Genomic DNA, 72,089 nt, shown 5'->3' with positions numbered 1-72,089 from the left:
ATTTTGTACTAGGCTTGCTTGTTCCTTGTAACACATGGTGACTCAGAGGCTTACAGCGTTACTACCCTGGCTTGTTCCTCATGGTGCTGATGATATACCTGTCTAGGGTCAATTAGGGTATGGTGTAAGGCTGTACTTCTACACTAGCTGCAGTCCAATATGTATATGCTTCAGGGGTCCTTACAGGGGATTGTGCCTTAGTACAATATGCATCGATCCCCTCCCTATCCCTTTGTTTCATCTGATTACTCTGAGAAATTTCTATCTTTGAGGGCATCCCGGAGGAGATCCCCAGACATAAGTCCATCGTTACAATAGGCCGGCGCAGAGTATACCCGTACCATAGTCCTTACTTTGCAAAAGAGTCTGTCTGTTCTGCCATTGCCTCTTATGCCTCCGCTTGCAGTGGTGATACCCCTGTAGCAGGACACGGTAGACAGGTTTTAGCTTTGGGGCCTTGTGCTGATTTATTGTCACTGGATGCAAGTTCCCACTGAAGGTGTAAGAGCTGCTGGCACACTTGCTTTAAAGTGCAACTGTCATCAAATTTTGGTGCAATAACCTGCATACAGCCTTTGTACTGTGTGCAGGTGGTGGGTATAGCAATATTTTTACCTAAAATTTGCAGGCTTTCATGACTGCAAAAAAAAAACTTTTATTCAAAGCCACTGACAGTCGGATAGGCGTGGCACAAGGTACGCGATGCCCCGCCACCGCCACGCCCACCCCATGCCTACCCCGTATGTCTGCGCTGGGACCTTTGTGTGATTGACACACAGCTCCCAGCACATGCGCCCTTCAGCTAATCTAACCTGCGCGCTGCTGTGTGTCATCCAGCAAGCGCTCGCTCCCGCCGCTGTCTTCCTCCTCAGTGCGCCTGCACAGTGCTAGGTGCTGAGAGCACGCTTCCTCTCTGCACCAAGTATCAGAAACTAACCTGATTGCACGCTGCTCTGCGCAGGTGCACTGAGGAGGAAGACGGCGGTGGGAGCGATCGCTTGCTGGATGACATACAGTGGCGCAGGTTAGATTAGCTGAAGGGTGCATGCGCTGGGACCTGTGTGTCAATCACACAATGGTCCCAGCGCGAACATACGGGGTAGGCGTGGGGGTGGGTGTGGCGGTGGCGGGGCATCGCTTACCTCCCACCACGCCTATCCGACTGTCAGTGGCTTTGAATAAAAGCCGTTTTTGCAGTCATGAAAGCCGTCAAATTTCAGGTAAAAATATTGCTATAACCACCACCTACACACAGTACAAAGGCTGTGTGCAGGTTATTGCACCAAAATTTCATGACAGTTGCGCTTTAACTTTCCTTTTCAAAACCAGACTAACTCTAACATGTGCATTTAGGTCCCTCCCCTGTACCTGGGGACTGGGGTGCAGCTAGAATGTCTGTCCCTTTACCCCTAATTGGCTGAAGGGTTTGATATTTGACATATTAGTGCATTCAGACAACATATAAAGACACAGAAAAATACATATGCATTGTAATGAATTTTAAGAGAGAGGCTTAAGACAGAACTGGAGACCTTTGAGGCTACAGCCACCTGAACAATGTTCAGAGTAGCAAAAGGTGACATCGCTCAAGGACACCACTCTAGTGTCTAGCCCATAGCATTGGAAACATTTGCATCTTATATATCAATCATTTAGTGCTTCATTAGTGGCATAGTTGTTGTTGCAGAAAGGATCCTGGCTACAGGATGAACATTTTTTTTATTCTATCACTGTAACACTGACCACTATAATTAATTAGAAAACACGGCTACCTTGGGCTTGTAGATTACACAAGGAGAGGAATCAGCTTCCCAACAGATAATGCCTCTGAGAATGTAAGCTACAGCTAGTACATACAAAAACATAAAAACATCAACATCACATGTACATAAAACTATTTAAACTATTTCAGTTTTTTTTTTTTTGGGGGGGGGGAGGGTTAATTGACAAACAACACCTTTAAATGGGTTATGCAGTGTTAAATGCATTACCCTGGGTTTAAATATTTTTTTTTATTAACCCTGATAATCACTTTATTTCCTTGTCCAGTCTTGACACACACAGGATATGCTGCGTAGCCACACATCACTGACCTTCGTGGTCTCAGCTATTGATGGGACCAGGAAACAATGATCAGCTGCAGTGGGAGACAATGCTCCCTTGTTGCAGCATAGCTCTCATAGAGAGACAGCTTTCTTTTTTTATTTTAAAGAAACAAAACTGTACCTCTAGTTACATATGCAGGTAGTTCCTCTGAATGTTTGATTCATGATAGAGCCTAGAGACATTACTAGGGGTATCAGCAAAGCAGAGATACCCATCTGTAGCCAGCACTATAAAGTGGCACTAGAGAGACAGTTTTCTTCCTTCTCGTAGATAGCTATTTTGCACAGGCATTAAAGGAGATCTCCAGCAAAAATTAACTTATCCCCTATCCACGGGATAAGCAGCTGATTGCGGGGGGTCCAACCAATGGGACCGCTGCCATCTCCGGGATGGGACCGACGCTTAATGAGGAGCACGTGCTGCAGCCAGCATGCACTCAATTAATTTCTATGGAAGCACCAAAAGTATCCGAGTACAGTACTTGGGTATCATCGGCACTCCCATGGAAATGAATGGAGTGTGTGCTGTCGACCGGTAGATAGCATGTGCTCTTCACTGGGAGAGCCGGGCCCAGCGGTCAGGCCCCCCGCGATCAGCTACTTATCCCCTATCCTGTGGATAGGGGATAAGTTTATTTTCGAGTTCTCCTTTAATGTTGAAATAGAAAAAAAAACTCCATATAGTGATCTACACATGTTTAGTTAAGAGCAGTATCTGCACAACGTGCACTGACACAGGAAAACACATCAGACGCTCTGCTGCAATGGTTGGGATCAAAGATTATTCCAATTATATTGAAACCTCCATGATGTCACAGTCAAAAGCGATTGTTTCTTTTAAGTGGTTAAACTTCAGGCAATAATACACTGTAACATGAAAAAACTACAGTGTATTATTTAAGTAATCAAATGTTCACATGGTCAATTCCCCTTGTAGGATTAACTTTTTTTTTTATATTTTGAAGTAATTTTTTTTTTTGCTTTGATTCTGCTTGTGTGTGACATATTTATCATACTATCACAAAGGGTTGATAAATTCGGTGCACATTTTGAGAGACCAATGGCAGTTTTGTAAGTCAGGTCTGACCTGGCTTTGACTTGCGATTTTTTGGAGGGGTTTGTGACTTTTTTATGACTACGTGAGACATTCGCACTTTATAAATTCAGAACCACTGCAAAGTGAAAACTGAAATTTGCCTAGGTAAGGCTGTTTGCTACTTTATGCCTACCTACAAAAAAAATAGCTTAGGCACATGTGCAACATTTTGTACACACAGAGTAAGCAGCAAAAAAAAACAAACAAACAAACAACAAAACTCTAAATGCAATGATAAATCTCCCCCTATGTTTCTGTTATAAGAGAATAGTAGAAATAGGTAATCATTCTGTAATATTCCATTGACCTGGAGCTTTGTTGCTTTGTCCCACACATGTTGCATGGTGATGTAATACATTACTTTAGACAGGCCCAGGTCATGATCAATATCCAGAGAAATGATCAAACATAACACCACAACACTCTAATGCAGTCAAAAATGCAGCTAATAAAACATTTTTATTTTATTTTATTATGTTTCAAAAATAGTGACACTGTGGCATGGAACCTTTCTCAAGCAAGGTGCATGTGTATATATGCAGTATTCCCTCCAAGTGATTAGACATTGACAGGTGTATACAAATGATCATTCCACGTTAAAACAAACATACATGTATGTCACTGTGCCCAGGTACTTAGCACACAGCGGCATACATGCAATGTGATTGCAGGGGGTCGATAACTAAAGATGGCTGCCACAGCTCTTTCTAGCCGACCAGAGAAGTAGATTCCAGATAACACTGGTCAGTGCTTTACCTACAGTGGGGAAAACAAGTATTTAGTCAGCCACCAATTGTTTAAGTTCTCCCACTTAAATAGATGGCCTGTAATTTTCATCATAGGTATACCTAATTGAAGTCCTTCTTTTTCTTCTGTAAAAACTGAACAGAAGTATTCGTTAAGGCAGTTGGCTAGCCCTTTATTCTCTTCTATATACCTTCTTTTCTTTGTTTTTAATTTAGTTATTCCTTGTTTTTATTTCCTTTTTTCATTTATATATCTGAAGAATGTCTTATCCCCTTTTTCACAGACTGAGCTAGTTTTTCTTCTGCCTGCACTTTAGAAGTTCTTATAACTTGCTTGGCCTCTTTCTGCCTAGTCTTGTAGATTTCCCTATCTTCATTGCTCTGGGTTGTTTTATAATTACTAAATGCTAACTTTTTGTTTTTAATGATTTTGGCCACTTCTGCTGAGTACCACAGTGGTCTCTTCCTTTTTCTGCTTTTACTGACAAGTCTTGTGCAATTTTCTGTTGCCTTCAATAATGCGTCTTTTAAGTAGCCCCATTTCTCCTGGACTCCATGCAATCTGTTCCAGTCTGATAGGGACTCATGTATGTCTAATCTCATTTTTGAAAAGTCTGTTTATCTAAAATCTCTTGTTTTTTGTGTGGTGTGACTCCTTCACTGTTCTCATATTAAACCACACTGACTGGTGATCACTAGATCCCAAGCTTTTGCTTACAATAGCATCATATACCAAAACCCCATTTGTGAATACCAAATCCAAAATGGCTCCGGGTTGGCTCCTTAACCACTTGTTGTAGAGATAATCCCAGTAGGAAATTTAGAATATCTGTACTCCTGGCAGAACTAGCTATTTTGGTTTTCCAGTTTATATCCGGAAGATTGAAGTCTCCCATAATGATAACTTCTCCTTTCATTGTCATTTTAGCTATTTCTTCAACTAGTAGATCATCTAATTCTTTAACTTGTCCAGGTAGTCTATTTATCACATCTACAGGAGTTACTGCATGATTACCAAACTGCAACGTAACCCAAACTGACTCTATGTTGGCCTCACTAACTTGTATTAGGTTAGATTTTATGCTATCTTTCACGTACAGGGCCACTCCTCCTCCTTCATTGCTTTCTCTGTCTCTTCTGTATAAAGAGTACCCTGGTATGGTTATGTCCCAGTCATTACATTCATTAAACCATGTCTCAGTAACAGCCACTAAATCTACATTCTCAGATGCCATTATTGACCCAAGTTCATCGATTTCATTACCTAAACTGCGAGCATTTGTAGACAGGACTCTGAACTTGTAATTTCTTAACCTCTGTGCCACTGACATGTTCTGGCATTGTTTAAGGGGGGGCAATTGGACTCATGGATTTTCACTCTTTTGCCCCCCCCCCCCCCCCGCCTAGTTTAAATACTCCTTAGCAATTTCTTGGAATTGTTCACTGAGTGCATTTGTTCCTTTGAGAGAAAGATGCAAACCATCTTTTTTTGTACAGCTCCTTTCTATTCCAATTAGAGCTATCATGAGACACAAAGACAAATCCTTGCTCTTGACATAATTTACTAAGCCATAAGTTGAACTCCTTAATGCACCTCTGCCTATCATTCTGAACATTATGCACAGGCAGAACTTCAGAAAATGAAACAGTGGATGCAAAATCCTGTACATCATTACCAAGTGTGATAAAATATTCCTTCACCTCTAAAACTTAATTACAAGCCAGGTCATGTGTCCCTAGATGGACAAGAACATCCATGTCCCCTCCTATATATAAAAATATATAGTTAATTAAACTGCACAATCAATGGCGTGGGTACAAAAAATTCCAAAGTCCAAAATAGCGTATTTTTGGTCACTTTTTATATCATGAAAAAAAATGAATAAAAAGCGATCAAAAAGTCTGATCAATACAAAAATTGTACCACTAAAATAGTCAGATCATGGTGCAAAATGAGCCCTCATACCGCCCTGTACATGGAAAAATAAAAAAGTTATAGGGGTCAGAAGATGACAATTTTAAACATATAAATTTTCCTGCATGTAGTTATGATTTTTTCCAGAAGTGTGACAAAATCAAACCTATATAAGTAGGGTATCATTTTAATCGTATGGACCTACAGTATAAAGAAAAGGTATCATTTTTACTGAAAAATGTACTGCGGAGAAACGGGTTTACCCAGGAGCAGAAAAGGTATTACCTCTTTTTCACACCAGGCGCTCCCATTCTGCTCTGCACACGTTTTGGAAGTATACCTTCCAAGGCACAAGACGGGTGATAACGAAATTATGAATCCTCCCTGTCTAAAGGCTGCATAGTTTGGCCTAAATGGTTGGTACTCTAATGGGAATGTGTCATCAGAAAATGGAAAAATGTGTTATGAGAAGAAAAGTTACAATAAGAAAATAGAAACAGATTAGAAAAAAAAAGTGTTTCAGTATCTGGCTGTAGTTCACAAGTCAAGGTTGCTGTTCATGTTCTACTTGCGATAAAGTGGAGGGCATAAGACATTAGAATTATGACCTTTTTTATGCTGTGTGCACAGAGAACATTATTTGTGCTCTACAACAACAACAATTTACAAACATTTTAGCAAAATTTAACATGTTGTGCAAAAATTTGCCACTTTTTTACACCAGTTTTTTCTTGAAATCATTGATAAATTACTCCCATTCTATCTGATACTGATGGTTTCACGAACCAGGTGACAAATCATGTAAAACTAAATCTTTTTTCTTTTTTTTTTACATTTTAACTTTTATTACCGTTCTACATTATAAGTTGTGACAGTGTAAGACAATGAGTATAAAACAGATTAAACATTGCTGACAATATTTCAGACAATGAAGAGTCAACTAAAGGAAATAATATAAATCAGTTCACTGAACTTTGAAGTATTGCTTCACAGGTAGCAGGAAACCAAACCTGTGGATTTCACATCTTATAAATATATGTGCATCTTAACATCGCTTCATAAATTTGTGCAAATGACAAGAAGCCTCTAAATAGTGCAATAAAAAGTTGACACACATTTCTTATGCCAACTGATCACTGGAGTACAAAAATTAGCACTAACATAATTTTTGCAGAAGTGGTAAATTCAGCACACCAACCACAGCCCCTAGAAGTGCTCAACAAGACAAAATGAAGCCAGTGCAGACAAAATAAAAATTAGATGATCATTTTGGCGCAAGTCAATATAAAAATAAAAAACAAACTGCCCACACAATCTTGCAGGTGCACGCCAGTTGCTAAATTTCCCCCACATTTGTTCAGTCTTTGGTGGATTTTCTCAGAATTCTCAGTGCTCAATACTAGAAATACCATACTGGACATTAAAGGAGGTTACCGTCACAGAAAGTGGGCATTTGAAAGATTATAGCCCTAGTGTACAGCTCCTAGCACTGGAGACTTTTGCAGCTTATCTATCAAGGGTTCATTGGTGTCACAGTTGTAAGAAATTATTTTTAAACAAAACATAAATAAAGGCAGAATGTTACATTACAGGGAAAGAATGTTTATTGAGAACTTTTCCTATTAAATATACACTGTTCACGTATTTCCAAATGAGACATGAGTAATTTAGGATTATCCAGGAATAGAAGTTCTTCCAAAAACAGTGCCACACCTGTCCTCAGGTTGTGTGTTGTATTACAGCTTGGCTTCATTCACTTCAATAAAACTGAGCTCCAATACCACAGACAACCTGAGAACAGATGTGGTGCTGTTTTGGGAAGAACTTGGCTCTGTTTTTCTATTTTTGGATAATCGCATTTAATAATGAAATTACAATATCCAGTATGATATAAATTTTCTAACTAATTTAAAAAATAGCATTCTTTATTATGGAAGAGAACCAGACAATGACGATAAACCACATTTAATCAACAGGAAATCACTTGTGTGGTTAGTTACCACATTGAAAAATGATTTCAGGTGAAATTAGCACAATATATAAAACACAGTCATTTCTTCTTTGTATGCGCACTGTGTAACGTATATTAAAGGGGTACTCCAGTGGAAAACAATTTTTTTTTTTTATCAACTGGTGCCACAATGTTAAACAGTTAAACAGTTGTATTTCTTTCTGAAGTTCTTTTTAGTCTGATTACAGTGCTCTCTGCTGACACCTCTGTCCATATTAGGAACTGTCCAGAGCAGGAGAGGTTTGCTATGGGGATTTGCTTGTACTCTGGACAGTTCCTGACATAGACAGAGGGGACAGCAGAGAGCACAGCAGCTGATAAGTACTGGAAGGATTTAGATTTTTAAATAGAACTAATTTACAAATCTGTAAATAATCTAACTAATCTAACTTTTTGGCACCAGTTGACTTAAAAAAAATTTGTTTTCCACGGTAGTACCCCTTTAAGTTATGAATATGTGTGGAATGCTCCCATCTCACTCCTGTTTGGAGACCTAAATTGATGGTACAGCGTGTCTACTATTTTGTCATGACAGCACTAAAGGGAGTCTGTCCGCTAATTTTTGAGATATATGCTGCAGACATGGGCATATATACACGATAGGGCAATGAATTCAATAATACATGGGTCTTTGGCGATGGGTTTGTCATAACTTGTAAAACCAAAGATATTCTCCCTGGCTCCAGTATCCAGGAAGCTGTGCAGAGCTGCAGGGTTGGAACAAGGGGTAGGCAACAGTTTAGGGCACCCCCACTTACCTGGCTTAGTAGATGCACAATTTTTGGTGACCGCTACACCGGGAATCCAGAGCATTGTGAGTGAAAGAAAAATGCTGGTTGCTCACTATGTTGATTGCCTTTTAGTCTGCAGGCTGTATTGAACATGTGGTCTACAGAAGGCCAGGAGCAGCACAGGACCTTTGTTTTGCACCCCACCGCTGGCTCAGATACACACATGATGATGCCACTTTTGTGTATATGCTTTGAGCAGCAGGGGGGGGGGAGCAGATCCTGCCAACAAGGGAGCAAAGAGGAGGTAACAATGTACTTACTGTTTATTTTGAAGAAGGGGTGCTGTCTGGACAGTTCCTGACATGGTGTAATGTCCGTTTATTTGTTTTTGTATTTTTCTGTTTAGGTGTGTATTCACACACTAGTTTGTTCTTAGCAGTTGGCTATTCTCCCTGGATTGGCAATGGTTAATGCTCAGAACCAATGAGATCTCGAGTGTGTCTATTTTAACCAGAGTTCTCTAGCATTTTCTGCTGGTTATTTTGTGCATTAATGCTACTATGATGTATATTTGTGCAATACACTACTAAGCATGCACCTTGTATTTATTCTGTGATATTATCTTAGTTTTAGCCATGGTTAAATAGTCTTGTTTATTGTAGATTTTAGTCTGTTTTACATTTTTCGGTTTTAGGATTAGTATGTCCGTTCTGCTTGGTCTGTGTTCACACTGTGTTATTCTAGTGTTACCTGTGCTCTGTATGTAATAATTCCTGTTTGGTATCCTGGAGTCTAGTAATACTCATCTGGTTCTGGTCTAGAGTTTCATGCATTATATTTCTGTTTCCTACTGCGTCAGCATCCTATTCACACCGTGGTGTGTGCCCGCTGGCCAGTAGTCTATTTGGCTTTATTATAAAGGCTACTCCTTTTGTGGAGTGGGGTGTCCAGTTCGTTTGTTCTGTGTCCCAGTGTGAAAAGTGTCCTATGTTCCTGATCAGTTTATTGTCTAGCTTTCAGTTCTTCCTCTCATCCTCTGCAATTCCTTGTTTCTGCTGTATACTCGTGCAATGCCTAGTCTTGTTCATTTATCCATGTCTGCCGTTTATCTGGATGCTGGTTTGTGAACTGTTTGTTAATACACTATATTCTGCCCTGTTAGTATTTGTATCATGTCTGGTTTATCTGTTCTGTTTTTTGTATTCCCGTTCTGTTTCTGGCCTGTGACGACTATGTATATCATTTGTTTTTACGCCACTGCACTTTAGCGCAGGCAGGGACCTGCTCAAAGTTGTCGATTCACTGCTTAGGGTGTACGGGCAAGTAGGCAGGGAGAGAGTCACTAGGGACCGCTTAGGGCTCACTCTCCCTGTACACCCAGTCGGTCATGACACATGGATAGAGGTGTCAGCAGTCAGCACTGTGGTCAGACAGAAAAAAAAGAAGAACTTCCTCTGTAGTTTACAGCATCTGATAAGCACTGGAAGGATTAATATTTTTTTAAATCTGTTTAACTTTCAGGCACCAGTTGATTTAAAAAATAAATAAAATAGTTTTCCACCAGAGTTCCCTTTTAAAAGCTTTTCTAGGTCACAGGTGTCCTAGCGCATTCTTTTGCAATCTTGCCCATGGGAGCCAACTGTGCTGTTGCACGTCGGTTGAGAATTACCTCTGTACTGTATTATTAAGAGCGTTACTGTCTTTTTTTTTTTTTTTTTTACTTTTGACATGTTACACAGACATGTCAAAAGTTTTGATCCATGGGGTTTCAGTGCTGAGACCCCCTCCAATCCCTAGATATAGCTCAGTAAACATATAATGAAGCCATTGCAAACAGATGGACAGAGCTCCAAGCTGAGACACAAAACCTACAACTAAGTGCTTGTCTTGCCTAGAGATTGTGAGCTCTAGAGACTTAATTGATCAAAACTATTGGCATGCCTGTGTGACATGTCAAAAGTTTCTAGAAATAACAGTGAAGCTCTAATAAAAGCCTATGCTCCACTATTTAAGCAAAAAGATTTTCTACACAGCTTCTTTAATAGTTAAATGAAAAAAAAGCTCTCTACAAAAAGGCAGTGTGTAGCCCTAGCCTAAATAACGCTGTATATGCTGTTATGTATTGTCTGTTACAGTGGGGCAAAAAAGTATTTAGTCAGCCACTAATAGTGGAAGTTCTCACTTAAAAAGATGAAAGAGGCCTGTAATTTTCATCATAGGTATACCTCAACTATGAGAGACATAATGAGAGAAAAAATCCATCAAATCACATTGTCTGATTTTTAAAGAATTTATTTGCAAATTATGGTGGAAAATAAGTATTTGGTCACCTACAAACAAGCAAGATTTCTGGCTCTCACAGACCTGTAACTTCTTCTTTAAGAGTCTTCTCTGTCCTCCACTTGTTACCTGTATTAATGGCATCTGTTTGAACTTGTTATCAGTATAAAAGACACCTGTCCACAACCTCAAACAGTCACACTCCAAACTCCACTATGGCCAAGACCAAAGAGCTGTTGAAGGACACCAGAAACAAAATTGTAAAACTGCACTAGGCTGGGAAGACTGAATCTGCAATAGGCAAGCAGCTTGGTGTAAAGAAATAAACTGTGGGAGCAATTATTAGAAAATGGAAGACATACAAGACCACTGATAATCTCCCTCTATCTGGGGCTCCATGCAAGATCTCAACCTGTGGTGTCAAAATGATCACAAGAACGGGACTCTAATCATGCAGTGCCAAGACATGTCCCCCTGTTTAAGCCAGTACATGCCCGGGCCCCTCTGAAGTTTGCTAGAGAGAATTTGGATGATCCAGAAGAGTATTGGGACAATGTCATAGTGTCAGATCAAACCAAAGTAGAACTTTTTGAAAAAAAATTAAAAAAAATCATCTCGTCGTGTTTGGAGGAGAAAGAATGCTGAGTTGCATCCAAAGAACACCATACCTACTGTGAAGCATGTGGTGGAAACATCATGCTTTGGGGCTATTTTCCTGCAAAGGGACCAGGATGACTGATCCGTGTAAAGGAAAGAATGAATAGGGCCATGTATTGTGAGATTTTGAGTGAAAACCTCCTTCCATCAGCAAGGGCATTGAAGATGAAATGTGGCTGGGTCTTTCAGCATGACAATGATCCCAAACACACAGCCCAGGCAACGAAGGAGTGGCTTCATAAGAAGCATTTCAAAGTCCTGGAGTGGCCTAGCCAGTCTCCAGATCTCAACCCCATGTAAAACCTTTGGAGGGAGTTGAAAGTCTGTGTTGTCCAGCATCAGCCCCAAAACATCACTCCTCTAGAGGAGATCTGCATGGAGGAATGGGCCAAAATACCAGCAACAGTGTGCGAAAACCTTGTGAAGACTTACAGAAAATGTTTGGCTTACTAAGGGTATATAACAAAGTATTGAGATGAATTTTTGTTATTTACCAAATACTTATTTTCCACCATAATTTGCAAATATGTAATAAATTCTTTAAAAATCGGACAATGGGATTTTATGGATTTTTTCCCCTCATTATGTCTCTATTAGTTGAAATGTACCTATGATGAAAATTACACGACTCTCTCATCTTTTTAAGGCTGGGTTCACACCACGTTTTGTTAAATACGGCTCCCGTATACGGCTGGGAGGAGGGGGCGGGGCTTAATTGCGGAGCCCGCACTCAGCCATTTTCGGGAACCGTATTTAATGTATGTCTATGAGCCGACCGGAGTGAACCGCAGCCTCCGGTCGGCTTCGTTTTCGGCCGTATGCGGTTTCCCGACCACAGGCAAAAACGTGGTCGACCACGTTTTTGCTTGCGGTCGGGAAACCGCATACGGACGAAAAAGCAGCCGACCGGAGGCTGCGGTTCACTCTGGACGGCTCATAGACATACATTAAATACGGTTCCCGAATACGGCTGAGTGCGGGCGCCGCGATTAAGCCCCGTCCCCCCTCCTTCCAGCCGTATACGGGAGCCGTATTTAACAAAACGTGGTGTGAACCCAGCCTAAGTGGTAGAACTTGCACAATTGGTGGCTGACCAAATACTTTTTTGCCCCACTGTATGTATGTTCAGTGGTGCTTGATGGCTCTGTAGCTTAGAGTTTCTGTAATTGTAAAGCAATGTCAGTTATTTATCTTATTTGTCTATTATGTACAAATCTCTTTGGTTTTCTTGTTCAGTCTCCATTTTATTTGACCATTAAAAGACATACACCAGTGCTGTCACATTGTATTAACTATCAAGAATAATTAAGTACAAGACTTAACAATTGGCGACAAGGATGGGATAACTGTGAGTAAAATGATTATACAGAGTGTATTTGGATCAGAAAAATACTTAATTTTAGTTACTATCCTTCTTACTTTATACAATACTACAACTATAACATGGCTGCGATCAGTCAATTGGAGAAATGTTATGTTTCCAACCCATCTTTATGAAATTTATATGTTGAAAGATTTATGTTTTATCTAGAAGCAAATAAGGTGTCTGATGCTATTCTAAAGCGAGCCGTGCTGCTGAGCGTCATAGACCCCAAGACTTATGATATTGTTGGATTGGTTGAGGGGTTAAAGGTGTACTCCAGTGGAAAACTTTTTTTTTTTTTTGTAAATCAACTGGTGCCAGAGAGTTAAACAGCTTTGTAAATTACTTCTATTTAAAAATCTTAACCTTCCCAGTACTCTGTATGCTCCAGAGGAAGTTCTTTTCTTTTTGAACTTCCTTTCTGTCTGACCACAAATGCTCTCTGCTGGCACCACTGTCCATGTTAGGAACTGTCCAGAGCAGGATACATTTGCTATGGGGATTTGCTCACACTATGGACAGAGAGCACTGTGGTCATACAGAAAAGAAATTCAAAAAGAAAAGAACTTCCTCTGTAGTATACAGCAGCTGATAAGTACTGGAAGGATTAAGATTTTTTTTAATAGAAGTAATTCACAAATCTGTTTAACTTTCTGGTACCAATTAATTAAAAAAAAATAATGCTTTCCACTGGAGTACCCCATTATAGGGTTAATGTGCACTTGTAAGGCACTGGGGGGGAGGGGGGATGTGGTATAAGGGTGAGCAATTGGATGGTGCGAGTGGGAGCCACGGCAGTGGGGGTGGGGTTATGTTGTTGGTTAGGTTGATGTGGTATGATGGTGTGTGCAAGGGCAGCTACGGGTTGGGGGGATGGTTGGTTAGGGTTAGTAGGTGCGGTGGTGGCACTTGTGATTCGAATCCCCTGCCAGTGGCTTGGGTTTTTCGGCTCCCCAACACCAGCACTCTGAGGCTACTACATTAGTTTCCTTTGGCTAGTGTCGGCCCTGCGTTCGCTACAGCACAAAAGGAGGCATTGGCTTATAAGGCTGCATTTCTTCATTCAAGAGATATACAGATGTCTTCTGGTAATTTACATAATCCAAATGTAAATCTTCTGCATAATAGAGAGTGCAGTGCTACATCAGCTCCACAAAAGGGTCGCTGCTTCAGCTGTGATGGAAATCACAGGCGAGATCAATGCCATTTTAAAAATGCCATCTACCACCAATAGAATTGTCAGGGCCACAAACAGAGAGTGTGTCGCCAGGGATCAACCTATACCAGAACACAAACACATAAAAGAGAACTCTTCACACAATTCAGCCAATAAGGTTCATATATCTAGTGATGTTTCTGTTTCTGTGAATATACTTCAGAATGTGTCAATGTTATAGAAACTCCAAAAAACGGGACATAAGAAGCATACTGAAGTAACACTGATTAGAGCAATATTCCATAAAGGAGATGTCCGGCGCAGACTTTTTCTATCCCATCCTGCCCGGGCTGCAAAAAAAGACAAAACAAACTTTCACTTACCTACGTTCCCCCGGAACTCCGCAACAGCTGATCGGTTGGCCGGGCTGTCTGCTTCCTACTTCCTTTAGCCCGGTACGTCACACGGAGCTTCAGCCTATCACCGCCCGCAGCGAGGTCCCGCCTAGGCCGGTGATAGGCTGAAGTGCCGTGTGATGTTCTGGGCTAAAGGAAGTAGGAAGTAAACAGCCCGGCCAACCGATCAGCTGTTGCGGAGCTCCAGGGGAACATATGGAGGTAAGTGAAAGTTTGTTATGTCTTTTTTTGCAGCCCGGGCAGGATGGAATAGAAAAAGTCTGCGCCGGACACCTTTAATATCTGTGGAAACTTTTCACACATTATTGCCCACAAATATTCCTCCTATAGTACTGTGTGATCTTATGCTTACAGATTATAATAAACAGGAAATAATAGGTGCCTGTTATGTCAATGTGTGCTATTGGTAGTATAAATGAGTATCTGATGAGTGTTAGACCTGTGTTGTTTTGCACAGTATAATAGGGTGTACACAGACGTCTTAAAACATAGCTTTTATTAGTCTTACAATAAAATGAACATGTACAAACATTATATAAATATAATGATAAAGATAATGCAATCAGTTACAGCTGGCCATATATGTTTAGTCGCACCACTGTTTGCCCTATACTCTGACCCTGCTGGTCAATAGACCCCCTACCTGTTAATGCAGGGAGGCCTTCCTACAGAGAGCCAACCCGCATCTGGAACTTCCTACCTCACCCTATATAAACTAGGATGGAGGAGAGGTTGGGTATGGTAAAATACAGAGAAAGACAGTGGCCTATTAGTTGACTGAAATAAACCTCCAATGTAAGCACCATGTGAGACTGGTTCATGCAAAACACATGTGTACATATAATACAGTGATCACATAGCACATAGCAGGTAATTTTTTTTACAAATATCCAATGTGTTTCGGTACACAGCGGCACAACTCATCAGGGAGAAGTGCAGAGGAGCTAGGGGCGTAAAAAAGATAAGAGCCTCTGTCTCTCTTCTCACATTAGTATATATCTAGATGCAGTGGCTAGGAGGTATAGAATGTAATTTGTAAGCCCAGTGCCATCTAGAGAGACTACATGTATATGTCCATCAGATCCTTGTTACATAGTTACATAGTTACATAGTTAGTACGGTCGAAAAAAGACATATGTCCATCAAGTTCAACCAGGGAATTAAGGGGTAGGGGTGTGGCGCGATATTGGGGAAGGGATGAGATTTTATATTTCTTCATAAGCATTAATCTTATTTTGTTCCAGGAATGTATCTAATCCTGTTTTAAAGCTGTTAATTGTTCCTGCTGTGACCAGTTCCTGAGGTAGACCGTTCCATAAATTCACAGTCCTCACGGTAAAGAAGGCGTGTCGCCCCTTGAGACTAAACTTTTTCTTCTCCAGACGGAGGGAGTGCCCCCTCGTCCTTTGGGGGGGTTTAACCTGGAACAGTTTTTCTCCATTTTTTTTTGTATGGGCCATTAATATACTTATATACGTTTATCATATCCCCCCTTAAACGTCTCTTCTCAAGACTAAACAATTGTAACTCCTTTAATCGCTCCTCATTAATCGCTCCTCATAGCTAAGATGTTCCATGCCCCATATTAGTTTAGTCGCGCGTCTCTGCACCCTTTCCAACTCCGCAGTGTCCCTTTTATGGACAGGTGCCCAAAACTGAACAGCATATTCCAGGTAAGGCCGTACCAATGATTTATAAAGGGGGAGTATTATGTCCCTGTCCCTTGCGTCCATGCCTCTTTTGATACATGACAATATCCTGCCGGCTTTGGAAGCAGCAGCCTGACATTGCATGCTATTCTGTAGTCTGTGATCTACAAGTACACCCAGATCCTTCTCTACCAGTGACTCTGCCAGTTTAATCCCCCCTAAGACATACGATGCATGCAGGTTATTAGTACCCAGATGCATAACTTTACATTTATCCACATTGAACCTCATTTGCCAAGTGGATGCCCAGACACTTAGTCTATCCAAGTCATCTTGTAATTTATGCACATCCTCTATAGACTGTACTGTGCTACAAAGCTTGGTGTCATCTGCAAAGATAGAAACAGAGCTGTTAATACCATCCTCTATATCATTGATAAATAAATTAAACAACAGCGGTCCCAGTACTGAACCTTGGGGTACACCACTAGATAGTCTTAGATAGCCCGTAAGAGATAGATAAAGGGCAAAAGATAGTGGTAGATTTGTCTCTTGATGTAAGCTCAGTTGTAATTAAATGAGATGCGATCGGTGATGAATGGGATTAGGATACATATAATCCGATCCTATAGCCGAGGGATGTTGCAATCCACTTTATATTGCCACTACCAACATGTCTCTTTCAATATGCCAGGTCCTGATATCTACATAGGTATGAATACTTTTAGCCTTCAGGGATAAGGCAGCCTAATAGGGAGTATACTTGAATGCATGATCATCATGCCTTCAAGTTGTACCATAGTTTTTTTTAGTGTGGTTGCCTGCTAGTTGTTTATAATGTTGGAGTCACCTAAAAGGCACTCCTTTTCTGTGTTGTACATTTCTGTGTACATCAACACTGTGCTGCCTCCTTTGTCAGCTTTTATCACTTCTAAATCCGGTCTAGAGACTAGCCACTTTAGAGCCCTCTGTTCACCGAGTGAGAGATTGCTTTTTGTTCTGGGATAAATTAAAGCCTTTAAGTCGCTCTCAACCGCCCGTAGAAGAAAAGTAGAAGAATCACCACATCTGAAAGCAAGAATCTCTCTTTCGGGATCAGAAGAACAGTTAAACTCCTCATCAGCCAGATGGCGTAAAGTGTCTAAGGTTGAGAGGTCATCTGCTGTTGCCCCTAAAATAGGGGAGAACCCCAAAGGACCTATAACAGCAGGTACCTCACCCCCTTTTGGTAATTTGAAAATTGGGTTAAGGTTGGATTTTTGGTTTATTTTTCTTGTGGCTTTTAGTAAATCAATCTTGAACTGAACAGAATTGAATGGCTCACACAAACCATAATTGAGGCCTTTAGATAATAGACTTAGAGAGTCCTTAGAAAGGGGAGTATCGGTTAAATTAACGACAAGGTTATTATCATTAGATGTCTCTAATGCTTCCAAGATACCTCCTCCCACTTTATCTGTGTGCCGCCTTCTCTTTCTACTTCTGCCCCTTCGGATTCTCTTCCTAAAGGGAGTGAACCTGAGGGGAAACTCTTGCTCTCATCTATCGGTGTACTCTTCTGAGCTGGCCTTGGTGGAACTGGGGTTCCGTCTGACTGAATCCCATCAGAGTCAGAAGTCCAGAAATCAGAAGGTTGACGTCATTGGTTACCTCACCTACAGTTGAATGGTCCTCTGCGACATTTGTTCACTTTTTTATTCCAGGTGAATACTTGGGATGCATGGTAATCCGCCTTATCCCTCACAAACTTTTTGCGTTTCCGTTACATCACTTCAGATTGTGTGACAGCAATCTTTTTCTCAAGTTTCTTCAGAAACTTATTAATACTTTATTAAGACTTTAATTTGTTTTGAAGTATTATGCACATGACCCCTTATCACATGATTTCTCAGTTGGTCACGTGTTCACATTGCACGGACACCCGGCGATGACGCCCCTGATGCGGCTCCTTCTTATGACATTGCGCCATCGGCAAAAGTCATACTCCGGCTTGAGGAAGCGCGAAGGAGCATGAAACAGTCTGTCCCGGTTACATCCCCTTCCTCCCCTGCTATCCTGTTACCTGTCACTGTCAAGATGCTTGAATAAAGTGAAGTTTGGAGGGTGAGTGCTGTCCTGTCTTCTGTAGCTGCACATACATGAAACTTACCATTAGGACATTGCACCATCCACACCAACCATATATCTAGTTACCCTGTGACGTTCCTCGGTTGCTTATGCCTGAGTTGCCCTAGTCTTGCACATGCCGGGTCATCATTTATTCATGCTTACATTGAATAACCATAACATTAAAACCACCTACCTAATATTATATAGCACCCCTGTATTATCTGTTTCCAAGATATTAGCAGCAGATCCTTTAAATCATGTAAATTCTGAGGTGACACATCTCATTGACATCCGTCATTAGACATCCCAATATATTCAACATATGCTCAAACAAACTAAGATCTACGGGAATTTACACCAAGTGAAAACCTTCAACTCTTTGTCATGATGCTCAAACTATTACTGAAAGAGATTTGCAGTGTGACAGGGCACATTATTTTGATGAAAGAGTGCACTGCCATTGGAGTATACCACTGCCATTAAGAATTGTACTTGGTTTGCAACACTGCAACACTCCTAGATAGGTGGCTGACCTGTTCTGCTAAAGGAAGCAACATCGGTCAGTCTGTCAGAAGGACAGGAGTTGAGTGGAGAAAAATATAGTGCATGTCCTAATTTCTTTTCCACTCAACTTCTGTAAAATACCACACACCTGACAGACCCCTTTCAAGTCAATGGGATCCGTCGATACCAGGTGGTGTCAGCTGTGCTCCGTCCAGTTAAGAGTACGTTCAGCACAAGATAAAAAAGAGCAAATGAACTCTGACTGAGTTACAGCACAACGGCTGTGTGAACTTAGCTGTTAGGATTCGGCTAGCTGGATGTGGATCCTCTGTGTCAGCGAGGGATTGGCGTGGACCGTGTCGGTGGACCGTTTCTAGGTTGCTACTGGTTTTCACCAGAGCCCGCCGCAAAGCGGGATGGTCTTGCTGCGGCGGTAGCAACCAGGTCGTATCCACCGGCAACGGCTCAACCTCGCTGACTGCTGAGAAGGCGTGGGACAGAAGGACTAGGCAGAGGCAAGGTCAGACGTAGCAGAAGGTCGGGGCAGGCGGCAAGGTTCGTAGTCAATAGCAATAGCAGAAGGTCTGGAACACAGGCTTTGGACAACACTAAACGCTTTCTGTGGCACAAGGCAACAAGATCCGGCAAGGAAGGGAAGGGGAAGTGAGGTTATATGGACAGGGAGCAGGTGGAAGCTAATAGACTGATTGGGCCAGGCACCAATCACTGGTGCACTGGCCCTTTAAATCTTAGAGAGCTGGTGCACGCGCGCCCTAGAGAGTGGAGCCACGCGCGCGAGAACATGACAGCCGGGGACCGGGATGGGTAAGTGGCTTGGGATGCGATTCGCGAGCGGGCGCGTCCCGCTATGCGAATAGCATCCCCATCGTGAATGTCAGTGCAGCGCTCCCGGTCAGCGGGTCTAACCGGGGCGCTGCAGAGAGAAGAACGCCGCGAGCGCTCCGGGGAGGAGCAGGGACCCGGAGCGCTCGGCTTAACATTAGCCTTACATGTCATAGTAACATCCACATGAATTCCAGGACCCAAAGTTTTCCAGCAGAACACTTTTTTGGCTTTTTGGAAGCCGAAAAAGAGTGTCTCTTGCCCAAGAGTGGGCATACCATTTATCACCTGTATTGAAAAATATAGTAGCCTGTGCTTCATTATACACTGGGCTACCACAAAAAAAGTACACTATGCGGTGTATATATTTTTTTGACAATTGGAGTCAATGTGCAATATATAAAACTGTATGCCTAAACAATAGCTTAAAGGGGTATTCCAGGAAAAACGTTTTTATATATACATCAACTGGCTCCAGAAAGTTAAGCAGATTTGTAAATCACTTCTATTAAAAAATCTTAATCCTTTCAGTACTTATGAGCTTCTGAAGTCAAGGTTGTTCTTTTCTGTCTTAATCCTCTAGGATGACACCTGTCTCGGGAAACGCCCAGTTTAGAAGAGGTTTTCTATGGGGATTTGCTGGGCGTTTCCCGAGACAGGTGTCATCAGAGAGGATTTAGACTGAAAAGAACAACCTTAACTTCAGAAGCTCAGAAGTACTGAAAGGATTAAGATTTTTTAATAGAAGTAATTTACAAATCTGTTTAACTTTCTGGAACCAGTTGATATATAAAAAAAAGTTTTTTTCCTGGAATACCCCTTTAAGTTGAAGCTTTTACTTAGAGATTAAAGGGTACCTCTCATCAAAAAAAACTTTTGATATATTATAGATTAATGTATGCAGAATAACTTTACAGTTGCATGTTATTAAAAAATATGCTTCTTTCTATTTAATTTTCCACTTTGAAGAAATGACCACTAGGGGTCTCCCTACCAGTCCTGGCAGCAAGCATTTCAGACTCATGCTGGAGTCCTAAACACTACGAGCTGCCAGTCTGCTTTGTTCACAAAGGAGAACACTCAGAGCTGCCAGCCTGCTTTGTTCACAGCCTGTTTGGCTGTGAACAAAGCAGGCTGGCAGCTCTGAGTGTTTAGGACTCCAGCATGAATCAGAAATGCTTGCTGACAGGACTGATCGGGAAAAATACAATAGAAAGAAGCACATTTTTCATTAACATGCTATTGGAAAGTTATTCAACATTCATTAATCTAAAATATATCAAAAGTTTATTTGATGAGAGGTACCCTTTAACGTAAGGCAATCGTCCAACTCCAACATAAAGCTCAAATTCAGTGTGGACAGAGCCTTTAGTACACAAATTAACAGAAAAAGCAGTAATAGAAAATAAAGTTTCTTCTGAACAAGGAAATACAATGTCTTACAAGATATAGCCACAAACTTGTGAAACTTTCTTGGCTGGATTCTTATTTGTACTTTAATCTTTAACCCCTTAACGACGCAGGACGTATATTTACGTCCTGCGCCAGATCCCGCGATATGAAGCGGGATCGCGCCGCGATCCCGCATCATATCGCGTCGGTCCCGGCCGGGACCCGCGACTAATACCACACATCGCCGATCGCGGCGATGTGCGGTATTAACCCTTTAGAAGCGGCGGTCAAAGCTGACCGCCGCTTCTAGAGTTAAAGTGAAAGTGACCCGGCTGCTCAGTCGGGCTGTTCAGGACCTCCTCGGTGTCCGATCGGCGAATGACTGCTCCGTGCCTGAGATCCTGGCAGGAGCAGTCAAGCGCCGATAACACTGATCACAGGCGTGTTAATACACGCCTGTGATCTGTGTAAAAGATCAGTGTGTGCAGTGTTATAGGTCCCTATCGGACCTATAACACTGCAAAAAAAATGTTAAAAAAAAGTGTTAATAAAGGTCATTTAACCCCTTCCCTAATTAAAGTTTGAATCACCCCCTTTTTCCCATAAAAAAAATAAAACAGTGTAAAAAAAATAAAAATAAACATATGTGGTATCGCCGCGTGCGTAAATGTCCGAACTATAAAAATATATCATTAATTAAACTGCACGGTCAATGGCGTACGCGCAAAGAAATTCCAAAGTCCAAAAAATCCGTATTTTGGTCACTTTTTATACCATTAAAAAATGAATAAAAAGTGATCAAAAAGTCAGATCAGAACAAAAATTATACCGATAAAAACTTCAGATCACGGCGCAAAAAATGAGCCCTCATATCGCCCTTTACGTGGAAAAATAAAAAAGTTATAGGGGTCAGAAGATGACATTTTTAAACGTATAAATTTTCCTGCATGTAGTTATGATTTTTTCCAGAAGTGCGACAAAATCAAACCTATATAAGTAGGGTATCATTTTAACCGTATGGACCTACAGAATAATGATAAGGTGTAATTTTTACCGAAATATGCACTGCGTAGAAACGGAAGCCCCCAAAAGTTACAAAATTGCATTTTTTCTTCGATCTTGTCGGACAATGATTTTTTTTTCCGTTTCGCCGTGCATTTTTGGGTAAAATGACTAATGTCACTGCAAAGTAGAATTGGCGACACAAAAAATAAGCCATAATATGGATTTTTAAGTGGAAAATTGAAAGGGTTATGATTTTTAAAAGGTAAGGAGGAAAAAACGAAAGTGCAAAAACGGAAAAACCCTGAGTCCTTAAGGGGTTAATGTGGGTGCAAAGGCAGAAGAAAGCATTTCTGAGAAAGAAATCTAAACTAAAAGTCTCTCATCAACAAAATAAAATATTTTGGTCAGTGTTTTAAAAGGGACAGTAAGACTGGTGAATCTTTAGTTCCTTGGATTCCTTATAATGCTTTGACTTTGCATACAATGAGGCTAATACGAACCTTTAACTGTCCTATGTGATTTCCGCACAGGATCTAAGTTAAATCTCCTTTGAAATGTTGCAATAAATTACATCGTTTTCTTTTCCCAATAAAGATATATATATGGTGCATTCTCACATTTCAAGAGAGTAAATAGTGTAGACTTTGGCATGGAACAGGCATGAATTTCCTCACCAAAAACTGCATGTTTAAAGGTAGCCAAAAACGGATAAAAAAAATCAGGTAAGGATCAATATTGTAAGAACATGCCACAAGATACACTACATACATTCTGAGGGTAGCCACAGATTTAACCTCCTTGGCGGTATGATTATGTCAGGAATTTTGTACCAAAAGCAGTACCATTTTTTTGCATGGAAATTTGGTGTTATGTATTGTAGGCCAGTAATTACTTACTTAAACCTGACCAAAAGTACTCTCAGATGTGATGAAGTTCGAAACATAAAATTATGAATTATAATCTAATAAATAATATAATTTTATTCAATAATGTAATAAATAATGAAATTTGTCAAACAAAGAAAATTCAGTAAACATCCTGGGTGTGGTAAATTTTGAAACATGGGACTGCACATAGACCGACATCACAATCAGGGCAATGGAACCTGGTTTCCTTTCAGATTTTTTTTCCATTTTCATCTCGCTTTGAGCAGCAAACTACGCACATCCTTGTAGGTGCTGCCTTTTTTGCGGTTGGCGGGATGTAATCCATAAAGTGACGACCAGTCAGGCGTTCTGGGTTGACAACGTCAACAGCACGACGTCCAGATCTGTTCACGGCCACTGATGGCGTTTGGTAGTTCACAAAAATCCGCTCCGCCACCTTCCAGATAAAGTCAGAATGAACAAGAGGCTTGTCACTCTTTCCTCTGTGCAGTATATAGGCATTCCAGAGGCATTGTTCCAGGAGATGCCTGAAGATTTTTTTGTAATATTTTTTTTGTTGTTTCCGCATAGCCGGATAAAATGTCATCGCCTGATCGGCTCTATCGACTCCTCCCATGGTGTTGTTGTAGTCAATCACAAGTTGTGGCTTCATGACATCTTTCCCACCTCTTGTGTGGACCATGGCAGTGGACGTGTTATGCACTGTACTCATTAGGCACACATCTTTTTTGTCACGCCAACGCATTGCCATCATCTTTCCTTTCTGACAGGCAACCATTTCTCCTGTTTTCAGTTTTTTCTTGGCAAACATAGATGGCAGGTCACGTCGGTTGGCCCTAACGGTTCCATATCCATCAGTCTTGTGTTTTAGCAGAAACTCGTACAGCTCAGGCGATGTGTAAAAGTTGTCCGTTGTCACACAATACCCCTGATTCAGCAATGGCTCAAGCAGTGTAAGGACTGATGATGTTGCCATCCCATAGCCGCTGTACCTGGGGTTGAATTGTGTTCCTTTACCAGTGTATATGACGGAATTTCATATATAGCCAGTGGCAGACTCGCAGAGCATATAGGATTTTATTCCAAACCGTGCTCTCTTGGATGCGATGTATTGAATCCAGCTGAGGCGTCCCTTGTAAGCCATCAGACTTTCATCAATTCTGATGTCTCTATCTGGCACATAGGCCTGCTGGAAATTTTTTAGGATCATTTGGTATACTTCCCAGATCTTCTTGAGTTTTGGCGCTGGATGTGTGGCTTCATCAAATTCTTCGTTGTTGGTGAAGTGCAAATTCTTCATTATGAGGGAAAATCGGTACTCGGACATGATGGTGCCAAAAAATGGGGTTGCCAGCAATTTATTGGTAGTCCAGTACCATTTCTGCCGGGGTTTCCCCACCATCCCTGAAGAAGTATTAGCCCCAGAAACTTCCAGATGTCCTCTTTAGTCACCGGTTCCCATTTTCTATTCCTGGAAAACTTGCTATGCAGAGTAGCGGATTGCTGCTCGTTGTAGCGATTTGTCTCCGTAACAATCTTTTCAATGACGTCATCTGTGAGAAATAATTTTAGGTACGCCAAAGGATCATTGTGCTCAACGTCTACCTTCATCCCAGGTGATCCAGTAAATGGAAATCTTGGCGGTGGTACCTCATCCATACCGCAATCAATAGGGCACCAAGTGCGCACATCACTGAGCTGGGGTACAGAATCGTCGCTGTTGCCACTTCTCTGGTCGGTGTCAGAGTCGGATGACGAATCTTGCCACGAATCGCTATCGCTGGTGCTCAATTCTGCGAGGGGCTCTGTGTAGCTGCCGCTGTCACTCATCTGATCCAAACCCGCTTTGGAGATGCTAAAGTGACGCTTTGATGCCATGGTAAAAAAAAATTTTATTGGCAGAAATTACAGCAAAAAGGGCAGGCAGGGCAGTGTAGGATGATCTGAGGTGATACTGTTTCAAATCTGAGGTGATACAATGTAATCTGACAGGATTTCACTGTATCACCTAACTTTATGTGTGTGTGTCACTTTTATGCTTGAAATATTTGAATTACCCGCCCAGTTCGGCCCCCATGAGCCTCTGCGGCTCACAGAGACGGAACCAGGAAGTCAGACGGAGGCATCCGCCGGGGCTCTCACCGGCAATCACAGCGGGGACATCGCTGGATCGCAAGGAGAAGGTAAGGAGACTCCGCTGCCAGCTCCGATATCTACCCCGAGCGTGACTCGGGGTTACCGCTTCTGGTAGCGAAAATTAACCCCGAGTCACGCTCGGGAATACCGCTAGCCTGGTTAATCTGTTTCCATGTATTTTCACTTTTTTGACTATGTACAGTATTTATTTAAAATTCATGTCTTGGATTCCTGATGAATTTTCTGCAGGAAAAGTGACCTATTTATTTAAAATGCAAAAAGAAAAAAGCACTGCTTTCAGTATGAACTAATAGAATGTATTCCCATCAGGAGCAATAAGGCGCATTGAGATGTTTTTAAATGTATATTTTGACACATAATATAGTCAAAAACAGCATGTGATCATATCTAAAACAAGTGATCTCCCTGTCAAGGACCAACTGGGGACCCATGCTGGTGACCCCAGCATCCTTAGGTTTGCCGGTGTGGAAAGCGTTAAGGCACTTTCACGTGGTGGTGATCACCATGCCTTCCTCTTAAGAAGAGAGGCTGTCAGGGACCGACCAGAGGGACAGGGAGAGTGAGCCCTAAACTTGCCCTAAAACCACTCTCCCTGCCTACTTGCCCATCCACCCTAACCGGTGGATTAACAACTGGGCACCGGTCCCTCCCTGAACTAAAGTGCAGGGGCCTAATAAAAACACATACTAATAAATAGTTGGTCACAAACCAGAAACACAACAAGAACATAGAACTCTATAACAGATTAAGTTCAGAGGACTTAGATCAGTGAGCAGCACAGGAGACACTATGGATCAGCGGTCATGAACAGAGGACACTATAGATCAGCAGACATAAACAGAGGACTCAGTGGTCGTAAACAGAAGACACTATAGATCCGTGGTCGTGAACAGAGGATGCTATAGATCAGTAGTCATGTACAGAACTCCAAATATCTGAAAACAAGAACTAATAAACATAGAGTTCAAAACACCAGAAAGGAAAACTGATAAGTCAACAGACTTTAGGAACAGACAGGAATATAGCATAATCTCCCAGAACATCCAGTAGAATCAAAGTCCCCATGGAACAGAAACAGGGATCTATCGCTAATCAGGAATATTCGCATTCCCTATGCAAACCTCCGGTAGACACGAAGTCCCCATGGACAGTTAATAGGGATGCCTAGATACACAGGATATATTTATAGAACACGGTTCACACTGAACAAAAGACAGGAATAATCGCAATCCCTTCAGACCACCTCCAGTAGACACAGGAATAGCAATACCCTCTGAGACCCCATGGACAGGTAACAGGGATGCCTTAATACACAGGATATAATTAGAACACTGTTCAAACTGAACACAAGACAGGATAAATTGCAATCCCTCAAAACACCTCCAGTAGACAAGGAGTCCCCATGGACAGGTAACAGGGATGCCAGATAGGACACTTCACACTGGACACACAAACTGGACACTCCACTCCACTAACAAAGTAGCCATTAATAATAGATCCAAATAGACTACTGGCCAGCAGCACACTCCACAGTGTGTTCAGAAGCTGACCCAGTAGGAAAACAGAAATATAAAACACAGAACTTCACATAAACGGATACAAGAGAAAAGACAGTGTGAACAGACACATAGCAGCAAGGATAAACAAATCCTAAAACCGATTAAACAAACACAGCTTTAATCCACTAAGAGCATGCCACCTAACATGGCTAAAACCAGAAAATACAAAGAAAATGCTAAAACAGAGACAGTAGATTAAAAGCTCAAACAAAGAGTGTTTCACCAAGCCTCCATTAGCAGCATAGCCAGCATGTTAGCAGCTAGACATCAGGAAGTCCATCAGTAAATGCAGTTAATCACCAGCCCAGAGGCTAGACTGGGCTGACATTAAATAGACACACTCTAAAGGCTATTGACTAACAGAAGCTGAGGCTGAAAAAGCCAGAGACATTAACTATTCCCTGACCAGGAAACAAAACTGCTCACTCACAGCAAATCCAATAGCTGTGTGTGAACACAGACCAATACAGACATGACACTCCCATGGTAATACCATCGTGCTCTCTGAAAAAAATGAAATGCGATGAGGATAAGGGATAAGTGTCTGATCGTGTGGTCCGACTGCTGGGCTGATATTTAGTCACATTTCATACCTGTAAATATGAAATAATAAGCAATTAAAAAGTCACATCTAAATGAAACAGATATAAACTACAGATTATGGCACAATAAAAAGCCATCAGGCCATGTTTACACGGCCGAAAATGTGCAGAATATCCGCTGGAAAATACAGTCAGACATTTCTGAGGGAAATTCACAGAAACATTGAACAGGTTCAATGTTTTTGTGGATGCAGGAATCAGGCTTTCCCCGGCAGAAACATCTGCCATGTGCACAGTGCAGTAGAATCCCATTGCAATCAATAGGACTTTGCTGCAGAGGAATTTCTGAGCTGAATATTCCTGTAAAACTCGGAAATTCTGTGTGAACATGGTTTTAGGCTGCATTTCTACTTGGCAGTTTTTTGTTTTTTTAATGCCATTGCAGTTTTTAAGCTAAAGCCAGAAGTGTATTCAATGGGCATACATAGAACTGCTGAATAGAAAAACAGCCTTACACAACTCAGGAAAACAAAGTTTTATATGGGTCAGAACATGGCAATGCTCAGTAAAGTAGCAAAACAAAACAGAAAGTATACAAATTTGCTTTGGTTGTAGTCAGACTGACCTGTGGAATAAACATAAGAAGGTTATCAAGCCTTTACAAAATAAATAAATCATATGGTGGTGGGGCAGCAGTGGAAATAAAAATAAAAACATATTTACCTAGCTCTGGTCCCCGGCAAGTCAAATTTGCCTTTGTTTGGTCCCTTGATCTTGTCTCTTAGTGGTTGCAGGACCTGCCAGCTCAGACAATCACTGGCTGAGACAGGACACTGCTGCTGCCAGTGATTGGCTGAGCCAGCAGGTCCTGCTTTAAGTACCTTTCTGTAAAGCACGAAGAAGACAGAAGATCGTGGGGCCTGACAAAGGTGATGGAGAGCTGCGGAGGACCTGGAATAAGTAAGTATAGTCTGACCCTACCCTTAAAGTTAACATAATTAAATATACACACAGTGATCCCTCACAATGGCCTCAACATTTTCTGGACCATTGTAACTTGAAGCCAGACTCAACATACAATTCTACAGACAGTCCAGATCTGCGAAACATGTCAATGGCTGGAAGAACTGACCAATCAGAATGGGCATTTACTGGTAAAACACCTGTATTACTGAAGTATATGCACTGAATTCCTGTCTGGTAGCGCCCCCTACAGTACAGGGAGGTATTACATGTTCTACTCTTTACCTGTGCCACGGTTTGCTGCTTCTTTGGACACCAGGTAAGGGTAGTTCTATTTTAAAAATTTTAGGACATTACATGTACTGTACAGGACCCTGAAGAAGCTCCTGTCCTCTACATAGACAGCTCCCAGCAGCTCTTTCTTACTTTTATATGTTACAACTTGCTTAATATACATTAGTTATCTACTTATTTTGGTTTAATCCTCATGTTTTCCTATTCAGATGACGTTTTGGTGGCTTCAGAACCAATTAAAGTAATCCCTTGAGATATGATGGTCTCGACATACGTTATTTTCAACATACAATGGCCTCTCAGAGGTCATCGTATGTTGAAAGCAGTATCGACATACCATACTTTTTGTCGAGGGCCATCATGAAAATGAACGGATCTCCGGTGGCGCTGGTTGCTGCAGCTGCCGCGGGGCCTTTTTCCACAAAGTAATCTGTTAAGTACCTGACAGACAGTGTCTGTGCAGTACCAGCAATCTCTTTCTGTGCGGAGATTCACTCTTGCCACAATGTCATGTGACATTACATCGTCACATGACATTGTCGATTGTGTGTTGTTCATTGCTGAGGTTGCCGGAGAGGGCTTACTTCTGCTTCCATGTGGGCTCCTGCACTGTGAATGATTAAGCCTGGCTGGACCAGGCTTTATCAAACGAGCACAGAACGGACATATCAATGTGGTTTTATGGAACCACATTGATCTGTATGAGGAATCAAACTCATCAATTCCTCCTAAAAGTCCCCTAAGGGGACTAAAAGGGGTAAAAAGAAAAAGTAAAAAAAAACACACACATTAACCCCTTCCTTTAACCCCTTGGGGACCGAGCCCATTATGACCCTAAGGACAAGAGTGTGTTTTGCACATCTGACCACTGTCACTTTAAACATTAATAACTCTGGGATGCTTTTAGTTATTCTGATTCCGAGATAGTTTTTTCGTGACACATTCTACTTTAACATAGTGGTAAATTTTTGTGGTAACTTGCATCATTTCTTGGTGAAAAATCTCATAATTTGATGAAAAATTTGAAAATTTTGCATTTTCCTAACTTTAAAGACTCTGCTTGTAAGGAAAATGGATATTCCACATACATTTTTTTTTTATTCACATATACAATATGTCTACTTTATGTTTTCATCATAAAAGTGACGTGTTTTTACTTTTGGAAGACACCAGAGAGCTTCAAAGTTCAGCAGCAATTTTCTAAATTTTCACAAAATTTTCAAACTCAATATTTTTCAGCGACCAGTTCAGGTTTGAAGTGGATTTGAAGGGTCTTCATATTAAAAATACCCCATAAATGACCTCATTATAAAAACTACACCCCCCAAAGTATTCAAAATGACATTCAGTAAGTGTGTTAACCCATTAGGTGTTTCACAGGAATAGCAGAAAAGTGAAGGAGAAAATTCAAAATCTTCATTTTTTACACTCGCATGTTCTTGTAGACCCAATTTTTAAATTTTTACAAGGGGTAAAAGGAGAAATTTTTTACTTGTATTTGTAGCCCAATTTCTCTCGAGTAAGCAAATATCTCATATGTCTATGTTAAGTGTTCGGCGGGCGCAGTAGAGAGCTCAGAACGGAAGAAGCGACAAGGGGATTTTGGAGAGTATGTTTTTCTGAAATGGTTTTGGGGATGCATGTCGCATTTAGGAAGCCCCTATGGTGCCAGGACAGCAAAAAAATAAATAAAAAAAAACACATGGCATACCATTTTGGAAACTAGACCCCCTGAGGAACGTAACAATGAATAAAGTTAGCCTTAATACCCCAAAGGTGTTTCACTACTTTTGCATATGTAAATGCATTTTTTTTCACTAAAATGTTGGTTTTCCCCCAAATTTCACATTTTTGCAAGGGTTAATAGCAGAAAAGACCCCCCAAAATTTTTAACCCCATCTCTTCTGAGTATGGAGGTACCCCATAAGTGGACCTGAAGTTAACTGCGGGCGAACTACAATGCTCAGAAGAGAAGTAGTCACATTTGGCTTTTTGAGAGCAAAATTTGCTCGGGGGGGCATGTCGCATTTAGGAAGCCCCTATGGTGCCAGGACAGCAAAAAAAAAAAAAAAACACATGGCATACTACTTGGGGAAACTAGTCCCCTTGGGGAATGTTACAAGGGGTACAGAGAGCATTTACACCCCACTGGTGTTTGACAGATCTTTGGAACAGTGGGCTGTGCAAATGAAAAATTAAATTTTTCATTTTCACAGATCACTTTTCCAAAGCTGTGGGGTGTAAATTCTCACTGCACCCCTCATTACATTCCGTGAGGGATGCAGTTTCCAAAATGGGGTCACATGTGGGTGTTTTTGTTTTTTTTCGCTGTAACAATCAGCCACCCCTGTGCAAATCACCTCAAATGTACATGGTGCACTCTCCCTTCTGAGCCTTGTAGTGCGCCCGCAGAGCATTTTGCGCCCACATATGGGGTATCTCCGTACTCAGGAGAAATTGCGTTACAAATTTTGTGGGACTTTTTCCCCCTTTTACCGCTTGTGAAAATTAAAAGTATAGGGCAACACCAGCATGATAGTGTAACAAATTAGATTTTTTTACACTAACATGCTGGTGTAGACCCCAACTTCACCTTTTCATAAGGGGTTAATGAGAAAAAGCCCCCCAACATTTGTAAAGCAATTTCTACCGAGTACAGAAATACACCATATGTGGCCCTAAACTGTTGCCTTGAAATACGACAGGGCTCCAAAGTGAGAGCGCCATGAGCATTTAAGGCCTAAATTAGTGATTTACATAGGGGTATTGTACGTCAGTGATTCCCAAACAAGATGCCTCCAGCTGTTGCAAAACTCCCAGCATGCTTGGACAGTCAATGGCTGTCCGACAATACTGGGAGTTGATGTTTTGCAACAGCTGGAGGCTCTGTTTTGGAATCAGTGCCGTACCAGACGGTTTTCATTTTTATTGGGGAGGGGGGCTATGTAGGGGTATGTGTATTCGTAGTGTTTTTTACTTTTTATTTTGTGTTAGTGTAGTGTTTTTAGGGTACAGTCACACGGGCAGGGGCATGCTGGGAGTTGTAGTTTTGCAACAACTGGAGAGACACTGGTTGGGAAACATTGTCTGTTTCCTAACTCAGTGTTTCCCAACTCGTGTGCCTCTAGCTATTGCAAAACTATAACTCCCAGCATGCACTGATAGACCATGCATGCTGGGAGTTGTAGTTTTGCAACAGCTGGAGAGTTCCAACTACAACTCCCAGCATGCCCTTTGGTAGTCTGATCATGCTGGGAGTTGTAGTTTTGCAACAGCGTGAGGCACACGAGTTGGGAAACACTGAGTTAGGAAACAGACAATGTTTCCCAACCAGTGTCTCTCCAGCTGTTGCAAAGCTACAACTCCCAGCATGATCAGACTACCCAAAGGCATGCTGGGAGTTGTAGTTTTCAAACTGTTAGCAGCAACAGTGAAGATCACCGGATCTTCACTGTTGCTACTAACAACGCCGCCGACGTCCACTTACCCACCAACGATCCGCAGCCGCTCCTGGTCCTCCGCTCCTCCGGTCCCCGCCGCCGCTGCTCCTCCAGAGATCCAGGTACCGCGGTCCCTCCGGTCCCCGCCACCATCTTCTTTCTTCCCCTGGTCTCCCTGCACGCCTAGGGGCGGGGAGACCAGGGGGAAGTTAACCCTGACCCCGGCCTGAGGGCTGCGATAGGCCATTCACAAGAGAACAGTCTATCACAGGTGATAGGAGCGGGGTGGCAGGGTGCCACCTTGCTCCTATCAGTTAGGATGATCGGGGTTGTCTATGACATCCCCGATCATCGCCATTTTCCGGGCTGGTCGGGTCACAATAGACTCGATTAGCCCGGAATAGCCGCAAATCACAAGTGCGATTTCAGCTGCGATTTGTGGTGATCGCCGACATGGGGGGGGTCTCAGGACCCCCCTCGGCGATGTCAGAGAATGCCTGCTGAATGATTACAGCAGGCATTCCCCTCAGATCACTGCCAGGCGCCGCGGCATTGATCTGTTTTTGCTAGGACGTTTGAGAACGTCCTCGGTCCTTAATTACTCTAGACCGAGGACGTTCTCAAACGTCCTATGTCCCCGACAGGTTAAATCACCCCCCTTTTCCCAAACTCCATATAAAATATATATAAACATAATAAAAATAAACATATGTGGTATCGCCCCGTGCATAAATGTCCGAACTATAAAAATATATTGTTAATTAAACCGCACGATCAATGGCGTGCGTGCAAAAAAATTCCAAAGTCCAAAATAGCATCTTTTTGGTCACTTTTTACACCATAAAAAAATTGAATAAAAAGCTATCAAAAAGTCAGATCAAAACAAAAATGGTACCGCTAATAATAACTTATAACCGAAAATTTCAGATCACGGCGCAAAATATGAGCCCTCACACAGCCCAGTATGCAAAAAAATTAAGTTATAGGGGTCAGAAGAGGACAATTTAAAATGTATGAATTTTCCTACAAGTAGTTATGGTTTTTTCCAGAAGTACGACAAAATCAAACCTATATAAGTAGGGTATTAATTTAAACGTAAGGACCTACTGAATAATGATAAAGTGTAATTTTTATCTAAAAATGTACTGCGTAGAAACGGAAGCCCCCCAAATGAAAAAAATTGCGTTTTTTCTTAAATGTTGTCGTACAATCATTTTTTTTTCCGTTTTGCTGTAGATATTTGGGTAAATGACTGATGTCATTACAAAGTAGAATTTGTGGCGCAAAAAAAAAAATGCACTGTGCATCCCTGGCTACCTAAGTCCCTGGCATACCTCACTGTTTACCAACCAGGGTGCATCCTGGTGTTGTAAAACTAGAGACTATCTGGGCATGCTGGGAGCTGTAGTTTTGCAACAGCTGGATGCACCCTGTACAAAACACACTTTTTTCCCTTTCAGTCCGGTCCTCTTCGTGCAGTTCAACAGTGCAGGTACAGTACATAAACAATGCAAAACATACTGTACTGTTTTCCTGTACCCTGCATTGGAGATTTACAGATTGTTTTTTTTTATTTTTCCCAGTTATTCAACAGTGCTACAGCACACAGGGGTAGTGTTCATAACCAGAGATTATGCCTCCAAAACAGGAAAAAAAATTGTAATTAAAACCAAGAAGGAAAAAAAAACCAAGAAGGCGGCATGTTGCTACATGCAAACCTTAACCCTTAATTTCATTAAAAAAAAAAAAAAAAAAGGAAATCATCCAAAAATATGTGAGGGGTATGAAGATAAGCCAGTTAGTTCAAGAGTATGGTTTCTCACAATCAACAGTATCTACAATTGTGTAGAGCTGAGACGTGATTAACAGCATTAAAGTGACGGACCTGTCAACCACAGTGCACAAGGGCAGAGATCTTATAGTTGAGATTGAGAGGCTGTTGTATTTATGGATTAAGGAAAAGCAAATGAGAGGGGACACTGTTCCTGGACACTTTATCTGGGAATGTGCAAAATGCATTTTTGAACAGCTGAAAGCAACGGCAGAAGCAAGCAGTGATCCCGCTGCTGGAAATCGTTATGAAACATTTTGAGCCAGCAAAGGTTGGTTTGAACCCTTTAAGTAAAGGTGTGAGGAGAAGAAGAGTGTCATACGACATGGAGAGGCAGCTAGTGCAAACCACGAAGCAGCTGATGAAGGCTACCTTACACAACAAGCTTTCAATTGTGAAGAAACAGGTCTATTCTGGAAGAAAATGCCAGCATTCCTGGACATAAGCCTATGAAAGATCGACTAACCCTTTTGGTGGGTGCAAATGCATCAGGAGATTTTAAGTTGAAACCAATGTTGGTTTATCATTCAGACACACCTAGAGTCTTCAAACAGAAGAAAGTCATGAAGGCAAATCTAGGAGTGTTTTGGCACTGCAACAAGGAGGTCTCGGTGACCAGACATGCTTTTAATGAATATGCAATAGAAGTTTTTTGTCCTTCAGTTAAGGTATACCTGGAGAGAAACAGACTGCCTCTAAAAGCAATGCTGCCGTTAGATAATGCTCCCGGTCATGACCCAGCACTGGCAGAATCATTAGAGGCTCAGTTTAGTTTTATCACTGTTAAATGTCTTCCTCCAAACACCACTCCTCTTCTTCAACCCATGGACCAACAGGTCATCTCAAATTTTCAGAAGCTATACACCAAGAAGATGTTTGCAAAATGCTGATCATTTCCAACAACGCAGAGCTGGTTGGTAATGTAACTGTGCGGGAAAACCTTGGTAATAGCGACCACAATATAGTTACTTTTGACTTGAAATGTAGAAAACAAAGACAGACGGGGAAGGCAAAAACATATAACTTTAAAAAGGCAAATTTCCCTGGGCTGAGATCTGCACTACAGGACATAGACTGGGGGGAGGTGTTCTCAAATACTGATACAGAAGGTAAATGGGACATCTTTAAATCAACTCTAAATAACTATACAGCTAAATATATACCAAAGGGGAACAAATATAAACGATTAAAACGAAATCCTACATGGCTGACAAATGATGTTAAAAGAGCAATAAACAACAAAAAAATAACCTTCGAAAAATACAAATCTGATGGGTCAGTGATAACATTTAAACAGTACAAAGAGCTTAATAAAATCTGTAAAAATGTAATAAAAACGGCAAAAATTCTAAATGAGAGACAGGTGGCCAAAGAAAGCAAAACTAATCCTAAATATGTGTATTCGTAGTGTTTTTTACTTTTTATTTTGTGTTAGTGTAGTGTTTTTAGGGTACAGTCACACGGGCAGGGGCATGCTGGGAGTTGTAGTTTTGCAACAACTGGAGAGACACTGGTTGGGAAACATTGTCTGTTTCCTAACTCAGTGTTTCCCAACTCGTGTGCCTCTAGCTATTGCAAAACTATAACTCCCAGCATGCACTGATAGACCATGCATGCTGGGAGTTGTAGTTTTGCAACAGCTGGAGAGTTCCAACTACAACTCCCAGCATGCCCTTTGGTAGTCTGATCATGCTGGGAGTTGTAGTTTTGCAACAGCGTGAGGCACACGAGTTGGGAAACACTGAGTTAGGAAACAGACAATGTTTCCCAACCAGTGTCTCTCCAGCTGTTGCAAAGCTACAACTCCCAGCATGATCAGACTACCCAAAGGCATGCTGGGAGTTGTAGTTTTCAAACTGTTAGCAGCAACAGTGAAGATCACCGGATCTTCACTGTTGCTACTAACAACGCCGCCGACGTCCACTTACCCACCAACGATCCGCAGCCGCTCCTGGTCCTCCGCTCCTCCGGTCCCCGCCGCCGCTGCTCCTCCAGAGATCCAGGTACCGCGGTCCCTCCGGTCCCCGCCACCATCTTCTTTCTTCCCCTGGTCTCCCTGCACGCCTAGGGGCGGGGAGACCAGGGGGAAGTTAACCCTGACCCCGGCCTGAGGGCTGCGATAGGCCATTCACAAGAGAACAGTCTATCACAGGTGATAGGAGCGGGGTGGCAGGGTGCCACCTTGCTCCTATCAGTTAGGATGATCGGGGTTGTCTATGACATCCCCGATCATCGCCATTTTCCGGGCTGGTCGGGTCACAATAGACTCGATTAGCCCGGAATAGCCGCAAATCACAAGTGCGATTTCAGCTGCGATTTGTGGTGATCGCCGACATGGGGGGGGTCTCAGGACCCCCCTCGGCGATGTCAGAGAATGCCTGCTGAATGATTACAGCAGGCATTCCCCTCAGATCACTGCCAGGCGCCGCAGCATTGATCTGTTTTTGCTAGGACGTTTGAGAACGTCCTCGGTCCTTAATTACTCTAGACCGAGGACGTTCTCAAACGTCCTATGTCCCCGACAGGTTAAATCACCCCCCTTTTCCCAAACTCCATATAAAATATATATAAACATAATAAAAATAAACATATGTGGTATCGCCCCGTGCATAAATGTCCGAACTATAAAAATATATTGTTAATTAAACCGCACGATCAATGGCGTGCGTGCAAAAAAATTCCAAAGTCCAAAATAGCATCTTTTTGGTCACTTTTTACACCATAAAAAAATTGAATAAAAAGCTATCAAAAAGTCAGATCAAAACAAAAATGGTACCGCTAATAATAACTTATAACCGAAAATTTCAGATCACGGCGCAAAATATGAGCCCTCACACAGCCCAGTATGCAAAAAAATTAAGTTATAGGGGTCAGAAGAGGACAATTTAAAATGTATGAATTTTCCTACAAGTAGTTATGGTTTTTTCCAGAAGTACGACAAAATCAAACCTATATAAGTAGGGTATTAATTTAAACGTAAGGACCTACTGAATAATGATAAAGTGTAATTTTTATCTAAAAATGTACTGCGTAGAAACGGAAGCCCCCCAAATGAAAAAAATTGCGTTTTTTCTTAAATGTTGTCGTACAATCATTTTTTTTTCCGTTTTGCTGTAGATATTTGGGTAAATGACTGATGTCATTACAAAGTAGAATTTGTGGCGCAAAAAAAAAAATGCACTGTGCATCCCTGGCTACCTAAGTCCCTGGCATACCTCACTGTTTACCAACCAGGGTGCATCCTGGTGTTGTAAAACTAGAGACTATCTGGGCATGCTGGGAGCTGTAGTTTTGCAACAGCTGGATGCACCCTGTACAAAACACACTTTTTTCCCTTTCAGTCCGGTCCTCTTCGTGCAGTTCAACAGTGCAGGTACAGTACATAAACAATGCAAAACATACTGTACTGTTTTCCTGTACCCTGCATTGGAGATTTACAGATTGTTTTTTTTTATTTTTCCCAGTTATTCAACAGTGCTACAGCACACAGGGGTAGTGTTCATAACCAGAGATTATGCCTCCAAAACAGGAAAAAAAATTGTAATTAAAACCAAGAAGGAAAAAAAAACCAAGAAGGCGGCATGTTGCTACATGCAAACCTTAACCCTTAATTTCATTAAAAAAAAAAAAAAAAAAGGAAATCATCCAAAAATATGTGAGGGGTATGAAGATAAGCCAGTTAGTTCAAGAGTATGGTTTCTCACAATCAACAGTATCTACAATTGTGTAGAGCTGAGACGTGATTAACAGCATTAAAGTGACGGACCTGTCAACCACAGTGCACAAGGGCAGAGATCTTATAGTTGAGATTGAGAGGCTGTTGTATTTATGGATTAAGGAAAAGCAAATGAGAGGGGACACTGTTCCTGGACACTTTATCTGGGAATGTGCAAAATGCATTTTTGAACAGCTGAAAGCAACGGCAGAAGCAAGCAGTGATCCCGCTGCTGGAAATCGTTATGAAACATTTTGAGCCAGCAAAGGTTGGTTTGAACCCTTTAAGTAAAGGTGTGAGGAGAAGAAGAGTGTCATACGACATGGAGAGGCAGCTAGTGCAAACCACGAAGCAGCTGATGAAGGCTACCTTACACAACAAGCTTTCAATTGTGAAGAAACAGGTCTATTCTGGAAGAAAATGCCAGCATTCCTGGACATAAGCCTATGAAAGATCGACTAACCCTTTTGGTGGGTGCAAATGCATCAGGAGATTTTAAGTTGAAACCAATGTTGGTTTATCATTCAGACACACCTAGAGTCTTCAAACAGAAGAAAGTCATGAAGGCAAATCTAGGAGTGTTTTGGCACTGCAACAAGGAGGTCTCGGTGACCAGACATGCTTTTAATGAATATGCAATAGAAGTTTTTTGTCCTTCAGTTAAGGTATACCTGGAGAGAAACAGACTGCCTCTAAAAGCAATGCTGCCGTTAGATAATGCTCCCGGTCATGACCCAGCACTGGCAGAATCATTAGAGGCTCAGTTTAGTTTTATCACTGTTAAATGTCTTCCTCCAAACACCACTCCTCTTCTTCAACCCATGGACCAACAGGTCATCTCAAATTTTCAGAAGCTATACACCAAGAAGATGTTTGCAAAATGCTGATCATTTCCAACAACGCAGAGCTGGTTGGTAATGTAACTGTGCGGGAAAACCTTGGTAATAGCGACCACAATATAGTTACTTTTGACTTGAAATGTAGAAAACAAAGACAGACGGGGAAGGCAAAAACATATAACTTTAAAAAGGCAAATTTCCCTGGGCTGAGATCTGCACTACAGGACATAGACTGGGGGGAGGTGTTCTCAAATACTGATACAGAAGGTAAATGGGACATCTTTAAATCAACTCTAAATAACTATACAGCTAAATATATACCAAAGGGGAACAAATATAAACGATTAAAACGAAATCCTACATGGCTGACAAATGATGTTAAAAGAGCAATAAACAACAAAAAAATAACCTTCGAAAAATACAAATCTGATGGGTCAGTGATAACATTTAAACAGTACAAAGAGCTTAATAAAATCTGTAAAAATGTAATAAAAACGGCAAAAATTCTAAATGAGAGACAGGTGGCCAAAGAAAGCAAAACTAATCCTAAATATGTGTATTCGTAGTGTTTTTTACTTTTTATTTTGTGTTAGTGTAGTGTTTTTAGGGTACAGTCACACGGGCAGGGGCATGCTGGGAGTTGTAGTTTTGCAACAACTGGAGAGACACTGGTTGGGAAACATTGTCTGTTTCCTAACTCAGTGTTTCCCAACTCGTGTGCCTCTAGCTATTGCAAAACTATAACTCCCAGCATGCACTGATAGACCATGCATGCTGGGAGTTGTAGTTTTGCAACAGCTGGAGAGTTCCAACTACAACTCCCAGCATGCCCTTTGGTAGTCTGATCATGCTGGGAGTTGTAGTTTTGCAACAGCGTGAGGCACACGAGTTGGGAAACACTGAGTTAGGAAACAGACAATGTTTCCCAACCAGTGTCTCTCCAGCTGTTGCAAAGCTACAACTCCCAGCATGATCAGACTACCCAAAGGCATGCTGGGAGTTGTAGTTTTCAAACTGTTAGCAGCAACAGTGAAGATCACCGGATCTTCACTGTTGCTACTAACAACGCCGCCGACGTCCACTTACCCACCAACGATCCGCAGCCGCTCCTGGTCCTCCGCTCCTCCGGTCCCCGCCGCCGCTGCTCCTCCAGAGATCCAGGTACCGCGGTCCCTCCGGTCCCCGCCACCATCTTCTTTCTTCCCCTGGTCTCCCTGCACGCCTAGGGGCGGGGAGACCAGGGGGAAGTTAACCCTGACCCCGGCCTGAGGGCTGCGATAGGCCATTCACAAGAGAACAGTCTATCACAGGTGATAGGAGCGGGGTGGCAGGGTGCCACCTTGCTCCTATCAGTTAGGATGATCGGGGTTGTCTATGACATCCCCGATCATCGCCATTTTCCGGGCTGGTCGGGTCACAATAGACTCGATTAGCCCGGAATAGCCGCAAATCACAAGTGCGATTTCAGCTGCGATTTGTGGTGATCGCCGACATGGGGGGGGTCTCAGGACCCCCCTCGGCGATGTCAGAGAATGCCTGCTGAATGATTACAGCAGGCATTCCCCTCAGATCACTGCCAGGCGCCGCAGCATTGATCTGTTTTTGCTAGGACGTTTGAGAACGTCCTCGGTCCTTAATTACTCTAGACCGAGGACGTTCTCAAACGTCCTATGTCCCCGACAGGTTAAATCACCCCCCTTTTCCCAAACTCCATATAAAATATATATAAACATAATAAAAATAAACATATGTGGTATCGCCCCGTGCATAAATGTCCGAACTATAAAAATATATTGTTAATTAAACCGCACGATCAATGGCGTGCGTGCAAAAAAATTCCAAAGTCCAAAATAGCATCTTTTTGGTCACTTTTTACACCATAAAAAAATTGAATAAAAAGCTATCAAAAAGTCAGATCAAAACAAAAATGGTACCGCTAATAATAACTTATAACCGAAAATTTCAGATCACGGCGCAAAATATGAGCCCTCACACAGCCCAGTATGCAAAAAAATTAAGTTATAGGGGTCAGAAGAGGACAATTTAAAATGTATGAATTTTCCTACAAGTAGTTATGGTTTTTTCCAGAAGTACGACAAAATCAAACCTATATAAGTAGGGTATTAATTTAAACGTAAGGACCTACTGAATAATGATAAAGTGTAATTTTTATCTAAAAATGTACTGCGTAGAAACGGAAGCCCCCCAAATGAAAAAAATTGCGTTTTTTCTTAAATGTTGTCGTACAATCATTTTTTTTTCCGTTTTGCTGTAGATATTTGGGTAAATGACTGATGTCATTACAAAGTAGAATTTGTGGCGCAAAAAAAAAAATGCACTGTGCATCCCTGGCTACCTAAGTCCCTGGCATACCTCACTGTTTACCAACCAGGGTGCATCCTGGTGTTGTAAAACTAGAGACTATCTGGGCATGCTGGGAGCTGTAGTTTTGCAACAGCTGGATGCACCCTGTACAAAACACACTTTTTTCCCTTTCAGTCCGGTCCTCTTCGTGCAGTTCAACAGTGCAGGTACAGTACATAAACAATGCAAAACATACTGTACTGTTTTCCTGTACCCTGCATTGGAGATTTACAGATTGTTTTTTTTTATTTTTCCCAGTTATTCAACAGTGCTACAGCACACAGGGGTAGTGTTCATAACCAGAGATTATGCCTCCAAAACAGGAAAAAAAATTGTAATTAAAACCAAGAAGGAAAAAAAAACCAAGAAGGCGGCATGTTGCTACATGCAAACCTTAACCCTTAATTTCATTAAAAAAAAAAAAAAAAAAGGAAATCATCCAAAAATATGTGAGGGGTATGAAGATAAGCCAGTTAGTTCAAGAGTATGGTTTCTCACAATCAACAGTATCTACAATTGTGTAGAGCTGAGACGTGATTAACAGCATTAAAGTGACGGACCTGTCAACCACAGTGCACAAGGGCAGAGATCTTATAGTTGAGATTGAGAGGCTGTTGTATTTATGGATTAAGGAAAAGCAAATGAGAGGGGACACTGTTCCTGGACACTTTATCTGGGAATGTGCAAAATGCATTTTTGAACAGCTGAAAGCAACGGCAGGAGCAAGCAGTGATCCCGCTGCTGGAAATCGTTATGAAACATTTTGAGCCAGCAAAGGTTGGTTTGAACCCTTTAAGTAAAGGTGTGAGGAGAAGAAGAGTGTCATACGACATGGAGAGGCAGCTAGTGCAAACCACGAAGCAGCTGATGAAGGCTACCTTACACAACAAGCTTTCAATTGTGAAGAAACAGGTCTATTCTGGAAGAAAATGCCAGCATTCCTGGACATAAGCCTATGAAAGATCGACTAACCCTTTTGGTGGGTGCAAATGCATCAGGAGATTTTAAGTTGAAACCAATGTTGGTTTATCATTCAGACACACCTAGAGTCTTCAAACAGAAGAAAGTCATGAAGGCAAATCTAGGAGTGTTTTGGCACTGCAACAAGGAGGTCTCGGTGACCAGACATGCTTTTAATGAATATGCAATAGAAGTTTTTTGTCCTTCAGTTAAGGTATACCTGGAGAGAAACAGACTGCCTCTAAAAGCAATGCTGCCGTTAGATAATGCTCCCGGTCATGACCCAGCACTGGCAGAATCATTAGAGGCTCAGTTTAGTTTTATCACTGTTAAATGTCTTCCTCCAAACACCACTCCTCTTCTTCAACCCATGGACCAACAGGTCATCTCAAATTTTCAGAAGCTATACACCAAGAAGATGTTTGCAAAATGCTGATCATTTCCAACAACGCAGAGCTGGTTGGTAATGTAACTGTGCGGGAAAACCTTGGTAATAGCGACCACAATATAGTTACTTTTGACTTGAAATGTAGAAAACAAAGACAGACGGGGAAGGCAAAAACATATAACTTTAAAAAGGCAAATTTCCCTGGGCTGAGATCTGCACTACAGGACATAGACTGGGGGGAGGTGTTCTCAACTACTGATACAGAAGGTAAATGGGACATCTTTAAATCAACTCTAAATAACTATACAGCTAAATATATACCAAAGGGGAACAAATATAAACGATTAAAACGAAATACTACATGGCTGACAAATGATGTTAAAAGAGCAATAAACAACAAAAAAATAACCTTCGAAAAATACAAATCTGATGGGTCAGTGATAACATTTAAACAGTACAAAGAGCTTAATAAAATCTGTAAAAATGTAATAAAAACGGCAAAAATTCTAAATGAGAGACAGGTGGCCAAAGAAAGCAAAACTAATCCTAAATATTTTTTTAGATATATAAATGCAAAAAAAACAAGGACAGAGCATGTAGGACCCCTTAACAATGATAATGGGGAGGTTGTCACGGGCGATCAAGAGAAGGCGGAGCTACTGAATGGGTTCTTTAGTTCTGTATATACTAGGGAAGAAGGAGGAGCTGACATTGGCCAGGTCAGTGCTGGTAACACATCATGTAATGTACTGAACTGGCTTAATGTAGAGATGGTACAAGGTAAGTTAAGTAATATAAATGTAAGCAAATTTCCAGGGCCGGATGGACTACACCCAAGAGTTCTTAGAGAGGTAAGTTCAGTAATATCTGTACCCCTTGTTCATGATATTTAGAGATTCACTGGTGTCTGGTATTGTGCCAAGGGATTGGTACAGGGCGAATGTGGTGCCAATCTTCAAAAAGGGCTCTAGGTCTTCCCCAGGAAACTATAGACCGGTAAGTTTAACGTGCATTGTGGGTAAATTGTTTGAAGGACTTATACGGGATTACATACAGGAATACATAGGGGATAATAGTATTATAAGTGATAGCCAGCATGGGTTTACTAAGGATAGAAGTTGTCAAACCAATCTAATTTGCTTTTATGAAGAGGTGAGTAGAAGCCTTGACAGAGGAATGGCTGTGATATAGTGTTTCTGGATTTTGCTAAAGCATTTGATACTGTCCCTCATAGACGTCTGACAGATAAGTTAAGGTCTTTGAGTTTGGAAATTTTAGTTTGTAACTGGATTGAACACTGGCTCATGGATCGTACCCAGAGAGTGGTGGTCAATGATTCGTACTCTGATTGGTCCCCGGTTATTAGTGGTGTACCCCAAGGTTCAGTACTAGGCCCGCTGTTTAATTTATTTATCAATGATATAGAGGATGGTATTAACAGCTCTGTTTCTATCTTTGCAGATGACACCAAGCTTTGTAGCACGGTACAGTCTATAGAGGATGCGTATAGGTTACAAGATGACTTGGATAGACTAAGTGTCTGGGCATCCACTTGGCAAATGAGGTTCAATGTGGATAAATGTAAAGTTATGCATCTAGGTACTAATAACATGCATGCATCGTATGTCTTACGGGGGATCAAACTGGCAGAGTCACTGGTAGAGAAGGATCTGGGTGTACTTGTAGATCACAGACTACAGAATAGCATGCGATGTCAGGCTGCTGCTTCCAAAGCCAGCAGGATATTGTCATGTATAAAAAGAGGCATGGACTCAAGGGACAGGGACATAATACTCCCCCTTTATAAAGCATTGGTACGGCCTCACCTTGAATATGCTGTTCAGTTTTGGGCACCAGTCCATAAAAGGGACACTGTGGAGCTGGAAGGGGTGCAGAGACGCGCGACTAAACTAATATGGGGCATGGAACATCTTAGCTATGAGGAGCGATTAAAGGAGTTACAATTGTTTAGTCTTGAGAAGAGACGTTTAAGGGGGGATATGATAAACGTATATAAGTATATTAATGGCCCATACAAAAAATATGGAGAAAAACTGTTCCAGGTTAAACCCCCTCCCCCCCCCAAAGGACGAGGGGGCACTCCCTCCGTCTGGAGAAGAAAAAGTTTAGTCTCAAGGGGCGACATGCCGCAGCGATGTCCCGCCTCTGCCGGTTATAGGCTGAGCGCATTGACATGTAAGGAGCCGTCCGGCTCCTTACATGTCAGTGCGCTCAGCCTATAACCGGCAGAGGAGGGACATCGCTGCAGCCGGTCATACGCTGACGGCTCTGTGACAGCATGAGGATTGCAGCAGAGGACCGTGAAGCCAATACCGTAGCATCGTACTATTTTGGTTGAAATTATTTTATCTACCAGGACAAGTGGATTTTCTTGAGGGACAAGTAGATTGTGTTCCGCTTTAGTCCCTGGGACAGGTAGTTATATATATTTTTTTTATTTCCACACCCCTGGATGATGTGGAGAAAATGATCCAAGATCACGAGATGGAACTGACAACAGAAGAGCTACATGAGCTTGAGAAGTCAACAGAACATGACAGTGGAGAGGAGGAACATTGTGAAGATGACCATATTGTCACAGTTCAACAGATAAAGAATCTGTTTTCTTCCTGGGAAGTTGTGAAGAGTGTTGTCCAAAAACACCCAGACATTGCTCTTACTGAGCTTAAAACATGTGATTATGAAGATAAAGTGCTGAGCTACTTTAAAAACCTGCAGAAAAAAAACGGCAGAGACTTCCTTTATGTTTTCTCACTTTGGATTTTTTTTCCAGCAGCACCAGAAGGACAGGAACCAACCCTGATGATGCTTCCATCCTTCCAGATGTAACTATCTAGCTTCTATAAAAAGTAAGTGAACATGGTTTAGTTGCTGCTTATTTTTCTTCTTCGTTCATGTTTTCTTACTTTGGATTTTTTGTTTCAGCAGCACCAGAAGGACAGGAACAGACTCGAACCATGCTTCCATCTTTCCAGAAGTTTACCAGTTTCCGGTTGCATCCTTCTACAAAGGACAGGAACCAACCCTGATGATGCTTCCATCCTTTGAGACATTATTATCCAGCTTCTATGAAAAGAAAGTGAACATGGTTTTGTTGCTGCTTATTTTTCTTCTTCCTTCATGTTTTCTTACTTTGGATTTTTTGTTTCAGCAGCACCAGAAGGACCGGAACAGACTCGAACAATGCTTCCCATCCTTCCAGAAGTTTATTTTTACTTACTTTGGGTTAAAATTTTATTGACTCAGGAACCAATTACCAGTTTTCCATAGAGCTATATACTCAACATATGATGGTCTCGGGGCTCCGGAACCAATTACCAGTTTTCAATAGACAAATGTACTCAACGTATGATGTTTTCAACATACAATGGTCCTCCCAGAATCAATTACCATCATATGTTGAGGGACCACTCTACCAGGTTTCCATAGAGTTACGGTTTAAACATACAATGGTTGTCCTGGAACCAATTAATATTGCCTCATTGCCCAATTTGTCTAATTGCCCAATTGCATTGCACAATTAACTTTTCTTTGTTTTCAGTTTGACCCCACAAATAATAATATTCTGGTTTCGCAATACATCATATGGTAAAATGAAAGGAGAAAAAACATTTTTTACAAAATTTGCCCTCTTGCGGTTCTGCTAAAGGAAAAAATGTTTATGGGTCTTAGCAGGAGCGTAGCTAGAAACCACAGAGCCCTGATGCAAAAAGTTGCCCTAGGCCCCCCAACTAACCCTAAAGCTCCTGCGCTCACTTCATACCCGAGCCCGATGTATGGCGCTGTGCACAAAGTTACATGCTGCAGTGCCGTATATTTACAGCATGCCGTGTTCTTAAGTTATAAACTGCCGTACCGGCTGCGGCGGACTAGACAGGATAGTGATTTGGACAAAGCGGCTTGTCAGTTGTCTTCTCAAGTGCAGGGCAGAGTATATTAGACTATGTAGCCCATGTCTTTTGGGTGGGGGTCCCAGCAGTCGGACCCCCTCCAAAATAAAATGGACTGCATAGTCTGAAAATCACCTTGGTTCAAGTGGCTCTCCAGCGGTTGCAAAGTTACAACTCCCATCATGCCTGGAGAGCTTCAGACATTATGGGAGTTGTCATTTTGTAACAGCTAGAGAGCCGCAGATTGGGGTACAGTTTCACTAATAACCCTGCTAATCTTACAAGTGATTAAATAGTGATTTGACTCACAAGAGATGTCTTCTATGTTGTCTTTCCTTTTCTTTTCTTCTTCATCTGTCCCAGAAGCCAGGTCTTCTTCCAGCTCCATCTTCCTCTGCCGAGTCTGATCTCCGGAAATTATTGGATCCTCACTTTGTCAGCAAATCTACATCCTCTGTATGACAATAATAATCATTATAACCCTGCCACACACTGCACCCCCTAAATATAACTGCCACATAAAGCACCCCCTAAATATAACACTGCCACACAATGTTCCCCCTAAATATACCTCGCCAGACATTATGACCCTGAAAATGACCCTCTAAGTCCCTCCTTTAGACCCCTAAGGGTTCGTCCACACTGAAGACATTTAGTTAGCAGAATGTCCACTTGCAGCAGGTGCCGCTGAATGTCCACTGCAATGATTCCACAGTATGCACAGAACAGCAGAATCCCATTGAAAACAATAGGACTCTACTGCAAGTGGATTTCCGCAGCTGAATTCTGCCAGCAGAATGTCCGCAGTGTGGACAAGAGCTTATTCCCCCCAGACCCCTTAGTCCTCCCCCAGACCCTTTCTTTTTCAGACCCCTAAGTCCCCCAGACCCTCATTCCTTCTTCTCTAGACCTCTTTGCCCCCCCCCAGGTTCCCAAGTCTCCCCAAGACTACTTTGTTGCTCCTCCACACTTTCCTGCCCCTCCCCCTGTAAATCACAAAACTCCCCTGCCACCCCCAGTGATCCTTTATACTCCTCTGCCAACCCTCACCCCTGTCATCCTCTTCTTCTTTTCCAGCCCCCCCTGTCCTCCTCCATGCTCCTTTTCCAATCCCCCTTCCTCCTCCATGCTCCTTTTTCCAACCCCCCCCCTCTGTCCTCCTCCATACTCCTTTTCCAATCCCCCCGTCCTCCTCCATGCTCCTTTTTCCAACAACCCCCCATCCTCCTCCATGCTCCTTAACTCAACCCCCCTCTGTCCTCCTCCATGCTCCTTTTCTAACCCCCCTGTCCTCCTCCATGCTCCTTAACCCAACACCCCCCTGTCCTCCTCCATGCCCCTTTTCTAACCACCCATCACCCTCCATGCTCCTTTTCAACCCCCCCCCCGTCCTCCTCCATGCTCCTTTTCTAACCCCCCCGTCCTCCTCCATGCTCCTTTTCTAACCCCCCCGTCCTCCTCCATGCTCCTTTTCTAACCCCCCGTTCTCCTCCATGCTCCTTTTCTAACCCCCCGTCCTCTTCCATGCTCCTTTTCTAACCCCCCTCCGTCCTCCTCCATGCTCCTTTTCTAACCCCCCTCCGTCCTCCTCCATGCTCCTTTTCTAACCCCCCTCCGTCCTCCTCCATGCTCCTTTTCTAACCCCCCTCCGTCCTCCTCCATGCTCCTTATCTAATCCCCCTCCGTCCTCCTCCATGTTCCTTTTCTAACCCCCCTCCGTCCTCCTCCATGCTCCTTATCTAACCCCCCTCCGTCCTCCTCCATGCTCCTTTTCTAACCCCCCCCGTCCTCCTCCATGCTCCTTTTCTAACCCCCCCCATCCTCCTCCATGCTCCTTAACCCAACCCCCCCTTTGTCCTCCTCCATGCCCCTTTTCAAACCCCTGTCCTCCTCCATGCTCCTTTTCAACCCCCCCATCCTCCTCCATACTCCTTTTCTAACCCCCGTCCTCCTCCATGCTCCTTTTTCCAGCCTCCTTGTCCTCCTCAATGCTCCTTTTTCCAGCCTCCTTGTCCTTTTTCATGCTCCTTTCCCAACCCCCCTCCTCCATGCTCCCTTTCTAACCCCCCCCCCCGTCCTCCTCCATGCTCCTTTTCCAATACCCCCCTCTGTCCTCCTCCATGCTCCTTTTCTTCCAACACCCTCCCCCCCTCCCCATGCTCCTTTTTCAGGGGGGTATTGGAAAAGGAGGTCAGAGGGGGGCTTATTCATGACCCTTTTCCCCCCTCCCCCCCTCTGTCCTCCTCCATGTTCCTTTTCCAACGCCCTCCCCCCCCCCCGCCCCCTCTGTCATACTTCATGCCAGTGTTTCCCAAACAGGGTGCCTCCAGCTGTAGCCAAACTACAACTCCCAGCATGCCCAGACAGCCTTTGGCTGTCCGGGCATGCTGGAAGTTGTAGTTTGGCCACAGCTGAAGTTACCCGGGTTGGGAAACACTGCTCCATGCTCTTCTAGCCAGCAAACCCTCCCCCGCCACTCTCACCTCTGACCCTCCGTCATTCCTTTCCAGCCTCGTCCACCTCCTCACCTTGCGGGGAGGATGCACCATATCTAGGTGGTGGCTCCTGCACAGCTGGGGCAGGGACCGTGATGTCAGATGCGTCCTTCCGACGTCTGCTGCTCTTAAAGCGGCAGTGTCCCTTCCCCCAGCCGACTTAACTTGGGGACGGGGGACCGGACTGAATGAGGTCCCCCTTCAGCGCCACCAGAGAAGGTGGTCTCGCGGGGCGAAGAACTGCCAGGGAGTTTATTTTTTAAATATGGCAAGGGGGCCCCTCTGGCACAGGGGCCCGGTCGCCATGGCGACCTCTATAGCTACGCCACTGGGTTTTAGAGATAGAGGAGAAGAAACAAAAGTGAAAAATCAATATTTCAAAGATGGAGGGGGGGGGGGGGGGGGGGGATTAAAGTAATGCCTGAAAGAAGAATGCAGGATATATGATTGCCTAGTTAGAATGTATGTTCCTACAGGTCAGATAATTTCACAGCAAATTAGACCCATAATATGCAGGAAAATCCACTGTTCTGCACAAAATCATGCTATATTATGTGGGATAAAAAAAACCTTTGAAGCTCCAAGTGATGTTTCATAACATGATCAGTGCAGCCTGTGATTTAATGTAGTGGTCTTGTGATAATACACCATCGCCAAGAGGCCGAAGCTGAAATTCTTTATTATTTCAAACTTTTATTTTTTATTTATTTCACAACAGATTCACGACCATACTGTAACACAAATTGACATGCAGTGAATTTAACCCCTTAAGGACCCGGGCTTTTTCCGTTTTTTCATTTTCAATTTTTCCTCCTTAACTTAAAAAAATGATAACTTTAAAATTTTCACCTAAAATTCTATATGATGGCTTATTTTTTGCATCACTAATTCTACTTTGTAATGACATTAGTCATTTTACCCAAAAATCTACGGTGAAATGGGGAAAAAAAATCACTGTGCGACAAGATTGATGAAAAAAACACTATTTTGTACGTTTTGGGGTCTTCCGTTTTTACGCAGTACATTTTTTGGCAAAAATGACACCATATCTTTATTCTGTAGGTCCATACGGTTAAAATGATACCCTACTTGTATATGTTTGATTTTGTATAACTTCAGAAAAAAATCATGAATACATGCAGGAAAATGTAAACGTTTAAAATGGTCATCTTCTGACCCCTATAACCTTTTCATTTTTCTGTGTTCAGGGGGCTATGAGGGCTCATTTTTTGCGCCGTGATCTGAAGTTTTTAGTATCATTTTTCATTTTTGTTCTGATCAGACTTTTTTTTATCACTTTTTATTCACTTTTTTGTGGTATAAAAAGTGATCAAAAATGCGCTATTTTGGACTTTGGATTTTTTTTTTGCGCGTACGCCATTGAACGTGCGGTTTAAAAAGCGGTATATTTTTATAATTCGGACATTTCCGCATGGGGCGATACCACATATGTTTATTTTTATTTACACTGTGTTTTTTTATTCTTTGAAATGCCGGGTGATTCAAACTTTTATTAGGGGAAGGGATAATTGAAAGGGTTAATGATTTTTTTACACTTTTCTTATGCAATATTATAGCTCCCACAAGGGGCTATAACATTGAATTAACTGATCTTTTACACTGATTGATCCATCTCCATAGGAATGGATCAATCAGTGTTTTCGGCGATTGAATGCTCAAGCCTGGATCTCAGGCTTGAAGCATTCATTCGGCGATCAGACAGCGCAGGAGAAGGTAAGAGACCTTCCTCCTGTGCTACAGCTGTTTGGGATGCCGCAATTATACCGCGGCAATCCCGAACAGCTCCCTGAGCTAGCCCGGCACTTTTACTTTCGTTTTTAGCTGCGCGGCTCAGCTTTGAGCGCGCGGCTAAAGGGTTAATAGCACGGCACCGCGATCAGTGCCGCGCGCTATTAGAGGCGGGTCCCAGCTTCACTATGGGGCCCGCCGCGATATGATGCGGGGTCACCGTGTGATCCCGCGTTATATCGCAGGACCGGGACCCAGGATGTACCCATACGTCCTGGGTCCTTAAGAGGTTAAAAATCCACATTGCAGGTTCTCTTTTATCTGTAAAAAAATTTAACTTGTTGGGGACCACGGGCGTATGTATACGCTCTTGCGTCCTGGTACTTAACCCCTTAAGGACGCAGGACGTAAATGTACGTCCTGGTGCGGTGGTACTTAACGCACCAGGACGTACATTTAAGTCCTAAGCATAACCGCGGGCATCGGAGCGATGCCCGTGTCATGCGCGGCTGATCGCAGCCAGGGACCCGCCGGCAATGGCCGACGCCCGCGATCTCGCGGGCGTCCGCCATTAACCCCTCAGGTGCCGGGATCAATACAGATCCCGGCATCTGCGGCAGTGCGCGATTTGAATGAATGATCGGATCGCCCGCAGCGCTGCTGCGGGGATCCGATCATTCATAACGCCGCACGGAGGTCCCCTCTCCTTCCTCCGTGCGGCTCCCGGCGTCTCCTGCTCTGGTCTGTGATCGAGCAGACCAGAGCAGGAGATGACCGATAATACTGATCTGTTCTATGTCCTATACATAGAACAGATCAGTATTAGCAATCATGGTATTGCTATGAATAGTCCCCTATGGGGACTATTCAAGTGTAAAAAAAATGTAAAAAAATGTCAAAGTAAAAAAAAAGTGAAAAATCCCCTCCCCCAATAAAAAAGTAAAACGTCCGTTTTTTCCTATTTTACCCCCAAAAAGCGTAAAAAAAAATTTTTATAGACATATTTGGTATCGCCACGTGCGTAAATGTCCAAACTATTAAAATAAAATGTTAATGATCCCGTACGGTTAACGGCGTGAACAAAAAAAAAAAAAAAAGGCCAAAATTCCTACTTTTTTAATACATTTTATTTAAAAAAAAATATATAAAAAATGTATTAAAAGTTTTTTTATATGCAAATGTGGTATCAAAAAAAAAGTACAGATCATGGCGCAAAAAATGAGCCCCCATACCGCCGCTTATACGGAAAAATAAAAAAGTTATAGGTCATCAAAATAAAGGGATTATAAACGTACTAATTTGGTTAAAAAGTTTGTGATTTTTTTTAAGCGCAACAATAATATAAAAGTATATAATAATGGGTATCATTTTAATCGTATTGACCCTCAGAATAAAGAACACACACGTCAATTTTACCATAAATTGTACGGCGTGAAAACGAAACCTTCCAAAATTAGCAAAATTGCGTTTTTCGTTTTAATTTCCCCACAAAAATAGTGTTTTTTGGTTGCGCCATACATTTTAAGATATAATGAGTTATGTCATTACAAAGGACAACTGGTCGCACAAAAAACAAGCCCTCATACTAGTCTGTGGATGAAAATATAAAAGAGTTATGATTTTTAGAAGGCGAGGAGGAAAAAATGAAAAACGTAAAAATTAAATTGTCTGAGTCCTTAAGGCCAAAATGGGTGGAGTCCTTAAGGGGTTAAATAGGCACGGTCAGATATAAAAACTTGTGATATGTTGTAAAGCATGCAAAACCAATAGGTTTGGCAATTGCTTTCATTAGAAAATTTTCAGTATTTCATACTGAAAAAGCCAGTCAACCAACTGCCCCCCCCCCCCCCCCCACCTTCTGGAATACATTCAGTCCATCTGTGAACACTGCTTCGTCCTGGACGTTGGAGGGGGGAGGGGCTGCACACACTGCAGACTCATGTGAAGAGAAGGGGAGGGGCAGGAAGACTGTGGTAGATGTATACAATGACATTGGCTAATCCCTCAACACTGATGTTAAAATTGAGACATTCGCCAGTGTATCCTTATATGAAGGACACACCAGAGCCTGCACACCAACGCCAAGGTTTCTCAGATGGCACAGGACCTAACGCTAACCTACCTTTGCGTAATAAGCAAAAACCAGGGGCCAGTGGGCAATTACAGCAGCACTAGGTCGACATGTAGCCTGCTCCCAGTTCCCTCCAGCGTGACTGAGCACACATACAATGGAAGGGGGAGAGAGGCTACAAGCCCCACCCAAGTTGGCTGATATAGGTGTATGGCCTCACAGGTGCAACCTTAATGCTGCCTGGAAAATGTTCAAGGCGCATTAACATATGGAGTTTACACACCTCCACGTATAAATTTACAAACAGCAATAAAAAAACGTGGTCTCAAATGGCTGGAGGTGCTCAACCCCAAATGCAGTTGTGAATATATACTGGGGGAGCAGATCCTGCCCTTGTAGTCCGTTGCTAGGGGTGATCCCCAGCATAAAAATGCATACAATGGAGGATGCCTGCAGTGGACTACAAGTGCCACAATAGAATCCTACACCAGATAAACGGTGTGGATGTGTAAGAATTAGAATAATACAATACAGAAATTTAGGTGCACTACTGTGGTAGATGTATACAATCGATAGATGCGGCAGGGACCGGCAGCAGTTACCTAGGCTCACGCGGCGACCAGAGGCCGGCGGCAAGTGGTGGCAGCAGCGGCGGTTTCCCCGATGCCGCAGTGTAGATTGCCGTAAAGTCATTTTCACTGCTGTATCTAGGAGTTTCAAAACTACAACTCCTAGCATGCCCAGGCAGCTGTCTGGGCATGCTGGAAGTTGTAGTTTTGCAACATCTGGAGGGCCACAGTTTGGAGACCACTGTCCTTCGAGATGTTGCAAAACTACAACTCCCAGCATGCCCAGACTGTCCAGGCATGCTGGAAGTTGTAGTCCTGTAACATCTGGCCCTTCAGATGTTGCAGAACTACAACTCCCAGCATCCTTGTACAGTCTCAACATGCTGGGAGTTGTAGTTTTGCAACATCCGGAAGGGCACTGTTTGGAGACCACTATACAGTGGTGTCCAAACTGTAGTGCTCCAGATGTTAATTCAAAGCATGCCGAGACTGTCCAGGTATGCTGGGAGTTGTAGCTCGGCAAAATCTGGCCCTTCAGATGTTGCCGAACCACAATTCCCAGCATGCCTGAGCAGTCTGGGCATGCTTGAAGTTGAAGTCTTGCAACATCTGGAGGGCTACAGTTTGGAGACCAATACACAGTGGTATCCAAATTGTTCTCCTCCAGTTGTTGCATAACTACAACTCCCAGCATGTCCTTCGGCTGTCTGGGCATGCCGGGAGTTGTAGTATTTCAACAACTGGAGGCACACTGGTTGGGAAACATGGGGGGATATTTATCAAAGTTGTCTATGTCCCGCATCAATATAGACCAAACTACAGAGGGTTAGGCCGGTCTATTGTGTGCCCAATTTATCAAAAGTCGCATGGCTCTTGATAAATTCTGTGCACGGACTTTGGGATCTATGCTGTAGACTGTATTTAAACCTGCTTCAGCATGGTATGACATTTCAGTGTACTTTCAGCCGATGCAACTTGTCGCTGAAAAGTCGCTTTTGATAAATTCCGTCTAAAATAGACTAGAATGCATCATGTTCTAAAAATCCTCTAAAGCAAAAGTTGTGAAAAAGTCACACATTTAGACTGCGACTTTGTGTGACAAATTTAGACAGGAAAAACCAGTCTAAATCCTTCGATAAATATCCTCTATTGTCTGTTTCCTAACTCAGTGTTTCCCAACCCGTGTTTCTCCTGCTGTTGCAAAACTATAACTTCCAGTATGCACTGACAGACCATGCATGCTGTGAGTTGCAGGTTTGCAACAGCTGAAGGCACACTGGTTGGGAAACACTGAGATACACTGTTACAAAGATCTGTCAAATGCCAGTGGAGTGTAAATGCTCACTGCACCCCTTGTTACTTTCCTTGAGGGATGTAGTTTCCCAAATAGTATGCCATGTGGGGTGTTTTTTCGCTGTTCTGGCACAATGGGGGCTCCCTAAATGTGGCATGCCCCCCAAAAACCATTTCAGCAAAATTCGCTTTCGAAAAGCCCAAAGTTGCTACTTCCCTTCTGAGCCCTCTAGTGCACCCAAAGAGCACTTTACATCCACATGTGAGGTATTTCCTTACTCAAGAGAAATGGGGTTTAACATTTTGGGGGTTATTTTCATCTATTACCCACACAAAACTGAAGTGGTCCCTAAAAAATTCAGATTTTGAAAATTACTTGGAAAATTGCTGCTGAACTTTGAAGCCCTCTGATGTCTTCAAAAAAGTAAAGACATGTCAACTTTATTATGCAAACATAAAGTAGACATATTGTATATGTTATCAATATATAATTTATTTGGTATGTCTATTTTCCTTACAAGAAGAGAGCTTAAAAATTATAAAAATGCTAAATTTTCTAATTTTTCATGAACTTTTGGAATTTTTCACCAAGAAATGATGCAGGTATCGATGAAAATTTACCACTAACGTAAAGTAGAATATGTCACGAAAAAACTATCTCTGAATCAAATTCATAAGTACAAGCATCCCAGAGTTATTAATGCTGAAAGTGACAGTGATCAGAATTGCAAAAGATGCTCTGGTCCTTAGGCTCAAAATGGGCTCGGTCCCCAAGAGGTTAAAAAAGCTTTTATTGTCCACTATGACACATTTCTGGCATAATTTCCCTACATCAGATAACAGGACATACAGTTATGATACACCTAATTACAGCACACAAAATTATCGCTTGGTCCTAAGGCCAAGGGGGCAGAGAAAATAGGCATGAATTTATAAACTCAAATACCTACATACATATAACAACATGTAATTACATAAACCAAAATGACAAAAAATACTATGTAAATATAGCAACAAAAATTAGATCAAAACATAATTCTTTAGAACCACCAGCATTAAATGCCATCTTGGCACAGTGCTCTCTGCTGACACCTCTGTCCATATAAGGAACTGGCCAGAGCAGTAGAGGTTTTCTATGGGGATTTGCTTCTACTCTGGACAGTTCCTAAAATGGACAGCGGTGTCAGCAGAGAACACTGTGGTCAGACAAAAAGGAAATTAAAAAAGAAACAAACTTCCTGTGGATAATATAACAGCCGGTAAGTGCTGGAAGATTTAAGATTTTTAAAAAGAAGTAATTTAAAATCTGTTTAACTTTCTGGCACCAGTTGATTTAGAAAAAATGTTTTCCAGCGGAGTACCCCTTTAACCCTCTAGCCCTGGGAGGGATAAAGGCCTCTTAAGGTGTTAATGGTAAATGGTGATTAGTGCTATTCTGACCATGTCTGGTTATTTGTTTTACTTTTGCTATGTTCGTCTGAGTTTTAACCATGGTTATTATGCATGTTTATGATAGTTTTTAGTCTGCTAGGTTTTTAGGATTATGTATATCCGTTCTGTTTTAACCTTGTTGTCTTAGTCGGTGTTCACACTGTGAGTCTTGCTTGTACCTGTGCTCTGTATGTAGTATTCCTGTTTAGAGTCCTGGAGTTTGGTTTTGTATTATTCCTGTTTGGTATTCTGACCTCTTTTCCTCAATGTTTAGGAGTTTAGCTTTTGTGAAGTCTGTTCAGAGTCCTGTTCTCAGTCCAGTGTTCTGTGTATTATATTTCTGTTTCCTTCTAGGCCAGTATCTTGATCACACGGTGGAGTGTGCCTGCTGGCTAAAAGTCTATTTGGAGTTAGTATTTATGTCCCTCCATGTTTGGAGTGGGGAGTTGAGTTAAGTGTTTAGTGTCCAGTGAGAACAGTGTTGTATGTTTCCTGACCTGTTTAGTGTTTTACATTCAGTTTATCTGTTTATCTCCTGCATCTCCTGGTTTCTGCTGTATACTCATTCCATATCAAGTCTTGTTCATTTATTCATATTTGCCATTTATCTTGATTCTGATTCCTGAACTGTATGTTAGCACGCTATATCCTGCCCTGTTTGTATATTTATATCCTAGCTGGCTTATCTTGTTGTTTTCCGTTATGTTTCTGTCCTGTGATGTCTGTTATGGTGACCGCAGGTGGTGGATCCTCTGAGCCTGTGTGGATGATGACGTGAGCCGTGCCAGGGAGCGGAGTCTAAGGTGCTGCTGGTATTCACCAGAGCCCGCCGCAAAGCAGGATGGTCTTGCTGTGACAGGCGGCACCCAGGTTGCTACCCCTGGCACGACTCGTCCACACAGGTAGCTGAAAGGTGGTGTGGCACAGAAGGAGACTGGCAGGATGAGGCAAGATGGCAGTAGGTCAGGCCAGGAACACATGTGCAGGGTAGGAAGGTAGCAAGGTACAGGTACACAGTAACAGCGACACAGAACTTTCACTATGGCAATAGGCAACCAAAGATCTGGCCAGGAACCAAGGGAGGAGCTGATATTTAAGGACCAGAGTGCAGGTGTAGACACTTGACTAAATGAGCACTGGCCCTTTAAGAGTGAGAGCTCCAGCGCGCGTGCACCCTAGGAGGCAGGGGCACATGCATCGGGGCTGCAAGGACAGGGAGGTGAGTGACGGGCTGGGATTTGCATGCGGGCACGTCCTACGATGCGAATTCCAGCCCCGCAGGCAGCGGGGACATGACAGAGCGCTCACGGCCAGCGTGTCTGGCCGGAGCTTGGATGTTACACCGTCTATGTACAGAATTATTTGTTTTTATGCCCATTGCACTTTAGTGCAGGATGGGACCGGCACCGTGGTTGTCAATCCACTGTTTAGGGCGGATGGGCAAGTAGGCAGGGATAGTATTATTAGAGACCGTTTAGGGCTCACTTTCCCTGTCCACCCTCGGTCATGACATATATATTAGTTATTAATTAGGCCACAGGTGGAGGTTTCTTCAGGGTTAGCTAGGGAAATACACCCTAGTGGGTAGAAGGTTGCAGGAGTCATAAGTTTAACTGGCCGGGAAAAGCCCACCAGTTGATAGTCAGGGCATGCTGGATTGTTTAGTTAGTGGCTAGACGGTCTAGGGTTTTATTTATTCTTGTCTTTTTATTTATCCTGCAACCTGTCTAATAAAGCTGGCGAGGGTCCGGACTTGCATAAAGTACTGTTGTTTGTCTGCTGATTGAAGTGGAAACGTGTCCTGTGGTGGTGTCAAGGACAATCCCAGAGCTATCCCAAGGGAGAAATCCTTACAATATATATATATATATATATATATATATATATATATATATGTTCAAGCATAGCTCCAAACAGCTGATAGTATAGTAGAAATATATATGAGCATTTATAGATGTCTCAATATCAACACTCTCCACAGCCCGAGAGTAAAACAGTGGAGCCCAGACAGGTACCATGATAATGGTAATTGTGTTAAAGGGGTATTCCAGGATTTTTTTTTATTTGACTATGCTACAGGGGCTGTAAAGTTAGTGTAGTTCATAATATAGTGTCTGCATCTGTGTTTGATGGTAGTCTCGCAACTCTTATGTGATCTTTGCCCAGCTGTTTATTTTAAAGGTTTTCCCAGGTTGCAGTGCGGCCCGAGACATTATATCAATAGTCAGGTGTTAAAAGGAGCCTGTCTGCTTCAATGGGTGGAGTGACCACTGGGTGCGAAGGAGATAATTCTGCAATGAATTGTAGTTTTGCAACAGCTGGAGGCACACCCTGTTAGAAAACACTGGTCCATTGTTTGCAGCAAAGCATGGAAGGCAGCACACCTGTGCTTAAATGGGTGTGGTGGCTGATGTGTGGGAGGGAGAAAAGTGACCTTACACTTACAAACAAGGGATTCTGGGACTTGTAGTTAGAGGGAGGGAAATATCTATTTCACAAAAAGAAATCAGAAGCATTATACTGGAATCACAACATAGCCATTTGGCCCCAAGGCAATCACAGATCCTTCCTAAACATGTCCAATACTGTCTGGCAGGTAAGTATTAACATCCCCTTATGGTGGATAACCCCTTTAATGATATTAATCTTGCAGCAGGATGTTTAAAACTCCTGGGCAATCTCCGCAACTTGAGAGTAACACAATAAGGATATGTACCAAAATCTTATGCTAGACTTCCAGTACTTCTTCTGATCAAGTTAAACTCGGACAACGGGTATTGGCCATGGGTTTTAAACATCCTGCCACTGAATCAACATTATGATAAAGTATGATTTAACTGTCTGGCAGATACAGAGAATAGTTAGTGCTGGGGCAGGCAGGGCTGAAAGGATTTATTGTGAGCTTAGAAAAGTGTGAGGGGGAAGAGAAGACAGAGGGGAAGTGAGAGGACATGGCAGGACCACTGCAGTGAGCAGTGCAGGAAGGACAAGCAGTCTATCACTGCCATGGCTTTACGAGACTAATAAAGGTGGATGGCATACAGTATGCGTGCCACCCAGCTTTCCCAGTCTTCTGAAGAGCTTAAATATAGCTGCTTTACCAGACAGATATTTTCTTTAGGAGACTGGGAAAGCTGGGTGGCAGAGCTTTAGCTGTAAAGAGTTTTGGTTGTAAAGAAGTTATGAAATACAGTTCTCTATAAACAAAAAGGAAATACACATATATATATTTTTTTTTTAAATCATATATTGGGCCTCATTTACTAAGGCTTTTCTGAGTAGATTTTGTAGGATTTTTGTATTGCTTGGTCGTGCGCAAGAATTTGCGACAAAAAATCTAAAAAACCCTACTAACTCTCCACTTTACTCAAAAAGAGGAGTGTCTGTCAGAGAAAGGGGCATGTCTCTGAAAAAGAGGCGTTCCTTAAGTCCAATGCTGGGTTAATTCAATGTAAATTTTTCTGCTTGTACTTTTTTTTTTTTTTATATATATATATATAGAGAGAGATTTTTCATATTTTGGACATATTTTCGGGAAGATTGCCTCATAAATTAAAATATATGCTGAATTTTACACAGTCTGAACCCAGCCTAAAGGCAATAATGCAATAAAAATTGCTGCATAAACATAAAACACTTGAATATATAAAATCCTAACAATGACTCTGTATTGTTTTTAACACTCATTGGGCCTCATTTACTAAGAGTGTCGGGTTTTTACTAGTGGGAAAAGTTGTTTCAGACTTGCAGGATTCCTCTCTATTTACTATTGGGAAAAGTCGGGAACATTTTCTGACCAGCTTTTTCTAGGTGGATATTTCCAGCCATTTATCCACAGGATTTTCTGTGAATTCAATAGTAAATAGGTCGGGTTGTGAAACCACGCCCCTTTTGGTATGGACACGCCCCTTTGTGACATACCACGCCCCTTTTTCGGCTTTCCACAGTGCAATGTCGGGTTTGTTGGATTTTACAGGCGCACACTGGCCCAGACTGGTGCAGACACGTCTCACACACTCTGTGCCAAAATAACCAGACAAAAACTGGTCGGTTTCAGCTTAGTAAATGAGGCCCATTATTGTTACAATAACATTAGGAACTAGTGTGTTCATCTTAAAATACCAAAACACTTCCCTTTATTTTAGAGTTTCAAATGGATTATGAACAGATTGGCGAACATAATCAATAGAAATGATTGTAAAATGTGAGAAATCACAATCGTGACAAATCCTTTCATGCCTTGACACATAATGTTATCCAAGCCCTTTAAAGACATAAGACCGATTCTTGTTGGTGCAGGAACATAGGCTGAGTTTCGTTCTGCCTATAGACAAGGGAATTCTTATAAATGTACTGTATACAAAAATAGTAGCATAGTGCATAAACCACTCAATGATATGTGGTAGCTTTACCCATGGTAACATTTGCATAACACTTACATTTGAATGTTTTCAAATCAACTGGTGCCAGAAAGTTAGATTTGTAACTTACTTCTATGTAAAAATCTTAAGCCTTCCAGTACTTATCAGCTGCTGTATACTACATATATACTACAGAGAAATTTGTGAAGCTCTTTCCAGTCGGACAACAGTGCTCTCTGCTGACACCTCTGTCCATTTCAGGAACTGTCTAGAGCAGGAGAAGTTTTCTATGGGGATATGCTTCTAATCTGGACAGTTCCTGACACAGACAGAGGTTTCAGCAGAGAGCACTGTTGTCAGACTGAAAAGAACTACACAACTTCCCCTAGAGTATACAACAGCTGTACTGGAAGGCTTCAGATTTTGAAATAGAAGTAATTTACAAATCTGTTTAAAAGACACCTGCAGTAAAAGAAAACTTATCCCCTATCCACTAGATATGGGATAAGTGTTTGATCGCGGGGGGTCCAACCGCTGGGACCCTCCGCAATCTCCCAAACGGGGCCCCGCATTGCTGCTCTATATGAGCGGCTAATGCGCGTAGCGTCGACCTCTCTGATAAGTATTTGTTAATTAATTTTTTTGTTTTCAATTTTAAATATTTTTTTTCCTTCTAGGCAGGCAGATTAAAAATCGCTGGGCATCCATCAGGGACAAGCACATGCTGGACCTTAGGGAGGAGGAAGAGAGGCCTAGTGGATCCGGGCCTCCAGCAAAACACCATACTGCCACCGGCCACTCCTCGGATTCCTTCAAAAGTGCCCCGAGATGAAGAAGTACGTCCAATTTTTTTTAATTTTTTTATGTTTTTTTTTGTTAATAAGCTAATTTTTTTTCTCTTTCAAGACACATTCCAGGGTTCGAAGAAAAAGGGCTCAGACCCTCCTAAAAACATCCCGCCCCAGCCTCCAACCGGTTCTTCCCTACCAGCTTTCTCATTGTCCAGACCAAGTCGCCAGAGGATCGAAGCATCCTTTGGAGATTTGGTCCGGCCGGTGAGGACTGGTAGGAGACAGCATGGGATCCTTGAAGATCTCATAAAGCTCACAAAGGAGAGCTTTATGAGATTGGATGATAAAGTGGAAGTCTTGAGGGAGGAGCTTTGCTAGTTAGGGCAGGCGGGGGCAGGGCCGTCTACTGGTCCTCCTTCGGACTCTCTACTTTATCTCCAGAGCCAACTCCCATGCTGGAGAAACTGTCCCAAGAAAAGCAGTGTCAGTTCCGTAAGGAGTCGTTCAAGCTTCTGAGTAGCCACTGCCTTCACACCTCGCAATTTCCCTCTGCCCCCTAATATTCCCACCCCTTCAACACCATTTCCACAGTTTTCATTTTCCCAGCCCCATTCCGATTCCATGGAAACCCCTATTCCCAAATTCTACTCAGAAAGAAGAATCGACTCCTTGTGGCTCCCGAAGGACCCCAGTTCCCAAAGTTGATATAATGACTTTGTCTATTTATTTAACACCCAACTAGGGTTTTCTTTCAGGATAGTAGAGTTTTACCTTCAACTCCCCAGTGTTGAATTCACACTGGGGGGTAGAAGGTACCACTCTTCTATCCTAAAGACAAATTGTACACAACACAGGGAAATAAAACAGAACAAATACTTTGCTAGCAGGATAGTGGAGGGGGTAGTTTCTACGCCTCAGTGTGACTTTGACACTGGGGCGTACAAACTACCCCCTCCCATCTCCTGTAGGTAAATTGTCCCCTCAACATGAAATTTACTTAAGTACCTTGCTAGCAGGATGGGGGGGGGGGGGTAGTTTCTACGCCTCAGTGTAAAAGTCACACTGGGGCATACAATCTACCCCCTTCAGTATTCTGCAAGCAAAGTGTACAAACAACATGCAAAATACATCAGCAGTTTGCTATCAAAAGTGAATTTAACCTAAAAAAAGATTTAAAAAAAAACAGTCCAAGAAAGTTCAGAACATACGATCCTGCCAAGACACTCTGCCAGCTTCTGTCAGGAAATACTATGCAAAATCGTCTCTGAGATGCATGATGGCCTTGATTGATCTTCTTGATGACTGCTGTAGTCCAGGCAGAGCTGCTTCCACTTATTCCGGATCACTGGGGGGAGGCTCCTTGGTTACGACAAACTTGTGGAGAACAACAGCTGCCTTAACCACCTGATCAACCACGTCCGGGTGCAGTTGGATTGACCGTGTGAAGATATGCCATTTGCCCACAAAAATTCCAAAGGCACACTCCACATAGCGTCTTGCACGTAACAGTCCGTAGTTGGTGGTGTCAAGTCCTCGGCAGGAGTAAGGCTTCAGCTGTAAGGATTTTACCCTCGGGATAGCTCTGGTATCGTCCTTGACATAGCCACAGAATACGTTTCTACTTCATTCAGCAGGCAAACAAGAGTTCTTTATGCAAGTCCGGCTCCTCGCCAGCTTTATTAGATAGGTTGCTGGATAAATAAAAACATAAAACAGGAACAAACAAAACCCTAGACCGTCCAGTCATTGACTACACAACCAAGCATACCCTGACTATCAACTGGAGGGCTTTTCCCTGCCAGTTAAACCTATGACTCCTGCAACCTTCTACTCACTGTTCACACACAGCGTTGGCAACCTCTTGCTGTGTGTCCCGTCCACATCACTCTTGGGGCCACTCACAGCTCGGGCTGTGTGTTCCTCACTAGGACCCCTGCCTTTCCCCTACAGCCACCTTGCTGTCCTCTGGGGAGAGCCCAGATTATTCTGTTTTTCTGTTTGACTTCCTTTTAAACTCACTTCCCCTTTCTGCTACATCATTAAATAGGCCACATGTGGAGGTGTCTCCAGGGTTAGATAGGGAAATACACCCTTTCCTTGCCACAGTGTCACAAGCAAGTTGGCACACATCTGGAAGGCCTCATCCTCAACAAAAACAAAGGGCATTGGAGGTCCATCAGTCCCAGGAAAGGCCCTTCAGGAAGTCCCATCTCACCAGAGTAGATCCTCCTCCCCATGGCAGAGTTCTTAAAGACATGGGAGTCGTTGGTTCTTCCATATGACCTGATGTCCACAGCGATGATTTTGTACTGCACATCCGCAATGGTCATAAATATGGTGGAGAAAAACCTCTTGTAATTGTAGTACTCCGACCCAGTGTGAGCCTGCTTCTCAATCCTGATGTGTTTCCCGTCGACTGCTCCAACACAGTTTGGAAACTGAGTGACTTCCTGGAACTTCTCTATGATGCCAAGCCAATGTTCTGCTGAAGGATGCGGAAGAAAGTCTGCTAGAAGGAAATCCCACAGGGCCATGCAGGTGGTCTGGACAATCCCAGAGATAGTGGAAATTGTCAGGCGAAACTGGAAGTGGAGTGACCAAAAACTGTCACTGGATGCTAGGAACCTGAAAATGAACTTGGTAGCAAAAAAAGGAAAGAATTTCTCCAAAACCAGGCGCTTCTCCCAATAAAAGGTTTTCTTTATTCCATCATGGTAGATATAAAAGATTAAGAAGCACTTTCAACGCGTTTCTAGCTCGGACCGAGCTCTTTATCAAGACGTGCATGTCGTGATAAAGAGCTCTGTCCGAGTTAGAAACGCGTTGAAAGTGCTTTTTATTTTTTGTTTTTGCAAATGGTTTTTATTAAAGGCTTTCAATTTTTGCAACAACAGGTATACAGGGAGATCCAAAGTACAAATTTGCTACAAAATGGCATAGCTAGTTCGACAAAGAGGCCTAGGCCTTTGCTGATGTACATGAACCACATAATCAACAATATGAACAGTTAACAAATAACCGGGCAATACAGCTATTAAATATCAATTAAAAATATGTATCTTGGTCTTTGTAATCAACTATTTCAAATCTCCATTGCATATGACTGTGTATGTTCTGACATATCCGCTAATTTGTAAGTTATATTAGTTTTAGTTGTCATGTTGGTAGGTTACCATGTGAATGAGCCGATATCTCCATTATATTGAAAAGGGACAGGAAGGTTCAAGCGCACCACTATACTTCCTTGTGATGTGGAGAATTAGCCCAATATGACCATCTATTGTTAAAGGCGTCCATTCTATTTGCCCCTAGTGCTATAATTTTCTCATATGTATAGGTCATCTGAAGTTTCTGTATCAACACCTCAATAGTGGGAACCGACACAGATCTCCAGTTACTCACAACTGCAATTTTAGCTAAGATGCAAACTATACAAAACAAATCTTGTACCCCTCTCGGAATTGTAGTCAAATTAAGAAATAGTATAACTGTTTGCGGAGCCCAAATAATATGTGATCCCAATATGTCGTGTATTAAGGACCTGCATGACGACCAGAAGAGCGCCAATAACGGACACTGCCATAAAACATGGAAAAGTGTTCCCTTTGTTCTGCATCCCCTCCAGCATCTATCTGTTACGTCAGGGTATATGGTGCTCAAGCGATCCGGTGTGTAATACCACCCTAAAAGAGTTTTTATGGCAGATTCTATATGGGAAGAGCACTGAAGGGCCCTATGGATAATCTTAAAGGCACCTTGCCATTCCTCTGGTGAGAAGCTGAACCCCAATTCCCTCTCCCACAGTTTTATGGGGTATGTTTTGGAAAAATCATCTCCATGTGATAACCTATGATAATAGGGTTTCAAACCCTTGAGAGGAGAAGAGAGAAATTGAATTGCCGTACCGTCCAGCGGGGACAACGACGGTTCTAGGCTATGAAGAAAATGGCGAACCCGTAGGTATTTGAAGAAATCCTGCTGTGCTATGTGGTAGGTAGTACGCAAGTCTGAAAAGGTAAGTATCGTGGAGCCTAGATATAATTGTTTGATGTGTGTAATTCCGGATGTTATTCAACTAGATAAATCAATGTCTGGAATATGACTTTGGACAAAAGTAAGTGGTATTTCATGTCTATTCATTGACCTTGATGAAGGTGTCGATGATATGTATCTTACCCAGGCTGCATAAGAGGCTTTAACCAGTGGGTTGAAGAGGGAGGGGTAAGGAATGTTCCAATATGGGAGATACAACAAATCTTTCAATCTATAGGTGGATACTGTCTGCTGTTCTATGACTACCCAAGGAAGCGATATCGGATTCTGCCACCAATGCCGCAACATGGAGACCAGAGTAGCGGTATATTAGTGCCTTAAATTTGGAGACCCCAGCCCCCCCATATGTTTCGATTTGGTTAATAGGTGCGCAGCTAGCCTCGGGCGCCTACCCGCCCAGATGTAACTAGAGAGGAGTGATTGAGCTTTAGCAAAGAAAGAAGAAGGGAGAGAAATAGGGAGAGTGCGGAACAAGTATAAGAATCTAGGGAGTAAAAACATTTTAAAGGCAGCAACCCTGCCCACCCAGGACACCTCAGCCTCGGCAAATCTTTCCATCTCACTTTTAATTAAGGCTAGTAGTGGGAGGTAATTTTCTGCATATAAAGCTTTATTAGCTAACACTCTGGCCGTTGGGCAAGAATATAATGCTTTTAAAGCCGATATGATAGGGCCCTCAAATCCCATGCAAGATAGAGCCGAGAAGGCATACAACCACCTAAGGCGGTCGAAGGCCTTCTCGGCATCCAACGCCATCACGACCGCGGGGGTACCTGAATGTTCCAAGTGGCCAAAGAGATTAAGTAGTCGCCTGGTATTGTCCGAAGCCTGCCAGCCCGCCACAAAACCTGATTGATCGGTCGAAATTAAAGAGGGCAGTAATTTGGAGATACGAGAGGCCAATACTTTAGCATATATTTTGATGTCTTGATTCAGTAACGATATGGGCCTAAAGTTTTGCGGGCGGTCTGGAGGCTTTCCAGGCTTGGGCAAAGCTGTTATTGTAGCTTGTAGGTTCTCCTCTGGAAATTTACCCGCAGCCATGGCTGCATTACAAAAGTTAGCTAAGTGAGGGGACAATACGTTCTTGAATTTTTTATAATAAGAATCGATAAACCCATCTGGGCCTGGGGCTTTCCCCGATGGAAGTGTTTTTATTGTCTGCAAAATTTCGTCCTTTGTTATTTTTAGATTCAACTCTACAAGCTGTTCGTGTGTTAAGGAAGGGAGATTTAGGTTGGACAGAAATTTGTCAGTGGAGTCAGAAAGAGTTAGTGGAGAGGAAACTGTCTCCCGTAAGTTATAGAGGGAGAAATAGAAAGACAAAAATCCATTCGCAATGTCGTTTGGAGTATATAACCTGTCTTAGGTGATAGGATGTATTAGGTGAGGAATGTGGGCTTTAATCCATCTTTGTTTTACTCTATGTGCTAGCAATTTGCCTGCCTTGTTGTTTTGAGAGTAGTAGGTAGCTCTCAATTTGCGGGAAGATTTTTCATAGGATGATAATAAGAGACAGCGTAGGTCCCTCCTTAAAGAGGCCACCTCAGAGGCTAAAGCTGCCGTGGGGTTAGACTTATTAGCCTGTTCTGCTCGGCCTAAACTATATAAAATCTCGGTCGTTCGCTGTTCATGATGTTTTTTGAGCAAGGCCCCATATTTAATGCAGTGTCCCCTTACCACAGCCTTGTGGCAACCCTACAAGACAATGGGGTCTGCCACCAAGTCTTCATTATGTTGGAAATATTCTAGTATATCATTCTGCAGACAGTTGGCATATTTGGGATGTTTCCAGAGAAAGGGGTTGCTTCTCCAAGTGTATGTGGGAGGAAACTGTGTCTGCTAATTGTAAAGTAATAGCCGCATGATCCGACCATTTGATAGTCTTTATAGCTGACTTAAGCGAGGTGGAGAGGAGAGACCTATCTAAAAGAAACATGTCGATTGTTGAGTAAGAATTATGAACAGATGAAAGGAAGGTGTAATCTTTTTCCATTGCGTGTTGTGCACACCAAATATCGTATAGTTCTTCTAATAAGAGAGAGGACAGGGTGGAATAAGGAAAGCGGGAGGTAGAAGTAGTGTCAAGAGTTGAGTCTGAGATAGTGTTGAAATCCCTGCAAATTAAAAGCGACCCCCAAGGCGAGCCGTGCACCCTTCTCAGTAGTCTTTTAAGAAATGCAATTTGCCCCGAGTTGGGAGCATATAATGCTACTATAGTCATTGGAGTCGCATTGATAACACATCTTTGTATCACATACCTTCCTTGCTGGTCCGACACCACTTCCTTCAGTGTGAAAGCAACAGAGTTTCTTATAGCGATCGTGACCCTTCTAGATTTGGTGCTATAATGGGAATGGAAAAAGTTTGAAAAAGATGGGTGTGTAAGGCGAGGCGCATCCGCCAAAAGCAGATGCGTCTCCTGCAAGCATAAGACATCACATTTCAATGATTTAACTTCCTTCCATAAGTGTGACCTTTTGTGGGGAGCATTGAGCCCATTCACATTAAGGCTAGCTATATTGATTACTATCCTGATATAAAATAAGCTTCTGCAGATATAATTAGCCAGAGTATCAAATCAAGGAGACAGAACGCACCTCCCAGCCAGCGTGCGTCCGCAATTTTAGGACAGAACATGCATCTCAGACCAAATATAAAGGTATTGCCGTTACCACACATAAAAACATCAACATACAAGAACACAAAACAAAAAACTACCGTATATACTCGAGTATAAGCCGACCCGAATATAAGCCAAGGCCCCTAATTTCACCCCAAAATCCCAGGAAAAGTTATTGACTCGAGTATAAGCCTAGGGTGGGAAATACATCATCCCCCCCTATCATCATCCAGACCCCCGTCATTAACACCCTATTCATCATCCCCCCTTCATCATCACCGCCTGTCATCATCCCCCCCTTCATCATCACCGCCTGTCATCATCCCACACCCCCCCTTCATCATCCCCTTGTCATCATCCCCTTGTCATAATCCCACACCCCCCTTCATCATCCCACACACCCCCTTCATCATCCCCTTGTCATCATCCCCTTGTCACCATTCCACACCCCCCCTTCATCATCCCCTTGTCATCATCCCACACCCCCCCTTCATCATCCCCTTGTCATCATCCCCTTATCATCATCCCCACCCCCCTTCATCATCCCCTTGTCATCATCCCACACCCCCCCTTCATCATCCCCTTGTCATCATCCCCACCCCCCTTCATCATCCCCTTGTCATCATCCTCTTGTGAACTCTCCGCCCTCAGTGGTCTTCAACCTGCGGACCTCCAGAGGTTTCAAAACTACAACTCCCAGCAAGCCCGGGCAGCCATCGACTGTCCGGGCTTGATGGGAGTTTTAGTTTTGAAACCTCTGGAGGTCCGAAGGTTGAAGACCACTGCGGCCTTCAACATCATTCAGCCCCCTCTCACCCGCTTTAGTTCTGTACTCCCCTCCGCTCGGCGCTGCAGGACTGTCCGGTGGGGAGGTCGTCCAGTGGGATAGTGGTTCCGGGCTGCTATCTTCACCGGGGGGCCTCTTCTCCGCGCTTCGGGGCCGAAATAGAGGTGTTGCCTTGACGATGACGCTGAGGGACGCTGGTAATGAACGTACCTCTGCGTCGTCTTCAAGGCAACGTGACTATTCCGGGAGCGGGCCCGAAGCGCGGAGAAGAGGCCCCCCCGGTGAAGATGGCAGCCCGGAACCACTATCCCACCGAACGATCTCCCCACCAGACAGTCCTGCAGCACCGGACCAGCGCCGAGCGGAGGTGAGTACAGAACTAAAGGGGGTGAGAGGGGGCTGGATGATGTCGAAGGCCGCAGTGGTCTTCAACCTGCGGACCTCCAGAGGTTTCAAAACTACAACTCCCAGCAAGCCCAGACAGCCAATGGCAGCCTGGGCTTGCTGGGAGTTGTAGTTTTGAAACCTCTGGACGTCCTCAGGTTGAAGACCACTGAGGGCGGAGAGTTCACTCAAGTATAAGCCGAGGGGGGTGTTTTCAGCACGAAAAATCGTGCTGAAAAACTTGGCTTATACTCGAGTATATACGGTAAGACAAGAAAGGACAGTTTCAGCCGAACACAGTCACCAAAGGAGTGGGGGTTAGAGTCCACTCTGAAACTGTGAGCCATAGGCAGTGCGCCGGAGCCCGCATACAACTAGTAATATAGAATGGAGACCGACACCAAATCAGTTCAAGCGACATCCCAGTCTTTTGAGATGGGGACCGCATCGGGCAAGGCACGGGAACTTGTTGAGAGATCCAATTTTATATTCCAAGATTTAAGTAGGCTTTCTCCTTCTGTTAAAGATCTGATAACATGAATTGTATTGTCTCTTTTGATAAGTAGCCGTGTTGGGAATCCCCACCTATAGAGTATTTTAGCTGATCTTAGAGCTGCAGTAACTGGTATCAAAGCTCTGCGTGCCTGTAGCATTGCTGCTGACAAATCTGTATATATAGAAATTTTATGGTATGGAGCAGGTAAACCATTATTTCACCTAGCAACCTCCATCACTTTCTCCTTCATATGAAAAAAATGTATCCTGGCCAGAATGTCTCTGGGTACAGTGTCATCCAAATGTTTAGGGCGAGGAACTCTTTGGGCTCTGTCCACTATCAGTTCCTGTGGTGGGCTATCAGGTAAAACATTCTTCAGAAGAGAGCAAACATAATCTGGCACCGCAGCTGGAGCCACCGTTTCAGGGACCCCTCTTATCTTAATATTATTTCGGTGGCTGCGGTCCTCTAGATCAGCCACCTTGGCTTTTAGGGCAGTTATGTCATCCTCCGCCTCGTAGTGTAAGTCAATAAGAGAGTTGTGGGAGTTTGCAAAATCTCCAAATTTTTGCTCTAAATGATCTACTCTGTTTCCAATGGCTTTCAAATCTGCTTGAATGGGGTATACTAGCTTGTGCATATCTTGAAATATGGTAGTACGCAACAGCAGCAGCATGTCTCTCATTGAGGTTTCTGTGAGAGACTGGTTTGTGACAGGCATATCAGCCAGAGGATCTGTGCTAGTAGTGGGACCGCCATTACTGGGAAGAGCAGCTCCTACCTCTAAACCGAGGAGCAGTGGTGTTTGTTGCAGACTGCGTGCAGCCGGACTTTGCCGAGGTGAGGCCGTGGGGAGCAAGACTGTATCCCCGGGGAAGAACAGCAGCTGCGGGGACCTGGGCCTCCCGCCCGGCCAGCAGGAGGTGAAAAAGTAAGCCCGGTACATGTCCTGCAATGCAGTCTCTGAGGAGGATCTGTGTCTCAGTGGAGATGGTGATGCGGAGGTACGCGCTCTGTGGCGCGGCTGGGTCTGTGCAGGAGCTCCCTCTCCTTCGTCATCAGCGCCATCTTGGGACTGCGCGTCCCGGGGAACAAAGCTAAATTTAGCCAAGGAACGGTGCCGGACCGGCTTTCTTCTTCTCCCCGGCATTCCCGAGGTTGGTAGGAGCAGATATCTTGCAGCGGTTGGTGCTGGTGTGCTGTATTAAGGTCGCTTTAGCGGGCTAGTAGACGGAGCTCCTGGGTTACACCACCATACGCCACAGCAGCAAGGCCACGCCCCTGAAAGTGCTTTTTAATCTTTTATATCTACCATGAAGGAATAAAGAAAACCTTTTATTGGGAGAACGGCCTGGTTTTGGAGAAATTCTTTCCTTATTTTGCTACCAAGTTCTATCTCTGTCTTCCGACTCCCCTGGAGGATCGGGTGCTCCAAGGCTGCTGACCCGCTATCTGATGAGCTGTTACAGATGTTCTGCTCTAAGCATAACACATTCCGGTGAGCATAATATTATTGCAAACATTGCCTGCAATTTTAATGGTATTTTACTAGGATCGCGCTCCTCCTGTCTTTTATCTCTATAGTACAAGGAACCTGAAATTAACAGTTAAAATTGTTAGTTAAAAAGTTAGTATTTTGCAAAACTCATTGGATGAACACTGCAAAAAAATTGGATTTTGACTATATACCTGAGGGTTATGATGAGGCGTTGTCTTGGCAACGGATCCTTTCACTGATGCATGGTAGAATGTCATCAAACGTTGCTACAGACATCTGTAGGTAGCTTGTAACTTCGCGGGGTGCTGGCGCAGCTCCACATACAAAGTACTGTGCACCCCAGGGGTCATCCATGCTGCGGTGATGGGATGGATCCAATATCTTCGGCGACATCTCTCATTATCTTTGGATCTTCCCCTTCTTCTTTGGGCATGCCACAGCAGCACATCAAAACTGTAGGAAAGGTGGCTGGGAAACATGGTGAAATTTGCAATGGTAAAGTCTGACAGCAACAAATCCAAGCAACAGTACTCTCCCTCTCAATGCTGAAATTCAGACTGCTGTCGGATCATTGTGGCACCCTTTTATACCCTTCCCTTGGAGTAGGAGGCAGAGCTTCAGGTGTTGCAAGGTGTGACAGGTAGGAGAGGTCAAGAAAGGGTTATAAAAAGTCATAACGGATGTAATAACAGGTAATAACGGCAAAACATTTATCCGTTTCAATAACTGGACTTTGAACCCGTTATCACCAGTTATTTCATCCATTATTATTGTTACGATTCGGCAGGCTGGATGTGGATTCTCTGTGTCAGCGAGGGATTGGCGTGGACCGTGTCGGTGGACCGGTTCTAGGGTTGCTACTGGTTTTCACCAGAGCCTGCCGCAAAGCGGGATGGTCTTGCTGCGGCGGTAGCAACCAGGTCGTATTCACCGCCAATGGCTCAACCTCGCTGACTGCTGAGAAGGCGTGGGACAGAAGGACTAGACAGAGGCAAGGTCAGACGTAGCAGAAGGTCGGGGCAGGCAGCAAGGTTCGTAGTCAATGTGGATAGCAGAAGATCTGGAACACAGGCTTTGGACAACACTAAACGCTTTCACTGGCACAAGGCAACAAGATTCGGCAAGGAAGTGCAGGGGAAGTGAGGTAAAATGGACAGGGAGCAGGTGGAAGCTAATTAGGCTGATTGGGCCAGGCACCAATCACTGGTGCACTGGCCCTTTAAATCTTAGAGAGCTGGCGCGCGCGCCCTAAGGTACGGAGCCGCGCGCGCCAGGACGTGACAGCCAGGGACTGGGACAGGTGAGTGACTTGGGATGCGATTCGCGAGCGGGCGCGTCCCGCTATGCGAATCGCATCCCCGCCGGCAATGTCAGTGCAGCGCTCCCGGTCGGCGGGTCTGACCGCGGCGCTGCAGAGAGAGGGAAGCCGCGAGCGCTCCGGGGAGGAGCAGGGACCCGGAGCGCTCGGCGTAACAGTACCCCCCTAAGGTCTCCCCCTCTTTTTGTCGGGATGTTTCTTCATCCGGGATGAGGCCTGTATGAGGGATTTTTGAGTCTCTTTCCAGATGGTGGAGAAGTCCCGGGAAACCTCATCAACAGCGGGCAAACCAGAAGGCGTGGGAGTGGGGAGGGGGTGAAGCTGGGCACGGGGCAAAGTGTT

General features: G+C 43.0%; 1 long non-coding RNA gene across 3 annotated transcripts; it reads left to right on the top strand.

The window, feature by feature from the left end:
- The first annotated feature begins 12,782 nt into the window (after positions 1 to 12,782).
- LOC130356028 (uncharacterized) lies at positions 12,783 to 46,120 on the top strand. 3 transcript variants are annotated; one of them, XR_008888745.1, is made up of 3 exons: positions 12,783 to 12,889; positions 44,712 to 44,787; positions 44,867 to 46,120. It is a non-coding gene; the product is annotated as an uncharacterized LOC130356028 (long non-coding RNA). The 3 variants fall into 3 exon arrangements; XR_008888746.1 differs by lacking the exon at positions 12,783 to 12,889 and adding an exon at positions 23,721 to 23,818; XR_008888744.1 differs by lacking the exon at positions 12,783 to 12,889 and adding an exon at positions 23,721 to 23,818 and having other exon boundaries at positions 44,864 to 46,120.
- The last annotated feature ends 25,969 nt before the right edge of the window (positions 46,121 to 72,089 follow it).

Source organism: Hyla sarda, chromosome 2 (genome assembly GCF_029499605.1).
Source record: "Hyla sarda isolate aHylSar1 chromosome 2, aHylSar1.hap1, whole genome shotgun sequence".
In the NCBI taxonomy this organism is placed as follows: domain Eukaryota; kingdom Metazoa; phylum Chordata; class Amphibia; order Anura; family Hylidae; genus Hyla; species Hyla sarda.
The sequence above is the reverse complement of the archived record's forward strand: the minus strand, read 5'-3'. Positions and strand labels throughout refer to the sequence as shown.